The 68,876-nt window shown below is 33.3% G+C and overlaps 3 protein-coding genes across 6 annotated transcripts; all 3 read left to right on the forward strand.

Annotated features, from left to right (window-relative positions):
* The first annotated feature begins 16,002 nt into the window (after positions 1–16,002).
* LOC110613401 (protein ALTERED PHOSPHATE STARVATION RESPONSE 1) lies at positions 16,003–22,851 on the forward strand. Of its 4 annotated transcripts, XR_006350443.1 has the most exons (6): positions 16,003–17,717; positions 17,998–18,209; positions 18,846–19,069; positions 20,889–21,639; positions 21,725–22,208; positions 22,369–22,851. XR_006350443.1 is itself a non-coding variant. In XM_021754496.2 (4 exons), the coding sequence occupies exons 1-4, from the start codon at positions 16,370–16,372 to the stop codon at positions 21,628–21,630; spliced, it is 2,526 nt and encodes an 841-aa protein (XP_021610188.1). In that variant the 5' UTR covers positions 16,003–16,369; the 3' UTR covers positions 21,631–22,336. The 4 variants fall into 4 exon arrangements, 1 of the variants encoding a protein (XP_021610188.1); XR_002487605.2 differs by having other exon boundaries at positions 20,889–22,208; XR_002487606.2 differs by having other exon boundaries at positions 20,889–22,208; positions 22,441–22,851.
* A 9,783-nt stretch (positions 22,852–32,634) lies between these two features.
* On the forward strand, positions 32,635–33,701 carry LOC110612587. The gene is made up of 2 exons (XM_021753366.1): positions 32,635–32,645; positions 32,723–33,701. Exons 1-2 carry the CDS (start codon positions 32,635–32,637, stop codon positions 33,699–33,701), a joined length of 990 nt encoding a protein of 329 aa, XP_021609058.1.
* Positions 33,702–43,599: 9,898 nt separating this feature from the next.
* LOC110613857 (probable inactive chitinase-like protein LaCIC) lies at positions 43,600–45,106 on the forward strand. The gene is made up of 3 exons (XM_021755214.2): positions 43,600–44,085; positions 44,324–44,474; positions 44,559–45,106. Exons 1-3 carry the CDS (start codon positions 43,632–43,634, stop codon positions 44,947–44,949), a joined length of 996 nt encoding a protein of 331 aa, XP_021610906.1. The 5' UTR covers positions 43,600–43,631; the 3' UTR covers positions 44,950–45,106.
* Positions 45,107–68,876: the final 23,770 nt, after the last annotated feature.

Here is a 68,876-nt window from a genome sequence, read left to right on the forward strand (position 1 = left end):
ATATTATATCATGCATGAGCACACAATCAACTCTAATATACGCTCTATTCAAAAATATTAATTATTTTTATAGTCATTAGTTGTTTAGCTATTCTGATTCTGAAATGAGATTCAGGAGTAGTAAAATTTTATTTGCCACCTGTATGGGTGGTTTGATTCAATGAAAAAATCAAGGAACTGAGATTGGCCCAAAGAGAAATAAATGAAGATGATAAATGTGAGGGATCGAGCCTGATTTGAGTTTGGAGAAATTAAGGTTTTTAGAGATACAAAGTGGTGGTTTTTGTGTGGTTTATGAAAAAAAAAAATTGTCCCCTCTTTGAATTTGCTAAGTGTATATATATATACCTCTGGTCGTGACCGTCTTTATAACATGTTCCATCAAACTGGACATGAACGTCTTTTACAAGAATGTCAAACGGCTTATTAATGGTGGACAATTGGTTAATAAATGTAGAGCCGACTAGTTCATATTCTATTTATCTTATGCTTTAAATCAGTCTAGTTCATAGCATGCACATTTATGGCCTCGAAGATATGCCGAAAAAAAGGCCGGATTGTAGGAGTTCGGCATTCAATCCTAGTTCCTTCAAGTCGTGCTCGGTTTGTCCGATCCATATCATTGTGATAACTGATCGATCAAAGGTCGGTTGGACTATGAACACATATTGATCAGAAAAGAGTCTATACTTTATATGTTTTTTTTTATGAAAATGGTCTATACTATTATAAGAAATAATTTTTTATAATTCATTTTCAAAATTATAATACAAATTAAACCGTGCGAAGAATAGTGAAATTAAAATTCTTTTATTATATACATCTAAGTATTTTTAATATAAAATTTATCTCGATTTTGGACTTAAATTTGAGATTTCCAATCTTGAATATAATTCTACTACACTAAATTAAAACTCGTTGATTGCGTCTAAGTTGTAATTATCATATAAAATAAGACTATACCATACCCATTTTCTTGTGCTGATGATTCAACTTCAATATTTGTTGTTCACAAGTAATATGAAAGAAAAAAAAAGTAAAGAATTATGGAAAGCTTGAGAAATAGACACAGAGGGGTGAGAATTATAACCAAATTATTGGTTATTATTTGTAGTTTGCTGAAGAAAAAAGCAAAGTCCTTGCATGATGATAACTTAGCTAGTTAGGCCAAAGGGAAATGCATGAGAAATTAAAATAGTCTCCAAATGGTTAATTGATCAGTTGGCTCTTCATATCTATTCTTTTAGGCAACTTGTTTTCCTTGAGTGATGGAGTTATTGACTTTTGTATAAAATGCCAAATGGGAAAAATAAGTATCACCAAAGAAAGAAAAAAAGAAACCCTAAAGCTTTTCTAGGTAAGAATAATTTTCTTCACATTTTTCTCTTAGCCATAATAGAAAAGGCTAAATATAATTTTACACTTCCATATTATTTTATATTACATTATTTCATTTTAAGAATTAGACAACAGTTATAAATTATTATTTTAATATTACTAAAATAATAATTTAAATTTGTTATAAAAAATTTAATTTTTATTTTATATTTAATAAAATTATAATTAATTACATTTTTTATACATTAAAAAAATAAGCAAACCGTTCCCTTATACTGTAATATCAAAGGCTCATGTAATAATTTTTAAATTATTGTTATTGACCTATAATAATAGTTAAAGTATATATGATAATAATTTTACAACAGCTGTTTTAGATAATTTTTATAATAGTATTAATTTATTTAATATCTAAAATAATATTATAACACGTTAAATATTTAAATATACAAAATCGTAATAATTAAATAGAAAATAAGTCAGAAATAGTTTAATTTATTAACAATACTCAAAATTTGCTGATTGATTTTCTTATAAACCGTATGATTAATTTATATTTTTTTCTAATAAATGATCGATTATACGACTATTTTAAATTTAATTATCATAATTTTTATGAGTTTAGATATTAAATAAATTACAATTTTAATGTAGAAGTTTGAATATATGCTTAGCCTAATAGAAATAATTCATCATGTTCCTTTTCGTCTTTCTTCATGGTTGATGGGGTAAACTACTTCAACTTGGTTAAACTCTTTTGAAAACTAGAGATAGATAGTTATATAAGGAACATATTTCTGTTGTCATCCATATCATAGTGGATAAACTACCATGTAAAATTACTCTCTCCTTGTTGAAATGTAATTTTCCTTTTGCCTGTACGTTGAACAACTCTTGAACACAACACAACACAAGCAATTTAGCAATCTCTTAGAGAAAATTTATCAATTTTTACATTCAAGAGTTAGATCACCTTTGTGATAAACAAACATGGTTAATTCTTGCCCATACTCTATACCTATTTGACAAATTAGAAAAGTAATAGTGAACAGTCTATTATAGAAAATGATAGCCCATTATAAAATAAATTTTTTAATTGTTTGAATATATAAAATAATTTCTATACTTTTTGATGTATTTAAGAATTTTTATTATTAAAAGTTAAATAAAAAATTATAAGACATTTTTCTTTTTATATTTTAAAGCATACATCATAAAAGAAAAAGTCTCAAATTCAAATTCTCTCCTTCCACTAAAGATTTATGAGCTTTAATGAGAGTTATTGGAAAATGAAGGATACTTTTCATTGTATAGCTGACTAATTATTCCAAATTTATTGGACTTCTTGTCTCACCATTCTAAATTAGAATTAAAACTAAATTTCGGTAACTTCTGATATGGTTGTATGTATTTTTTATTTCAGTTCTAGTATCAATTCTTATTTTGATTTCAAGTTTAGTATATTCCTCGATTCCTATAATAAAATTTAAACTTAAATGAAATAATTAAACACTTCTAATATAGTATTAATATTATTTATATCAAACTAACAAGTATCATATTCCAACTTTAAAATAATATTAAATATCTACGATAACATATAATATTTTTATATAAAATATATAAACACATTGAATAATTAAATATAATATAATTTTCTATTACAATTTTCAAACTCTTAAAAAAATAAAAAAAATAAACAAAAGAAAAAGATAAAAAACCCTCTCAGCAGAACTTCCAAAAGCTTTGTTGTAATATTTTTATAAAAACTAAACTCTAACTAAATGAGTTTTACGATTCTTCTAATATGTTGCAAATTTATTTAGTTTCTTTTTTATAGTAAAATTATTTTATTTTAAATAAAATTACATAATATTTAAAATTATATAATTTAGCTAAATAATATTTTTTAAATAGTTACCATTAATTTAATTTAATTTATTTTTTAATTTTAATAATTTAATTTATTTTTAATTTTATGAAATTATATTTTATATATATAACGATCCGAAAATCGGATCGCCACCAATACTAGAATTCAGATTGACCTAAGATTGTTGGAGCTCATAACAAGTCTACTATGCATCTTGTTACATCTGATATAATCCCAAACATAACCTTAAAAACGTAAAAGTATATTTTATCTCATGAACCAAAACTCGACATATACATACAAACATAAATGAAAATATAGACCCTATACTAGAGTCCTCTATAAATGCTCCAGCATGGTCAATATTACATGCCTCAATTTGGGTCAAACATACTTGAAATTGAAAACTTTTACATAATAAGATCATTAACAAATGGATCATAGAAGAAGACTTAGACAAAGCACAATTCTAAACCACAATACATTACATGACCACAATTATACTATTACAGAAGAGTTATATCAAAGAACATATTGATTTCCCAAGTTAACTCTGGTCCTGTAAAGTTAGGTTAGGGGAAAGGAATAAACTATTAGAACCTAGTGAACAGAAACATAATGTAAAATAATTTAATAAAACATATGATCATATGAATGTCATAACACAAATAATTCACATCAAGATGGACTTATTACTAGTAACCCTCCATAATTTCAATAGTGTCTGGTTTACAATGGATGTTGCTTAGGACTTTCTTTTAAACATAACATAATATATTTATAGTGCCAAGGGCGTAGAATGAGCACCCTGGTCTTTCACTCATATAGTGTCAGAGGCATAGAATGAGCCTCAACTTTGACTTCCATTTCCGTCATAATAAATCATAACATGCTCGAGAGCTACCGGGTCATCCAACATCCATTCACAACAACAACGCATTATGTAATGTACCATATTTATGAATCCTAATGCAAAACAACCTAATAATATATACATGGTATTTGTGATACATAGCATACTTAAAACGTTTGATTTCATTTAAAATAATAATTTAGTTTAGTTTTACTCACCTTTGATTGACGCAAGCCTAGCTCTGAAGTAATTAACTCATTGTCGGTCTCTATAGTCTCCCAAATCCGATCTTACATAAATGAACTTAAATGAGAGACCAAACATAATTTTTACAACTTTTAAAACTATCCCAAGAAATTTCTAAAAGCATATAAGAAAACATGTAGAAAACGGGCTGAAAACAGCTGGACAATGGACTTTCGGTAGCAGGTTTGGTAGCCTAAAGTCCCCTTGTAAATCCAAAAGTCAAACTTTTGAAGGCAGGTTAGGTGGCTTAAAGGGCAACATTTACAGGCAAGTTCGGCAGTGAACTTGGATTTTTCTGCAATGCAAAACTCGATTCTGCCTTCTGTCAATATTTAAAATGCAACCAACTCACATGCAATAGCTAAAAACACTCCAAAATAATCTAAGAGCCTCTAAGAAACTAGAAAACTCTAAAAAAAAAAAAAAGCAATATGTAAGGAATATAGTACATTAAGCATTCAAGATTCAAACCTAAAGGAGAAAAAACCATATCCTTGCATGCAACCAATCTAACTATCCAAAACGTACCAAAAACAGATTGCAACTTAATCAAAATAATAAGATTTTTAAAACACGACTTATCTCTTGAAGAAATAATGACCACAACAACAAGGAATTCAGAGAAGAGGGAGAAACGAGCTTTGAAGGACCCAATTGCTAAAAACCTCAAAATCTAAAATTGATTCTTCAAAATCGAAGATAAAATCATGAATTTCTGAAAGATTTATGGAATATTAAAGTGAAAACATCAAAAGTTTGTCTTACGCTCACTTCTACTCGAAAGTGGAGAAAACTTTTTTTCAATTTTGAGTGGAGCTCAATTTATAGGTGGGCTGGAAAAGCTACCTTCGGCAACCGGACCTTAAAATCTCCTAAAATATTTTTTTAAACACATTTTTAAAATATTTAAAATTTATTTTATAAAAACTCATTTTACCTTTTTAAAGTTTCAAGTTCCGAAATTTTGGATTCCAACAAAGATTTCTTTAGAAAGTTGAAATTCCAACACTGGAGTTTAATCGAGTATTACATAATTAATTTTAATAATTTATATTTTATTAGTATAACTTGTATTAATACGGAGATAATATATAATATAATCTATTTAAATAGAACAAAGTATAATTAATGAGTTAAATTAGTTGAATTATATAAGCTTTAATAATTGACTAATGACTAAAACATATAATAATTATGTGTATATATATATAGTTACTAATAACAATTACTAAATACATATATACACATATCGATCTATATATATATAATGATTTTAATAATTTATATTCTATTAATATTGAGGTCGTGTATATACATAATCTATTTAGATAGGATAAATTTTAGTTAACTAATTAAATTAGTTAAATTATATCATTATAAATATTTAATAATTAATCAATGATTAAAAAAATATAATAGTTTTATATTGATATAATATATATAAATAATAATAACAATTATGAGTATATATAGATATATATAATTGTTTTAGTAATTTATATTCTAATAGTATAATTCTATTAGTTTACATATTACATATATATAATCTATTTAAATAGAACAAACTATAGTCAATTAATAAAATTGATTAAAAAAATAATAAAAAATATTATTAATTAAATAATATTGTAATTATATATGTGTAATTTTATTGAAATTATATGATATATAAAATATATTATTGAAATTATATATTCGAATTATAATATCACAATAAATTATTTAAAAATATATGTATATAAATCGATTCTTCAAATACCATTTTAATTCGGTATGATTTTAATACGATTTTTGAATTCGATTTCAATAAGAAAAACGTCTTCTTAATATTTATTTCATAAAATGCTTTAATATTAATGTGAATTTTTTGAATAAATAAGAGTTAATTTATTATACATATAATTCCAAAATGTATATTATGGATAAAGCAAATATAAGAGAAAAGAATTTGAGGCCAAAGAAAATGAGTTTGAAATGATGTAGACATAAAGTAATTAAACCCACATGAATGATGATTCCTATCTTTTCTTTTTCTTAATGCCTAAAACCCTAACAACACACAAACAAGAAAATTTTTTAATTATAGAAAACAAGAACATCCAAATGTCCTGCAAAAGGTTAATGCTTTGATAGGTAGTATTATATCATGTAGCCTAAATTTCTCTTTTTCAATTATTTCTTTAAGTGTATATAATAAGTAGAAAGGCCCAATGGATTTTTTTTTTTTTCAAAGCTTTCATTGATCATGAATTTGAAAAATGAAGAATTTTTTACTTTATTGTATTGTGAGGAATGAAGAGATAGCTCTTATCTTCCACTTATGTATTGTTATAGTTGCCTCCAAGCATTTCTCTTGACTAGATGATGAATGTGTAATAACAGACGAGTTGAAAGTACTATTTAGAAAAATACTTTTTAAAATATATTAGTTAAAAAATATTTAAATATAATTCATGAGAAAATTTGATATTTTTAGTTTTTAAAATTATTTTTTTACGCCTAAAATAATATTTTTCTTAAAAATAATTTTTTCATCCTTGAACTTCAATGCCAAACATACTAACCTTTATATTTATGCTCTATTTGGCGATAATTTTAATATTTTGTACCTTAGTTAAAGCACTAAAATTTAAATGGTGCATGAGTGGATTACAAAAAGATAATGTTTGATTAATCATTACTAAAATAGTCCACTTATTGATGTTTGATTAATTATTATTAATAAATTCGGTTCGGTTTTTTATTCAATTCGGTTCGATTCAATTTTAAATTTCAGAAATTTCGATTATTTCGATTCGGTTTGATTTCAATCAGAAAAAAATTAAAAAAATCGAACCGAATCGATTAGTGATAATAATATGTTATTTTCAATAATATAGAGAAATTAAATCAAATTAAGATTAAAATACTTTAATTAAATTTTAAAATGTAAAAAATAAAAAATTTATTAAAAATTGAAACCGATCAAATTCAAATCAAATCAAATCATACCGGTTCGGTTCGATTCAATTTCTGACCAAAATCGATTTGATTCAATTTTCATAAATACTAAAATTTTAATTTTTAAATTATTCGATTTAATTCGATTTTAAATCGAATCGACCGAATACTCACCCCTAAAATAGTCTACTCATTGATCTCGGCTCGAAAAAGTGATCTGCAAGGGTTTTGATTATAAATGATTAAAATAATTAATACTCTTTCCATTTTATAATTTTATCAATTTTTTATTTATTATTTTAAAATTATTATTATTTTTTTATATTAAAATAATATATAAATTTAACTATTATAATTCTACTTAATTTTCTTTTATTTTTAAAATAATTTTTTATTAATTATTATTTTAAATAAATATTAAAATATTTTTTAATATTTAAAGAAATTTAATATTTTTAAAATAAATATAATTAAAAAATTAATAAAATAAATTATTTTTTAATATAAAAAAAGGTAAAATAAATAAAAATTATAAAACGGAGGGAATGATTATTATAACTAACTAATATTACTGATCAATGTCTTAAATGGATTGAAGGGAGATTCTCTAAAGTAACGGAAGATAATAAGATCTAAAGATATTAGAATTTTATCAATCCACAAATGGATCGCTTAAAAAATAGAGTTTTTGAATTTGAATCTTTTATAAAAAAAAAATAATTTAAAATACGCTCCCCTTAAATAAAATCAATACTACAAAAATGCCGTATATTATTTTTAAAAACTTATTTTTGGAATTTAGAGTTTAACCTACCCATATAAGATTATTTTCGTTAAAAAAAATTGCTATAACAATTACTTTTTAGTGATATTGAAATTATTTTTAGAATTATAAAAATTTTGAGTTGAATTCTTAATATATATATATATATATATATAATATTTATATAATAGTAAAACTGATATTTCTGTTAGATAGATTCATCGTAATACTACTCTAACTGCTCATATTTTGACTAGAGAATCTATCATGTATAATAGTATCTCTATTTTAGATGATTTCTCTCTTTATTTAATGAAATTTTATTAATATAATCAGTAATTTTGCTTTCAAGAAAAATTACTGTTTAATTGTTATAATAAAAAAAAACTAATCAGTTGGTCTCTTTATTTTAAAAAATGCATTAAATATTTTAAAAAATCTACTAAATTAATTATTATATTAATTTTAGCGGTTAAATATTGTAAAAAGTCTAAAATATTATTAATATAGAGGGATTAATTACTAGATTTTTTAAAAATCTCAGAGGCTAATTAATAAATTTTTTAAAATTATAGAAACTAAAGAATAAAATAATTAATAGCTAAAATTAACGAAAAGACTTACGAGTAAACTTTTTAAAATATTAAAAATATTTTAATATATTTTTTTAAACTGGGTAATCGAATAATGAATTACTCCGTACTATAAAAATAGTTTTCAAATATAATTTAGATTTGAGATCTCATACCTTTAAAATAACTCTAATATCATTAAACTAAAATTTATATATAAGAAAAATTTTAAATTATATATAAATGTTTAATTAATTTGTTTAAATTCTTACAATGATTGATTCAACAAATAAAGATTATAAAATCTTTCACACCCAATAATGCCAGCAATAATTTTGGAGCAGCAAAAGTATTCAAATCATTGAAATAAGATGGTAAATAAATAAGTGGAAACAAAATCAAATCAAAGGCTACAATTAATACATGGACCCATATTTAAATATCACAACAACAAAAATTCTGACACATAATTCTATTTTATTTAACTTAATTACTGTATTTTTTTTCTTTCTTTCAAAAAAAAAGTATAAGTTCACGATAATGGTTTGAAAATAGTTGTATTTGCTTTTACTATCATAATATAAAGTAACTGTATACTTACTTTTTTATAATATTTCACAACAGATAAAAAATTATAATTTTATTAAATATAAAATAAAATATTTATTAAAAATAGTATTATAAATAGGTAAAAGTTTAATTATTCTTTACACTAATTTTAATTTTTTTTAAAATTATTGTGTTAGTTATATTAAAATAATAATTTTATAACCGCTACTACTAAATTTTAGAATTCAGTAGTGCAATAAAATCAGATCATATGTAACGTGCAAATAAATTCAAGCTTTTGAAAAAATAAATAAAATAGAATATACAATAATATATAGAGAGACATACAATAATTAAGTTAAATAAAAAATTACACATAAATTCTTAAAAATACATTTTACTATATTAACAGTTAGTTAATAACAGAGAAAAGTAACTATAACTCATGTAACTAATTCTAATTCTTTAGTGATATTTGAATGTATATTTAATTAAGTAATAATATTTTAATTAAAATTATGATACATTATATATTATTATTATTATTAAATATTTTATTGTATTCCAGAGAAAAGTGAGTCAAACGGTTTGAAATTAAAAAAAAAAAAATAGAAAGAGAAGTATCTAATCTTTAGTTAGGGAAGTGTGTTCTCCAAAATAGGGAAAGAAGGCTATACGGGTGAGAATTTCGAGTCTGATTCGCTTGAAGATGGATCCGTCAGGACAAAATGGCATCCTTGAGCACTGTCAATTTTCTTTAGAGAATTAGTCATTGTTAAAAGGGAGGCTAAAGCCTCATCCTCGTTCTTACTTGGTGGGATCCCATCTTTCCTTAATTCCACCCAAAAGTGTCAGCTTATTTCAAGGCGCCTAAAAACTCCTGATATTTGGTGACGAAGGACAAAAAATTTATTTTTCCATCGCTTCAATGAAGAATGTATCTAGTCAAATATGGTCAGGTGCTTCTGCCTGCTAAAATATCAAAATTTTTTATTTTTGCAAGTACCCAGCTGGTATAGTTGGGAGAAGAGGGCTACGCTCAGTTCAATGTTGTTGTTAAGGCAAACGAACTGGAAGACTAATAAGATTCTCCAACTATTGGGGTGCAACTGGGCAACTGAAAACTTATGAAACCGAAAAACGTCGATAAAAAATGGGTCCATGAAGGACCAAAGACTCGCCTTCAGCTGATCCTCAAAACCCATACTGGTGTTCCCCGCAGGAATCAAGTTATTTACGCAAATGCATGGAGAAGGGGTAAAGACGCGAAGGTCTCTTGAGGGATTTTGTATGCATCATTAAAGCGTTCCACATCTTGCTCTAATAGGATGGAGGGGATGTTGTTGATAGAGCTACCCTCATTTTCTAGAGCCTCCCTCAATGAAACGATGGGGCCCGGGACTCGGATGGGGCAGTTGGAGGAGGAGCTTGAAGCCGAACCTCCGCTAGGAGTAAGAGAAGAAGAAGCACTCCTATTCATCTAAGAGAAAAAAAGGAAATAGAAATTACCGTAGAAAGTATAAGAAGGTGCAACCGAGTCTTTCTAAAAGTAAAAGATCACAAGTGAAAGCAAAAGTAATATTTGAGGAAGAAGAAGGGTTCTTATAAAACAGTTTTGATGGCAGACTTTAAATGCGGCAGGATAAGCAAAGTAGGCATCATTGAGGGGCTAGATAGGTGAAACAGCGTGAGCAGCAAAAAAATCAATCTCAGGATGCCACGTGCCCCAAATCTCAAGAATAGTTATCTCATTCGAATCTAAAGAATCGAAGACCAGCGGAGGAGACCTCTGATGCTATATAAAATCGTTCAAAATTAGCCATGAGCTGTCACTATAGAATAGGACCACGTGGTAAGGGTCTCATAAGTGATTAATGTGATCCCACCTGAGGAAAGGAAGACCCGGATATCTCGAACACCTGATTCGACATCAAGATTCACCCTCTCCAGGATGGGACGAGCCTTGATACAAAGTTACCATTAAATAGGGATAGTCTAGCGTATCCCTATTATGCCTGTAATCGAGAGATCATCAATCTATTAGCTAGCGATATCTCTTATCAAGCAGCCTGCTATATCATCGTCAGATTATCAGAAAATACTATATTTATCTACACATTCTTACAATATAAAATGAGAATAATCACAGAGGCAAATGCACGCTATTCTCTTTTACAAAAAGCTCTAAGTAGTTCATTGCATTCTCTCTCTTCTTGAGTATATTGACTTGAGCGTCAGAGTAGTTGCCGTAGGCACCCACCACCTAACATTCTCTTCTTTTCAGGTCCAGCCAATCACAGCGTAACTCCCTTTCGGTTACACTATCAATCTAATTTCTGCAACATCAATATTATAACAATCATATATATGTATGAAAAATAATTATATTTTAAAATGATATTTTTAATTATTATATATATTGTATAATAAAGGCTTATTAGATATAAAAGATTAAAACTTTACGTTTAATTATAACCAAAACTTTCAATTTTAGATGATAAAATCCTAACTTTCATATTTATTACAATAATAACTGATCTTTAAAATTATTTATGTAATTGGATATAAAAATCTACAATTTTACGTTTTATCACAGTTATAACCCCAATATTTTCAATTTTATACTCAAAACACTTTAAATTTGTTGCACTTATACCTAACCCTTAAAATAATTTTTACCAATTTTAAATAAGTGCATATATCATATCATGGGTTTATTTATTTACCCTCTTTAAATATTAGATACATCTACATAAATAATCTCTTAGAGCTAATTATCTATATAATATTGTAAAAATCGCCTAAATTTTATTTATTTTTGGTTTTTCTCTATTCTCTACACACCTCTTCTCTTTTCCCTATTCTCTTCTTTTCTGTTTCTCTCTGACCGGACCCCTTTTTTCTTTTTCTTTTATTTATTTTCTACAATTTTGTTATGACCCTCAGTAGTTAAACTCTTTTTTTCGGTTGAAGGTTAGTCAAGCTAAGGTTTATTTAAAATTGTGATATTTATTCTTAATTTCTGTTCATCTTAATTTTTGTTTTCGAAGAACACTGTCTCCATTGTTGTTATTTTAGGAATTCAAGAGGCATATTGAATCTCCTAGATAGACAATACATTGCTAATTAACTCAAATAAATACGTAATTATTTAATTAAATTAATACAAGTAGCAATTAACATATCTGTTTATGTTAAAAAACTAATTGATTTGATTTAAATAATTCACTTGCAATTGTTGATCAAATTTGGATTCTTCTTTTATTAAAGTAATTAATTAATTAAATCTACACACTTGATGTGATTATTAATTAATTAGAAATTAATTTAAGCATTATGCTGATTAATTTAATCTTAAGAAAGAATTGGTGGAATTCAAATCGCTTGTTTAAACACTATAACCAAACAATGAAAGATTTAATTAATTATTTTTGAATTAATGATCAACCAACAATTTCTCAACTTTGATTATCTTCAGGTGAATTTTTAACTTAATTGTTTACTTCAACACTCAATCGCATTATTTTATTTCTTCTTAGTCTTTGCTTAAAATCAACTTCTCCAATAGAAACTTTCTTCTTCTCATTTTCACTTTTAAACAATTCCTCTTTCTACTTGGCACTTAAATTAAATAATTTTAAGATTTCTATAGGATCGACACTCATTCACTCTATTTATAAGAACTATTAAATTAGAAAGAGAAAATTAGTTTTAATTGACAGATTCGATACCTACCAATTATTGCCATTATTAATAAGTTTGTTATTGTATTTTTAAAATATATTTAATTTTTAACGTATTTATTATTTTCATCTCTTAATTTATTTAACTATTAGGATTTAAGAAAAAAAAAACATGTTTTAATATATTTTTAAAATAAGGAAAAACTACTATTTAGTTATTGTGATGTTAAAAAACTTATTAATTGATCTATTTATTTTGAAAAATACACTAAAAGACTTTGAAATTTTAAAAAGTTTAGAGTTAATTTTTCTATTAGTTTAGCCATTTAAAATTAAAGAAAAATCTAAAATGCCTTCAACTACTTTTAACTGTTGACTTAATAAAGAGAATGTAATTTTAGAAGAGAAATTTTCTCTCATTTAGTATTAAAGATCATGGAATTAGCCTAAGAATTTAAAGGGAGTGACTAACTATCAGATTTTTAATTTCAGAAATATTGTTATATATTTTTCAAAATAAAATTTTCATATCACAGATATTAGATGATAAATTTTTAAAATAAATAAATAAAAGTGATTTTATCAGCAATCCAAGAGAGGGTGAATTGAGTTTATAAAAAATTCTAAGGTTAAAAATACAACTTAAAGGATTATAAAAAAATGAAGAGTGATAATGAATATAAAGATTTATAAAGGTTCAATTATCCTAAATTTTCATCTTCTCCTCACAATCCTTATTCAGAATTCAATTCCACTATCAAAATTTTTTTGGGTGAATTAAAAAATACCCGTTATTTCGTATTTAGAAAAATTCAGGTTCATCGATCTAAAATTAAAGTTTGGAGTCAAACCTTTGGAGATAAAATAAAAACTCTTTGAAAATAGATTTTTGACAGCCTAAAGTCCCATTTTTTATGGCCAAATATTACAACTTTTGCCTCTTTTTCTCTTTTCCTCTGATGCCTAAAGTTCACTTTAGGGTACAAAAAACCTTCATTAAATCTTTGAAAAATCATAAGTTTTGCTATAAAAATTCTGATTTTCAACCCTTTTGAATCTTATAGCCTATATTTTAAGATTTTTTACTTTGTTAAAAATAAAAAGTACTCTATTATAAAATTTCATTTTGGTTCCTTAAAAAGTTATGGAACAAAAACTAAAGTTACAAATTTTCAATTTTTATTCTACTTGAATTGCTAAAATCTATAATTTGAAATCTCTTATTCAACAGAAAACCATATTAAAAAAAAGCTTCATATATCAAATTTTGTTTTGGTCCCTCAAAAATAATTTCTTAAAAATTAATTATATTTATAAATTTTAGAATTTAAACATGAATTTGAACACAATTAATTAATTAAAATTCACAATATATAAACTAAAAATTATATATTGGTTCCTTTCTTGTAATATACTTTCAATCTTAGTATTTTTAATTTTTGAAATTGAAGCAATCGCATTTATTTAAATTAGAGGCCTACAATCTCATTTAAACACTATTAAAATTAATTAGTAGAAAATCAATTGTTTATTAATATCAAAACAAAGATTAGAATACTTAGTTCAACAAATATGATATTAATAAAAATAAAAAATAAAATAACTATAGATTAAGTTTAATATTTATAAAATTTTAATTACTACATAAAAATAAAATAATATTTTAAATTTCTTTTATTCTTTTCTTGCTTTTATGTGCGATTTTTTTTAATCTCTATATATATACTCACATGCTTTTATTATATGAAGTATATGTTTGGTATGGGGTTAATAAAATATTAATTTATTATCTTATATAAATAAATTATAATATATTTCAAAAATGTAGGGAAGGAATTAAAGTGTGATACAATCAAGATTTAGTAATATATTTTATAATTTTTTTTAAAAATAATATAATTGAGAAATGAAATATTAACTTAAATTGGAAAAAAGAAAAGAAGTTCCATGCTTATATCCGATGGAGAGATACTGCACAGTTAATAGCTAAAAGAAAAAGGAAGTTATGTCAGAATTTGAGCAGCTTTAAAGATATACCAAAAGAGGAAAACAAAATCCCAGCGACATAACATTAAATTTGAGCGTAAGCGTAACGGAGGCGCATTTCTCAATCAAACCAGTTTCAGATTTTAAACGTCACACACCCAACGCCCCCCTCAATACTTTCTCTCAAACCTAAACATCACCAAACGGATCTTTCTCTCGCATCCTTCCAAATCCCATTTCACAATGTTTGAGAAAAAAAAAAAAGCTAAAATCTTTTATTTTTTTTTTAAAAATTTATTAATTTATTTCTATTTTAAAATCATTTCGTTGTTTTTATATTTTACATAATTTAATTATTTAAATTCTGTTAAAGAAATTATTATTTATTTTAAATATTTTTTATAATTTTAATTAAATTTATTATTTAATTTATATAATTTTAAATATTTATTGATAAGGCTAAATTAAATTAATTAATGATTTATTTAATAAAATAGTTAAAGAATTAAATTTTATATAATTTAATTAACAGAAAACCGTTTTATATAATTTTAAATATTATTGATAAGGCTAAATTAAATTAATTAATGATTTATTTAATAAAATAGTTAAAGAATTAAATTTTATAAAATATAAAAATATTTTAATTAAATGATTTTAAAATTCAATGATCTAATAATAATTATTTTAAGATTAAAAATATTAATTTTTTTAATAATAATATTATTAAAATTAAATAAATATAAATAAATTGAGAGAAATATGATACAAAAATATATAATATTATTTTTAACTAAATTTTACTTTTAAAATATTATTAAAAGTCTAAATTAAAAAAATCACTTGTTAATATTTCAAAACAAAAGCTATGTTTAAATTTTTGAATTTTTTATTAATAATATAAAATAAATTTAAATAAAAAATAAAATTTAATAAATTTAATCCGCTTTACCTTTTTGCTAAAATTGTCATATTCCTCTCTCTCTCCTCTCTCTACCTAAATAACGCAGCCCATACCCCACCACAAGCTCGCAACTTCACTCCAAAACTTATAAAAAAAAAAAAAACTAAATGTATATTATTTAATAAAATAATTATAAAAAAATCAAGTAAAGAATTCCAACAAACACCACATGCAGTGAGAAAAAAAAATAATTTAAGTATTTTATATATAATAGAGTACAAATGAACACCGACGTAAACATACACACTCCACCCACTACTACAATGCCCACTACTCTCTCTCTCTCTCTCTTACTATTCTCTTTCTGCTACAAACGACGATTCACTCCTCGCTGGCGAGATTCCCTCTCTGTCCTTCGCTCGTCCCTTTTCCTTTCCGTTTTCTCTCTCCGCCTCTCCCTACCTCAATTTTCCCGAGAAACAAACGCTCTACTGCCTACTCTACTCTATCTCACCTTCTCTATCATGTTGTCTCTTTTCTTTTCATCTTCTTATAACATCATAATTCCTCCTACATACCGTTGTGATTTTAAATAATATAGCGAAATCCCAACTTCCTTTATAATTTATTTAATTATTTAAGGCTTTTTTTTTTTACCATACATGGGTTGTGCCACTTCCAAGCTCGACGATCTTCCGGCGGTGGCCCTCTGCCGGGACCGCTGTGCTTTTCTTGATGAAGCTATTAACCAGCGGTATGCTCTTGCTGAAGCGCACAATGCTTATATTTACTCTTTGAGAATGATTGGTGCTTCTTTGCATCATTTTATAGAACAGGATTGTGCTGCTTCTGGATTTGTTCCTTTATCTCCTCAGCTCAATTTGCCTCCTCAAAGAAAAGGGGATCCGGTTGCTCTCACTGATGAAGGTACCAGTTCACCCAAGAAGGCTAACATAGCTCACCACTCCCACTCCCACTCCAACTCTGGTTCCCACCTGCACTTCCACTCTGATTCCGATGATGACGACGACGATGCGTCGCATCTTCACCATTCTGATCGTTCCTCGCCTTTGCACGGCGGTGGCAGTGGAGGCGGAGGTCATATCGAGTATATGCCTTCTGAATACATTGGTAATGAGCACGATTCATATTCCGGCGGTGGGTTTCTGCACATGAATTATATGAAGAATAAAGCCAGCACGCCTTCTGTGGTTTATGAGCAGAGGCCTATGACTTCAGAGACTGTTTATTTCGGTGAATCTTCTTCTTCTTCTTCTTATTTTTATCCCAATAATTCCTTACCCCAGTATTATGGATACCCAAATTATGGTGCTGCTGACGGTGCAATGACTGGGTACTACAGTTATCCCCCGCCGTACGGATCTTCATCTATACCTCAGCCTGCGGCGGCGCCTTCCTCGTCAAAGCCGCCGCCGCCTCCGCCGCCTCCGCCTCCACCTCCGACAGCTTCAACATGGGATTTTTTGAATGTCTTTGGGAGCCATGATAATTACTATCCTCCTTACACCCCGAGTAGAGACTCAAAGGAGTTGAGGGAAGAGGAGGGAATTCCTGACTTGGAAGATGAGGATCACCAACAAGAGGTCGTTAAGGAGGTCCGCGGACGCGAGAAATATGTCGATGGTGGTGGTGGTGATGGTGGAGGAGGAGGAGGTAGTGCTAAGGCTAATAATCATTCGAAATCAGTGATGATGGACGATGGGGATGCTATGGCTGGTGGAAATGCTGAGGCCTCTCTTTATCAAACAAGACCGAGTGCATCAATGGAGAATGATGGACCGGAGTATGAGGTGCATGTGGTGGAGAAGAAAGTTGATGATGAGAGGTCAGAGGAGCATAGAAATGCCGGATTTAAGAGAGGTGGTGGTTTACGGGACGTGTCTCAAGTGGCTTTTGAAATCAAGATTCAGTTTGAGAGAGCTTCTGATTCTGGAAAAGAAATTGCCCAGATGCTTGAAGTGGGGAGGCTTCCTTATCAGCGTAAACATGGTGAGTATAAGATGTTAATTATGCAGGAATTTTTTTCCTTTTAAACTAATTATATTATTTTAATGTCACTGAGTAATTGCCATGGTCTCGTTCTCATATGCTTTCTTGATTTTGTGTGGGCTCTTGTGTTTTTTGGCATTAATGTTTGCTTCCTAAGCCCTGAACAAGAGAAGAAGGTTGCATTCAAATATACGATATTTCTCATGATTGGTTTTCTATATTTTATTTGAGTGAACTGGACTTGTATTTAACTTGCAATTCTCTGATCTTTGTGAAGCAGTTTCTAAGATGTTGCATGTAGTCGTCCCTTCATTAACTGTAGTATCCCAACAGCCATCTACATCCGGAAGTGCTGAGGCCTCATCCTCCACTAACAATGCTGATCCAGCGTACTTGGAGATCGATCAAGATTTGGTGATAAGGTCGAAAAAACTTTCTGCTACCTTGCAGAAGCTGCATCTTTGGGAGAAGAAACTCTATAATGAAGTTAAGGTATGCTGTATATTATTGATTTCTAGAGCAGATGGGTAGAAGTTCAGCCAGCTGAATGCAATGTCTACTGAGATATCTGAATTTGTTAAACTGGACACCATTCTTTCAATTGTTACATGCAATTTGTTTCTTGATCAATTCAATTTTCCCTTCTTATGCTTCACCAAGTTCCAGCTCCCTCTTATACTTATCTTTCTTTTATATGCAACTCCTTTTCCCCCTTACCATTAAATTATTTTCAAATCCAGTTGCTTCGAAAGCCAATATGTTGTCTAAGTTTATGTTCATCACCTTTGTTTATTGTAAAGTGAGATAGTTACCATGACTTTGCTAGGAAATCTTATTATAGGAAGCCTGATTTTTGTCTTTTCATATTTTCCTCTGGATAGTCTCTTTGTTTGACATGGAATATAGTTCACCCATAAGCATTGCTAGTTCCACTGCCTATGTCTTTACAAAAACATTAGGTCCTTGTATGCCTAAATATATCTGGTTATGTTTTTTATTTTTACTTTGTTGGTCTTTGAGGATGGTATTTTTGCTGCAGTATGTGTGCATAACACCGAACAATAGAGGATTCTGATTCGCTATTGAATGGTTGTTGTTAACTAGAGATTCATCGATCTGTTCTTGCAGGCAGAGGAGAAAATGCGGGTAGTTCATGAGAGGAATTGCCGTAAGCTGAAGCGTTTGGATGAGAGGGGTGCTGAAGTTCATAAAGTTGATGCAACTCAGAAATTAGTTAGGACTCTGTCCACAAAAATAAGAATTGCAATTCAGGTTGTAGACAAAATATCTGTTACAATAAACAGGATTAGGGATGAAGAGCTATGGCCACAGCTGAATGAATTAATTCAGGGGTACATGAACATTTCTTCTCTTGTAGCTTTGTGCAACTTTTTCCTTTTATTATATTTTCTGGCTTGTCAACATGTCTTCTTTTGTTTTTGGGTTTGAATGGCACTTAATACATTTAATGTTGTGATGCATCTAACTAATATGGTAAGATTAATAGTAGTCAATATGTCGTAACTTATCATGTATACTTTCAATGTAAATATTGAGAGATAATGATTAATAATTTTGCTGCTTGGATGGGTAGGATCAGTGTTTAGTTGAGGAGAGCTGGAGCATGGAAAAAAAGGGATTGTATTAGAGTGCCTGCTCTAACTTGGCTAGTGATCCTCAAAACAGAAGTTAAAAAAAGAAACTCCCAATAAATAATCTAGGGTCTGTACATAGAGAGGGCAGGAAGAGTGATGCTTGATAGTGCTGGTTGAGCCATTTTAATTTTAGTATAAGAGAGGGAGGTCTTTAGTGATTCAAAGTATAGCAGTCTCCTTTTAGGGAAAAGCAAATTTAACTTGATGTTTTCAGAATTAATCCAGCGTTTTATAAATCAGTTGAAATATTTTGCACCAGATAGTTTGGTCAGTGGATTTTAGTAGGAAACATTGATCAAACAACTCAATTGTCTAGACATTTGAAGGAAAGAAAGCGTTCCAATCTCTCAGATTTTTTGCTACATCCATGACAATCCTTGGGCTTTTGTGTGAGAACTATAGCAGAAGATGTCTCTAGGTGCAAATTGACAGCATGTCAGTGCAGGAAAATGCCAAATCCTTATTTGGTCCCGGAGCATTAATGTATCCTCTCCATCTAGTATGCTGGTTGAGGCTCCTATGAGGCAAAGTGCATTGCCATTGTTTTCTTTGGACTATCAGCTTAGTGATTAAATGCTTGCCTTGTGGTCTAGGAGGTAAAGGTTTCATGCCCTGACAACCTTCTTTCACTGAAAAAATACCAAAAAGAAGTGCATCCATTGTTAATTGCAAAAACCTTAATGTATTTTATGACTCTTTAAGACGGGAGTTAAGTTTGGTTAAACATATGGTTCAAATAAGGAAAATATGGAAATTTTTATAAGACACATTCTCATTCATCAGTTGGAAGTATTTTTATCCCCAGTTCTTGGAAAGTATAGTATGAAGCTGTCTATGTGATCAACTACCCTGAGCAACTGAAGCATACTGTTGAGTCGATTGCGGGTTGGATGCTTTTAAAGCAGATCTACTCCCTTTCTGTTAAGGTATGGCCTGTAGTTGAGCTATTGAAAAAGAAAAATACCAAATTAGGGAAATCCAGTGAGAAATTTTATGTTCTAAAGATATCTGTATATTGGATGTTATTCAATATGCCAGATCATTCAGGACATATTTGATATTACTTTTTGAGAGAAAAATCTTTTTTTTTTTTTTGAGGGTTAAGAAGTGAGCGACTTTTCTAGTAAACATAATAATTTAGGCATATTGGTCGAGTTCTTACCTTAGTAATTCAAGATGCCTGAAGTTCAACCCTCAAAACGGCCCTTCCCTTTTAAAATGTTTGAGGTACCAAAAAAAATAATAAAATGAATAACAGATCTAAGTGCAATGTTAGTTTTGTTTTCTCTTGAATAGTTTATGGACGATATGTGTAGACTATTAATTATTGTTCTCATATATTTGTACATTCGTGTGATATTCTACTTGCATCTTCATGGCTATTGTTATCTTTATAAATGCACATAATTTCATTTCTTAAAAAGTGGTTGCTTTGGAATTCAAATTATATAAGTATATTCATGCATGTGATATTCAAATTTAACTTTGCAGTTTACCTGGTCTTAATTTTTTCCAGATTAACCAGGATGTGGAAAAGTATGCTTGAATGCCATCAGTGTCAATGTGAAGCAATAAAAGAAGCCAGAGGTTTGGGTTCTGTAGGATCAAGTAAAAAGCTTGGTGATGATCATCTTCAAGCTACATTGCGGCTTGAGCGCGACCTTCTTAATTGGACTTTCAGCTTCTCGAGTTGGATAGGTGCCCAGAAGGGTTATGTGAGAGCGTTGAATAGTTGGCTTGGTAAATGTCTCTTGTATGAACCAGAAGAAACACCGGATGGAATTGCTCCCTTCTCACCTGGTAGAATGGGTGCACCTCCTGTGTTTGTAATCTGTAATCAGTGGGCACAATCAATGGATGCAATATCTGAAAAGGAAGTAATAAACGCAATGCGCATTTTTGCCTCAAGTGTGCTTAAGCTTTGGGAACAGGATAAACTAGAGATGCGCCAGAGAATGATGACGAATAATGATTTGGAGAGAAAAGTTAGAAATTTAGATAGAGAAGATCAAAGGATACATAAGGAGATTCAAGCATTAGAAGAGAAAATTGTTGTTGCTGGGGACAGTTATAGTCTATCTGTGACTGGAAATGTTGTATATCAGAGTGATACTAGCAACAGCAGTTTACAGGGGAGTCTGCAACGCATTTTTGAGGCCATGGAGAAGTTCATGGCTGAGTTGACAAAAGCTTACGAGGAGCTAATTAAGCGTAGTGAAGAAGAGAGGCTTGCTCATGAGCATGAGAGAGTTTCATAGCATACTGCTGTATGGTCCAATTGAAATACATAATCTTTTTTGCACTTATGATTACACTTATCACATGGAACTTATAGTCCAATGTGAAGTGCAGGATCTGACACCCTATTATATGCCATTAAGCTGTTCCCTTCTGCGGTCTTGTAGTGGAGCACTCCCGATGTTGTTGGTATATTCAATTGTGAGGGTGATGAGATGATTTCATCTCTTTTCCACCAGCAGCGGCTTTAATCATATTGATCAAACAAATTATGATTGGTAACAACATGGAATTGATAAGGAGGGGCAAGGGACATACAATTACGCCAATGCAAAACCAACTTTCGACATTGCATGTGTTGTTTTGCAGAATAGGTACTGGATAGGATTGGATTCAAGTCTGGTGATGTTGATGATAACTTGTGGTGCTCGTTAATGCCCTATTGGCCATTGATTTGCTATTGATCCCCAGACTTTCATGGAAGCGAGGCAGGATTGAACGTGTCAACAATTTTGATCAGGATGTATTCAGTTGTAGGTGCAAGGGCTGTCTTGAATGACGCAAGTCAGAGAACTGCCCAAATATCAGATATTGTATGGTAAATTTCATGCTACCCTTTTTTTTCCCAAATATTCATTTATATTAATTCTTGTACAGGCCTTTTCACTGAAAAGACTTCCCATAAACGATTATCAATTAAAACGTGCCAAAGGTTTTAGTGCTATAGCCGATAAAGAGTATACTGTGTTGTTTTTCAGGCTGTTGAAGGCTTGAAGCTGTAGACATTTCACAGTATTTTCACAATTTTGGCTTATTGTTTGTTATTGCAGAACCTATTCTTGGCGACATCTTGTGTGGAGCCATTGTTTCCTGCACTGCATTGCATGAACTGTGCAGTTCTGGGCATCTCTGATAGCCATGTGGTTCTGTAATGATTTTACATTGGTCTGTTATGGTTGGTAACATGCTTAATCTACAGTGCGCAGTGGTATTTTCATCTTCTTTTGAGATGGATTGAAATAGCAACATTTATACTAGTGATTAAGGTGAAATTTTGAATACAAGTACACCAAAACTGCAAAGACATGCAAATTCTAAGCCTTCCACTCAAAAAACTGAAGGCAATGCCAAAAAAAAAAAGCATGGGCTTTTCTTGCAATGTTTGAAGGTTGTAATGGGATTGTACTGTATATTGATTCGAGAAAAACCCAGTTTCTTTTATATACTGGAAGGTTACCTGTTATGAAATTAGAAGATTTTGTTCACTTAAACAAAATAATAAACGTGAAAAAAATTTAGCATGTTAGAAAGAAAAACTCAATTATCTTGATATTCTACTTAAAATTTGTATTCTTTTTTACTTGGAAAAAAAAAATAGCCTTCGTTGTGTTGCCTAATTAATTTGTAAATCCAAATTAAGCATTATTATTGAGAATCCAATAAGGTTGTCACTTTTGTAATTTTAGTAGGATTGCTTCATATTTTATTAGGGTTTCTAAATTCACATTGATCTCTAATTTATGGGAGAATTTCACAAAAATATATAACACTAGAAAAAATATTTTAAGTAGTTTTGAGTTTGTGTGTGAAGGATGCAAGTTACTTTGAGGTTTCAATTCTAAACTAAATTTAACATCGAACATTTTCTAAAACCATTGACTGCACACTCCTAATTCTATGATTAAGGTTTTGCAAATCAACTATTATTTTAGCAATTATATTTTTATTGATTATTTTAAAAATTTAGGTTGAGTAATTTTTGTTGTTGTGGTTTTAATATATAATAAGGTTTTGCTAAATTTAGTACTGAATTGTGGTTTTGGTACATAGAAAATAAAGGGATTGTGGTTTTCTACCAAAAATAGAAACTAATAAAAATAGAAAATAAAGAAGAGAAGAGGAGATAGCTTTTCTTATTCCACAAAACAATCATTTTTCTCTTAAATTTGAAAAGTCTTAAAGGTACAACATTTATAGGTATTGGACCAATCATTTACTTTTTTTTTTATTGATAAATGCTTGGACTCTTATAAAAAAAATAACATTTTTCATCTTTAATGGCAGTTTGACATTTTATGCTACAGTGATTCCAAATTCAAAAAGAAAGAAGGAATTGCCTGAATTGCTAATGGAGTCATACCGGCTATGCTGCTAAAATTTAAGCAAAAAGACGTGTCAAACTACAATACAATAAGCTATATTTCATTTCCAAGAATTTGTGATAACACATTAGATAAAACAAAACCAATAGTAGAGTTCTTTTGTTGTTGATTTAAGAAATGTTATTGTGTTGGATTGTAATGATGCTGAAAATATTAGTTTTGATTTTAATTTGACCATGAGTAATGATTCTCCCAATTTGAATTTTAGGTACTAAAGTAGGGATTTTCACTTTGCCTTTGACTATAATTGTCCATATAGTTCATTTGTTTTAGAGTATATCCTGCTTTATAACCTTGATTGCTTCATTACCAACTCCATGCACAAGATTAGTTCCCACACATAGTCTACAACAAGCTTATCCATCTTCTTTGTAAGAGCTACAAATTTTGCATTATTTATATTCATTGCATCTATTTGAAACATTCAAACTAGTTTCTTTGGTTCCTTTTTGACTTTTGCTCTATCACCACTCTACTGATAATGGTTATAAGCTATTTGATTCAACAAAGCAAATGCATCATCTTTGATCTTTTTTAGTAAGTCACACTAGCTGCTACATTGATGACCCTCCTCAAAGTAGGTGACACACTATTATAGAAATGTTGAACTAGCATCCACTTTGGAGTACCATGACCTTTACTACTCTTTGTATCTGATGTGGTGAAATTTTATACATTTACTTATATAGTTTTAGAACCACATCCACCTATTTTGATTGATTTTTATTAGTTTTATTAGATTTTTATGTTTAATTTTAGGATTTTTAGTTTTAGCCTGTTACTTGTTGTTTTCACTTAATTTATAGTATTTTTATAGGTTAAAATAAATCAATAAATGAATGAGATACAAATTCGAGACAATTTGGAGAGATTTTGAAGAAATGGACAAAAACATAGGGTAGACCTGTGTTTTTGTGTCTGACCTGTATTTTGGCCTCCTGCTCCATATTTCTCTCTGAATAAAAATTTGGAGCCGAATCATATAGTATAAAATATGGAATAGACCCATTTTTTCATGGTCCATATCATATTTTGTTTCTTTCTACTGCATAATGCCCCATGTTTTTATCAGAAGTCCTACTTATCTAGGTTTTTTATTAGGCCATGAATTAAGAGTATCAATGGAGTATAAATATATTATAATCGAGAGACTCAAGAACTTTTTACCCACTTTTGAATATATATACATGAAGAAAATCATAAAGAATCCAAGGAGAAAGATTTGGAAGATCTAAAAAGAGAACTCCATACATCTAGAATTTTTCTTTCTTCTCCTATTATTTTGATTTATTGTTTCCAATTATTTTAGGATGATTTTGGATAATTTCTCAATAAAGTTTATTGTTAATTGAACATGAGCAACTAAATTCCTTTGCTAGGAGACTTGATATAGCTTGGATCTCTTTATTTTATTTGAGTTGATTTCTTTACCAATGTATTATTCAATTCTTGAGATTAATACTTTTGAACACCTACGAGATGTTGAATAATTTTATCCTAATATTAATACTGGAAGGGAACTTTTTAGGACTGAATTGTGAATTGAATATTACATGAATATTTATTGGATTGGGAATGAAGATTTGACATTATTAGGAGATAGGTAACAATTTTTAGTTAATTAATTTGATGAGAGAGAGTCAATTACCTTAGGATTTTTTTTTGAAAGCAAAATCTTAGGATTTATTTGCTGTAGATTTAGTAATTAATATTGGATTGTTAACTAAATGAATTAATTGAATTAATTGAATTAGGTCCAAGTGAAATCAAGGTACCCTAATACTTAATATTAATTATGTCACGAATTCTGCCTTGTTGAGTATTTATTTTTATTTTCTTATTTTATTTCAAGTTTACAATCATTCTTCACAATTGATAGTTTAAATAATAATTTGATTTATAAATATTTTGGTACTTGGATACGATACTCTACTCCCTCTTTATTACTTGAGATAATTCCATATGCTTGTGGATATAGCCGGCTTGTCAATATCTTTCCCACACTTTAAAAATAGATTCATCTTCTCGTGGCATTAAAGAATAAAGATCACTCCTCAAATTTATTATCTTTTTAGGTGAAAAATATTGCCCAATAAAAACTTTTGGTAGCTCATTCTAAGTAGTAATTGGTCATGGAGATAATGCTTGAAGCCATTTCGTTGCTTGATCTGTCAATGAATAGAACAATCTGAGTCTAATCATGTCACTAATTTCTAAGAAATGCTTCATGTGCACATTAGAATTCTCTATAGAAAATCCTCTAGATTGTGGATGTTGCACCATATGCACCAAGGATAACTTTAATTCAAAGTTGTTTGCATCAACCATTGGCTTAATAATGCCTTCATCTAAAGTCTAAAGTTTAGATAGGCATGATCCACATAGTTTTATTATTCTAATGAGCCATTTGTTCAACTTCTTAATTTATTTTTTCTTTGACTTGAATTTTATTTTGTTCTTGTCTCACACTAAGATTCCACAAATTGATTTCTTTCTTCTTGCCTTTTTCTTTTGGCTTCCTTTCTCAATGCTTTAGAAGTTTGCTCAACTTCTATATCATAAATGAGGAAATCTTAGTAAAAATAAAAATAAAAATTATTATTTAATCCCTATGGTATGATAAAACTCATTAATTGATCAATTTATTTTGAAAAATGTACTAGAGTGTCCCTGACGTTTTAAAAAGTCTACTAATTATTAAGAGAATTTTAGAAATTTTTGCAATACTTAATGGCTAAAGTAACGAATAGACTAATTAGTAGACTTTTTAAAACGCCAGAGACATTTTAATGCATATTTCAAAATAAAAGGACTAATTAGTGAGTTTTGCCATATTATAGGAACTAAATAATTAATTTCTCAAAATAAAATCCTTGAGACTTTAGAAATAAAAACATAATAGTAAAAGTAGTAACAAAAGAAATTTCAAAGAGAAAAATGCCTAAATTAGCCAAACACCCAAATCACACAATATTAAACTAAACAATTTTTCTGAAAATGACACCAAAAACTTGATTAATATTCATTATAAGTGCATAGATTATTAGGTAATACAATATGAGTAAAGTAGATTCCATAGAAATTTGGGTTTAAAGACCAAATTATGAATGAAATGACTATTTAAGTTAATCTTAGCACAAGATTAATGGTAAAAAATACTTAAAATTGCCTTAAGAAATTTGATATTTTGTGACAAATTACTTTTTCATAATATAAACTTCATTATTAAAAAATTAAATATTATAATGAAAATAATTAGTTGTCATGAGAAATAAGTTTTAGTGATATTATATAATTGTGTCATTATAATATATCTAGTTCGTCACCTAATATATATATATATATGATGATAAATTATAAATATTTGTCACAAAATATATTTGAAGTTAGATTTCTCATTAAAATTTTTTAGGACAAAAACATTCATTTTATTGTGAAATAAATCATAATAAAAAAATACTTATTATAAATGATATTATCACTAAAAAATTTTAACTGACGGGTTATAATAAATGTCATCAAAAAATTTGAAGAAAAAAAAAACACTATCTATCTTTGATGGTAGAAATATTTTAGTGAAAAATTATTTTTACTACGTGACAATATAGTATATCAACTTAAATACTAATAGTAACAAAATGTTAGATTCATCTACCGACATATATTTTTTTATATCGAATTATAAAATTTACCATTAACTATTTTACATGCAATTATTTCTCATCAATTTTGAAGATATAAAATTTTAGTGATAAAAAAATTTGTGACAATATATATTATTGTATACAAAATGGGGCCTATCAATTACAATATTTTTCACTTAAAAGTTATATAAAATTACAAATTATAAATACATCATAAATTTGATATTTTGTTATAAATTACCTTTTGAAAATATATGATTTATCATTAAAAAGTCACATATTATGATGAGAATAATTAGCTATCATGAAAAATAACTTTTAGTGATATTATATAATTCTGTTCTTATAATATATTTAGTTTGTCATCTATATATTTAATGATAATTATAAATATTTATCATAGAATATATTGAGATTGGATTTCCCTCCAAAATTTTAGCCCAAATATTTTTTGATAAAAAATTTATTTTATTAAGAAATAAATCGTAATAAAAGGAAAACTTATTATGACGTATATAATATTGTCACAAAAAAATTTTAAATATCGAGTTATAATAAATATTATTAAAAATTGAAAAAAAATTTTCTATTAATTTTGGATGGTGGATGTTTGTATGAATTTATTTTATTGTATGATAATATATATTGTGATAAAGAAATAAATTTTTAGTGATAAAAAAAATTGTGGCAATATATATTATGGTGTACAATGGGTTTGACATTTACAGGTTCTCCATTTAAAAAGATATATAAAATTATAAATTATAAATACGTCACAATAAATTATAAAAAAAAAATTAATTTTGTCAATCATTTTAAAATGAGGTTATGTTCTTGTATAGGTAAAAGTCTAGTAATAAGATTTTTGTAATAATATTTTTATGCCATATAAAAAGTGATAAATTTGATCTTAAATAATAAAAAATAGATAAATTAGTTGTCAAAAATTAATTTTTGAAAAAAATTAGGATCTGCTATAAAGTTTGAAAATAAAAATAGAATTTAATTATATAAGTTATTAAATTTTTTTTTCTTCAAAATATGTAATCTAATGATAATTATTTAATTAAAAAAAGGTTGAACAAGTAAAGCTAAACGCCATCTGTGGGGATTGAACTCATGACCACATGGATAAAGCTATGCACTCTACTGCTGAGCTTAGATGGCTGATTATTTAAAATTTCAAAATGATTATAAGAATGTTAAGTTATAGTTGGAATCTTAAAATCAATTTATGCATTATCATTTATCACCTATAGGCCATGGGGAACTCTGAAGTGATTATACAAATCAACTTATACTTGAAGGCACCAATCATAAGACTTGAGAGTGGAGAGAAAAATTATCTTCGTGAGATTTTTACCTAGGAGGTGGGTGATTGTTATTTTTGGTATCCCACTGCAAATATTTTTATCATCGTTAAGTTTTTGAATTCTATTTCTTCTACTTTCAGTTCAGATTTTAAGAAAGTGAATGGAAATAGCAACAATATGTACCTTATACATTATGATTATATAAGGAGGTTTGATATTCAATAAGGTATCGCTCCCCTTTAGTTGTCACGTATTTGTTTTCGATGAAATTGCTCCTAATATGTTTTATATGTTTGTTTATTTTGGAGAAGTTGATGAATTAGTGAGTAATTGTTTTAAAAATGTAGCTCTATGATTCTTTTTTTTGTTTTTTGAAATAATTTAAGCTAAGAATGAACAAGAAAATATTAGAAGTTACATATTCGATTAATTATTTTAGAAAAAAATTATACTTTTTGGAGAATTATTTAAAGGCAAGTTCAATCTTAATAAGAAGTGATTGAATCTTAATAAGAAGTGATTGATATTATTGCATGGAAGGAAATATTTAGAATTCTTATATTTGCAAACTGATGAATTGATTAGCACTCATTCAAATCATATTCTTATTTTCTCATCGATCATCTTAGCAACATTAAGTGACCTATGATATAATGCAAAAATTGATTTTTAGATGTGATTATACATTAGGTAATTTAGTTACCTTCAAACAAATGAAGTTGTTGGATAGAAAGCATGATGGAGTGAATGCAATTTATAATCTTGCTACTATTAATGGAAAAACAAAAAATGATTGATAAAATTGTGGAACTATTGCCATGACCAAATGAAATGGTTAAACATATAGATAGATGAACTTGTTTTTTCCATAAAGATTGTAGAAGAAACTGCATTAAGCTTTATTTTGGCATATTGTCGTACTACTCCCTTAATTGCTCCTTTTATTATTTTTCTACATATACATGTATGTATATATATATAAAATCATTATTGCCTCTAAGCCTGTTCATTTTTCAGTCTAAATCAAAAAATCGAATCGAATTGACCAATTCAGTGTAATCTGTATATATACCCACTTACCCTAATGGAAAAATATACTAAAATTACCCAATTATTCCTTATCTTGCTACAGTTTGAAATCCTAAATCAACTATATCAAACATTTGAACCAAACACCCACTTATTCTTGGCTTATGAATCTAGATATATGGAGTCGTAGTATGTAGAAATTCTTTCTAACTACTCCATGGCACTGACATTGATTGTAGTATCATACAACAAACTAATCTCGCATGTGGAGTCCAGACACCCCTCCTCATTATCAGTTTCATAATCGTCTAAATCAGAATTTTCTGAATCACAAACATCGCTAGCTTTAGTCAATAATTGGTATATATTACATGTGCCATGTAGAAGTGTAAAATTATCTCCATGCAACTGGACTTTCTTTTTGCCTTTTTGCCTAACCATCTTCCATGAACCATATTCATGTGTTTCCTTGATAATCTCAACATTTCTTGCATGCATGGTCTCTTGATTTTCCGTTGGCCCTATGGACTTGTGAGGGCAAAACTCCATTGTGTGCTTATATCTTCCACAAGCAAATAGATGTCGAGTGCATTCTTTCACAAACTCAACCTATTGCACGCTGTTATTGATGGAGAACTGGGACACCAGTGGTTTCTTAAGATCCAAAGCAACCACCAATCTAGCAGAAGGGCTATGAAGCATATCAACAGTGTTATTATCAATTTTAACAACTTTTCTTACTGCCCCTATCGCCCTCGGCCTTGGCAACATCATCATTTGTATCACAACATCATCCTTCAATATTTCTAACCCCAGTTCATTAGCTACTGTATCTGTTTCCATGTCTAACGCCTGCCTCCATCAACACTGTATCCTGTAAAAGATAAGCCTACACTCTTATCTCTCTCCTCCAGATCCTTTCGTTTCACATTTTTCATTTCTCAAAACATGTGATATTTGATTAGTCCACCATGTGATTTCCCAAATGTCAAGGATTAAAATTTTATTTTATGAGTTAATCACTTCATTATTAAGACAATTGGAATCTTAACACCTCTCCTAATTATGACTGGATAAATAAATCACCATTAGTTAAAGTTTACTTGATTTTACATTTCTAATCTAAAAAACTTTTATTATTTAATTGATATGATATAAAAAAATTTATTATTGATTTTTCAATTTAAAAAATATATTAAAAAAATTTATTAAATTTAAAAAAATCTATTAATTAATTATTTCATTAATATTAATCTTTAAATATTTTATATTTGGTCCATATAATATTAAAAAACTCATTAATAAGTCAATCCATTTCATAAAAATATCTACAAATTAATTCCACTTATAAGAATATTTTAATTTTTTTATTATATTTAGCATTTAAAAATGTGAAAAAAATTAATTAATAAACTTTTTAAAATATTAAAAATATTTTAATTATTTTTCAAAATCGATAAATTAATTAATAAATTTATCTATATCAAATGAATTAAATAAATAGTAACTTTCCCTTTAATTTAAATATTTTAATTTTAAATTTATTATATATTTTAATATTTTTAATCGAATGTATTTTTAGTTAAATTTTAAACTCAATATCTCATATTTAAATTTTGTATATATTAACTACATGCCAAAAAATTAAACTTTATATCCTTATTTAGTATGTAATTTTTTTAAGAAGAGAATTGAATTCTTGTAGTATTGGTTTTCCCAAACACAAAAATTTGAAAAAAAGAATTCATTTCTTTTAAAGTTTTTCAAAATTTAGCATTCTAAACAAGGATTATATGTTTATTTCAAAATCTAACTAAAATTACATTTATAGTGTATATTTGTAATAAAATAGTAATATACTTATAATTAATAATCGTACAGTAATTTGGTACATTTATAATTAAAGGATGAATTAAACATAATAATGAATTATAAATTATTCATTATTATAATATGTGCATATATATATATATACATATAATATAATATAATAATTATAATATATATTGTTACAATATTAATGTATATAAACATATATAATTATATTGAAAATATATAACATATTTAAAAAATCATAAAAAGAACATGAGTATAATACCTATTTTCAATTTGATTCTGATATAGTACGGATCTGGAATAGTTCTGATTTTGTTCTCAATGAAAGAGCTAAAATCTATTCAAAATAATAAAATATAATTAATTAAGTAGCTAAAATAGATATTAAATGATATATTTATAAAAAAATAATAGTGAGTATATATATATATATATATATATATATATATATATAACCTTTATAAATAAAGATTATACCGTTAAAAGATAATTTTTTTTAAATAGAAATTGAAAAAATAAAATATAAGACTTCTCGTATTTATTTAGATATACTTACCGACCACTAAACTAAACCGATAAATGATAGTTGTTTTATAGATATAAAGTGGAGTAATAATAAATTTTAAAATTTAAATTATAATTAAATTATAATTAAATTACACACGTTGCTTTCTTTATTTCCTTGCATCTATTTGACAGGACAACATATGCTTATTTGTTAGAGTCATAATTCTTTATAGTACTCTTCAAAAACATAAAAACATGTGGCAAATTGGCCCTGCCGCGTAGTGCCAGGATGGAGAAGCATCTAAATTCAGGTTCTAAAGCATATATATATATATATATATATATATATATATATATATATATATATATAGACTGTACACGGGAAACAGTTATACATTAGCCTAGCAAGTAGCAATGCAACTTGCTATTATCAATAATTTCTCCATTGAAATCCATTTGTGAGCTTTTCCAAGTTACTGATATAATTTGTTGATGAGTTGTCGAAGTCGGTAGGCGGACGACACTGCGTAGACATGGCTGAGATGTTGTTAAATCCAAATCAAGATCACACAACCATCAATATCGAGGATGAGATTCCTCTTGTCTACCTTTCTGATGCAGTCATATAAAGGCCATTGATGGGCATGAAGGGAAAATCAAAGCATTGAGAGTTCAAATAAGGGCTTCTCTCTTCTCTAACAAATTCTCAGAAATGGCTGCAACCTTGTTCCATGGTCGCTCTGACAGCTTACCCTCCAGACCACACCCTCTCATGTCCCAGTTGGATGATCATATCTGCAGATTAAGGGCTTCTGAAGCTACTTCTACATCATCAACATCAATACCCCGCATGCTCAACGCCCTTCCAGATCTCTATGATTGTGTTGATAAGTTGCTTCTTTTGCCTCTAATTCAACAGGCATTAGCCCAGGAGCAGAACCGCAAATGGGTTGATGAGTTGCTTGATGGGTCTCTCGGACTCCTTGATGTTTGTAGTTCTGCCAAGGATGCACTGTTACAGACAAAGGAATATGCTCTGGATCTTCAATCCACAATTCGCAGAAGACAAGGAGGTGACGATGGACTTGCAACTGAGGCTAGAAAATATCTAACCTCTAGAAAGTTGGCAAAGAAAGCAATCCAAAAGGCCTTGACCAATTTGAAGGGTTTAGAGAACAAACACTCTCTCTCTTGTATTGGTGGCGACAACGAGATTGCAACAATTGTTACTTTGTTAAGAGAGGTTCAAGCAACCACTCTCTCTGTCTTAAAATCCTTCTTGTCCTTCATCTCCGGGCCAAAGTCACTGTCCAAGCCAACCCATTGGTCATTGGTCTCTAAGCTTATGCTGCATAAAAGAGTAGCATCCAAGGAAGAAGAAACCAAGGAGAATGAATTTGTAATGGCAGATGATGCATTGGAATCTCTTGTTGGATGCAAGACAGATTGCAAATATGATAATTTAATGCTTATGGAGAATGTTCAAAGCCATCTTAAGAAGTTGGAGATGTGCATTCAAGATTTTGAAGATGGATGCCATATCCTCTTTAGGAGAATGATCAAAACAAGAGTTTCCCTTCTCAATATGTTGATTTTGTAATGATGAACAGTTATAATAGGACATGGAAATGAATTACTCCTGTACAAATATTTTGGTAGTAATTAAATGTTTCTCTATAAACAAATTCTTCTTTGTCTGATACTATGAAGTTTCTACGATCTGCTCAGTCCATCGTTAATCGAAAGGATTAATATAATATATGAGAGCTGCGAAGATTACAGTTGTCTCAAATGAAATGATTATTTTTTTTTTTTTTTTGAACAGCACGAAGTGATTAATTTATTATATTAAAATAGGAGCACTTTTATTATGACTAAAAAAAGTAATAGTCTCATCTTATCCTTAATTTTTTAAAATTTTAGTGTAATTCATTTCTAGGCAGCTCCATTTACTTGTGCATGAAATTAGAGTTTCAAATTGAATTGAAAAGTTATATTGAATTAAATTGAAATAAAAAAAAATATGGTATAAGAATTGAAGTATATCGAATCGAATTTATTTAATTATTTAGTTTTAGTTTTAATTTTTTATCAAGAAGCATACCGAAATTAAATTAAAATTATACTGAATTAAAATCATATTCAAAAATCGATTTATATATATATATTCTTAAAAAATCAATCGTGATATTATAATTCTAATGTATACTTTCAATAATATATTTTATATATCATATGATTTTAATAAAATTAAATACATATAATGATAATATTAATTAATTATTAAATACTTTTTATCATTTTATTTAATTAATTTAGTTAATTGATTATAATTTATTTTATTTATATAGATAGTATATATATATATAATATATGTACTAATAAAATTATACTATTAGAATATAAATTATTAAAATAATTATTTATATATATATATATATTTATAATAATAATATAACAATATAAAATTATGGTATTTTTTAGTCATTAATTAATTATTAAATATTTATAATAGTATAATTTAACTAATTTAATTAATTAATTAAAATTCATTCCATTTAAATAGATTATGTATATACACTATCTCAATATTAATAAAATTATACTAATAAAATATAAATTATTAAAATAATTATATATAAATTTATATGTGAGTATATATATATATATATATATATATATATATATATATATATATATATATATATATATATATATACTAAATTATATATTAATAAAATATAACTTGATAAAACTAGAAATAAATTAAATTAAAATAATTGTGATTATTTAAAATAATATTATTAAGTTAATTTATCTAAAATCAGGTAATTTTGCTATAAAAAATAAAGAAAACTAAATACATTTATAATATATTAGAGAAATATAAAAATTCGTTTTGTTGGAATTTATTTTTTGTGAAAATATTGTAACAAAGAGCTCTATTGGATTTTTTTTTTCATTTAAAAAATGTAATAGAAAGATTATATTATATATGTTATGTATTGTTTTGATACATTTTAAATAAAAATATTATATAATATTATAAATATTTGATATTATTTTAAATTCAGTGGGTGAGATTTTGTTAATTTGATATAAATTATATTAGTATTATATTAAAAATATTTAATTATTTCATTTATATTTAAATTTTATTTTAAAAATTCAAGAATGTACTGAAATTAGAACCGATACTAGAATTGAATCGGAACAAAAAAAAATATATATATATACAGAAATTTAGTTTTGATTTCAATTTGGACTCCAATTCTTGAAAGTAACCGTTTCGAAATCACAACTGCACATCCCTACTATTTAATATTCATTTATATATATTTTTTACTTTAATTTAAATAATATTATATATAATTAAATATTTTTTTCTATTTTCATATTAAAGGTTTTTTATTTATAAGGCTGTGTTTGTTTTATGAAAATATTTTTTAAAAAAGACTTTTCATGTTTTTTGACGTTTGGAATACTAAAAAAAATTTAATTAATAAAAATTATTTTTTTATTAAAAAATTAAATCAAAATAGAAAATCATTTAATATACTTTAAAGATTTTATTAACACTATATATATATATAATACACACCGTTTTATTGTATTTTTATTTTATTTTTCAAACCTGATACTATTAAAAATCACCAGTTGCTTTTGTATTTTAATTGTAAAGTTATAGTTTTGGTATTGATGGTGCATAGACTAAATTGATAATGTGGTTGAAATAGAACTACATTGTGATTGGCTAGACCTGCAAAGAAGAGAACGTGATGCTCAAGTCAATATACTAGAGAATAAAGCGATGATGCAGTTGAAATGAAATTATACTGTGATTGGCTAGATCTGCAAAAGAAGAGAACGTAACGCTCAAGTCAATATACTAGAGAATAAGGCGAATGTAATTATACTACAAAATAAAAGATTATCAGCGACGGAAAATTCCGTCGCTGATAGTCCAAACTTCGTCGCTGAAAAAATCAGCGACGGATTTCCAACAGCTTAAGATCTATCGCTTAAAATCATGTCGCAAATATTTCCGACGGATCTGAAATCCATCGGAAATATTTGTGACGGATCTGAAAGCTGTCGGAAACATTTGCAATGGAAAATTTAGCGACCAACTTTGTTCGTCGCTAAAACCGTCGGAAAAACAGAATACATCCAACAACAAATCCGTCGCTAATCTGTTAGAAATAATTAGCGACGGAAAATTCCATCGGAAATCCGTCAGAAATGTTAAAACCATTTTATCTAAATTCATCGCAAATCCGTCGAAACTATTAAAACTTTTTTATAAAATCCGTGGCAAATTTATCACAATTATTTATATTTTAAATAACATTCATTATCATAAACAAAATATTTTTTGATTTTTATTTAGATATTCTTATAATATAAATAATTTACAACTAAAAAATAAATTCAATAAATTCAATATAAATTAAAAGTCATTCATTATCATTATAATTCATATTTATACAAACAAATATTTCACAATATTTATTAAATTGAAAATTGAGAACAAATTCATATATTTAATAATATTCATAAAATTTAAAACAAATCTATCAGTTTGTTGAAATATCTGATGGAGAAGTAGAATCTACAGTTGTGTGATGATGAGAATGTGTTTGCTTGTGGAGTATGCTCTCATGTTTTATCTTGCACCTCTGTTGCCTCATGTGTTTTATTGATAGAGAGCTGCTAGTCATGTGTTCTACCTCTAGATAATACTGCTCTTTGAGATATTTGAAAAAATAATTATATATAAATTTCAGTTAACAATAATTGTAAATAATAATAAAACATCAAATAATAAGTCTTTAAAAATATATAAAAATAAATTTATATAATAAGTAAAAATAAATTTCAAACTCACGATAAATTATGAAAAAGAAGGCCAGAGGACTTCACCAAACTAAAGAATATGTGATTCTAACAAAGTGGTTTTAGAATTTCTCTCTTGGGCTTTTAAAGACTCTAATGTTTCATTCAACCTATCCTGTCTGTATAAACAATATGCCTATTTAGAGGAAAACGAAAGCCATTTAGTTCCAAATTGAATTAAGAGGCTACGAAAACCAGTGATTAAGCAAAAATTACTTCTAGTGTCTCATCTAGCATGAATATGAAATTCATGCGACAGCACTCAAACAAAGAAAGCAATCTAACATGTAGATAATGTACTTGCTGCAAGAGCATTGCTGCTAAGCATGTGCAACAACAAATTGCTGAGCGTGTGCAGCACTGCACTTGTTGCATTTGCAGCATTGCTGCACAGCAGTGTGTACTGCTGCACTTGCAGTATTGCTGCACAGCAAGTTGCACAGTAGTGCACTGCACTTGCTGCACAGCAGTGTGCACTGCTGCACTTGCAGCATTGCTGCACAGCAAGTGCACTGCACTTGCACTATTGCTGCACAGCAAGTGCAGCAGCAAGTTGAACAGTAGTGCACTGCACTTACTGCACAACAATGTGCACTGCTGCACTTGCAGCACTGCTGCACAGCAAGTGATGTTGTATTATATGAGAAATTAAATGAGAAATAACTTGCATTTATATATTAGTTAGTGGTATTATATGAGAAAAAAATTGCAATTGTATATATATATTTATATTATAGCCATACTACTAGCAAATGTTTTCAATTTGCAGCTCTACAAGTATATGTCATCAACTGATTTAACTAAGTGTAAGGCATATGATCAACTTTAGCCTATGCAAATGCTCTATTTTCTCTTTGCAAATGCTCTATTTTCTCTTTGCAAATTAGAGAAGTTGATGCGTCAAAACAATATAGTGCTAAACAACCAACAGGAAACTAGAATGCCATCACCCAAAATTATATACAGACTCTAGTAATAACATAATCAATAAGGAATTATATAACATTTTAATTCAATTCAGCTGAGTCCAATTTTTTTACTCTTTGAATCAAAAGAAAATGAAAATTACAGAATTTGAATTCATTTTTATCACCCCACCACCCAAGATTAACACATAAAAAAAAAATGAGAAAATCAAAATATCATAAATCTCAATATCTATCAAGTATATCACCACCTAGAACTACCAACACCCATGAACCAGAACAGGCAGAACATAAAAACCCCAACATCCGAGAATCCATTTTCCTTCCTTTACATTTATCTGTACTAAAAAATAATAAAACCCATGAAAAACATAAGCAAAACACCAAAAATAGAAGTGTTTTCTAGGGAAAGAAGGTTTAAAAAAGAGGACAAAAAAATACCTTAACTATTTTGATGAAATTCAAAGGCTGCCGGCAAAAGAAAGGAAAGATGGTGGCGGTGCACAATGGGGGCTATCCAAATCTCGTCACAACTACGACAGGGGTAGATGAGCATCGCAAAAGTTGCTATGACCATCGGTAGCATCACAGAAGGTTTTCGCTAGAGATCTATCAGTGTCGACGGCGTCGGAGAGGCTAGAAGAAGCAGTTGTCGCGTGGGAAAAAGGAGAAGATGGAGTCTGGCGGCTGGTCTACAAAATGGAGAAAGAGATGTTAGGTTTTTATTTTAGGTGGATTTTAGAAATTTCCAACGGAAAAAATCTGTCGCTAATTAATAACTTTTTCATCGCTAATTCGTCGAAAATCTGTCGAAAATAGCTTGGAATATTATCCGTTGCAAATCTGTTGCTGTTGCCATCGGTAAATTTGTTTTTTCCGACGGAAACAAAATCTGTCGCTAAATCCATCGTGGATACCTTATTTTTTTTTGTAGTGTAATAGATTGCTTAGAGATTGAATAGTGTAAGAGAATAGTATATCTTTACCTCTATGATTTTCCCCTTGTATACTGTAAGAAAGTGGAGATAAATATAGCATTTCTCGATAATTTAGCAATGATGTGGTCGGCTACGTGATAAAGGATATCATCAGCTAATAGTTTGGTGATCCCGCGATTACAGACGTAATATGAATATGCTGAACTGTCCCCGTTTAATGGTAACTTTATATCGAGGCTCGACCCATATAGGGAAGCGCGAGTCTTGATAATGAACCAGGTGTTAAGGTGTCCGGATTTTGTTTTTCTCGGGCGAGACAGCGTTACTTATCAGATTCTTGCCACGTGGACCTATTTCGTGGTGATAACTCATGGCTTACTTTAGGCAATTGTTATGTAGCATCAGAGGTCCTCCCACTAGTCTTTGATTCTTTAGATTCAAAGGTAACGGTTTACCTTTTCGGTTTGGGACACGTGGCACAATTTGACTGGACTTTACTATCGGCCTCGTTTTGCCTGCCTTTGGTTACTATGGTTGTCTTATTTTTTGAGCCATATTTAAAGTTTTACTGGCTATGCCACTTTATAAGAACCCTCCTTTCTCTTCTTTTATTTACGACTATCATTTATGGAAGAAATGAATGGGGGTACTTTCTTTTGTATTAATGAGGATAACTAGATCTGCGTGGAGGATAACATTATGGTCTATGAAGGACAACTGAAAGCGAGTTTTCATGAAGATGCAAGCATACTACCTAACTCTGTGTATCAGTTGAGGATTGCGATCAGTCTGACTATAATGGCTTTTCAGCACCACGACCCTGGGAAGAGGGGTTAGATTGTGCAAGATAGAGTCAGGCCATGAAAACAGTTAGAGAGACAATCCCCCTCATACTGTTTTTCCTAGACAGATGATATCTTCCCAGAAGATGATGTTGAGAGGCTGAGGACAATCCCACCAACTGGGTCTCTGCTAATAAATTTTTAGAAAATTCTAATGTAATAGAGACTTACTGAAGTCCGCAGAACCTGCCTTATGCACTTTTTTATTGGGACCAATGCCTAAATTATGGTCTGACAGAACTCGCTTTATGACTTGACCTAACGGAACTCGCCTTGTGACATTGTTCAATGGGACTAACGCCCGAATGGTCTGTGACTAATTATATGTATAATAATGTGGAGCAATAATACAACATCACTCATTGATTTGTTATGTTAGTGATGTTACTAGAAAATTTATTTTAAAATTTACCTAGATTAAACACATATGTATATAAAGTTGATTAACAAATTGAGTTTTAGAATATCATGATCTCTTTGTTAGAGGATGAAGCATGATATATAGTCTTTAATACCAATACTCATCCTTTTTTGTCTCAAAACATGTGTGTTTTCCATATCTTCTAATTTTTTTTTCCAACTCTAAAAAAGTTTAATAAGATTGTATTTTATTTAGTAAAAGTCGAGTAACATATTTCCTTTTCTTCTTTATATTTTTGTAAATCTTTTGAATGTCCTATATATACTTGTGTGTATGCATGTATATTTGTAAGTTTCAATTACAGATCTTAGAGTTGTAATCCCTTTCTTTTGATTCTCATGAAGGGTATGTAAATGAAGTTGTCATAGAGCCATCCTCTTTAGAAATATATTGTATTTTAAACAAGTTTATTTTATTTATTTAACCGTTTTCGAGAAAAATCTTTTGTGTTTCAAATTACTTTCATCTTAAATTATAAGCTATGAAATGTGTGTGACATTTAATGGTATTAGAGTAAAGGTATAGATTCTGTAAACGTTTACCGATATGTCTCTAAGTTAATATGTGATGACCGCTGGATTTCTCCACCTCGGTCAAGGGCCAGGGCCACGGCAATAGCCCATCATCCGAAGGCCCACACACCATCCGCACAAAACAAGCCCGGCTCGTCCAAACCTTAAGGTCGGGCTCCACCTGGATTTCTCATCCAGGTCGGCCCGGCCTGCCTAGCCTCTCATATAGGTCCCCTTTTGGGCTCGGTTCTCATCTCATCTCTCGGCCCAGCCCAGAACTAGAAAGGAGTTCAGCCCCTTCGCCTTGTGGGACCATCCGCATGCACACCCGGGGAGAATCAGGGGCCGTTATGCATGGGACAGAGATATGATTCCCTCGTACGTCCGTATCAACGTAGCAGGGATAGGTGGTCCAATGATACACGTTCTGTTACACGTCACTAGCAGACAAAAGGAAACATATAAAAGGAGAAATATTCTCCTCTAGGTCTAAGCTTTTCCAGTTTTACAGAACCCATTGTAAAACTCTATTTTCTGGATCTCAGATCATCAATATGGATGTGGGTATATAAGGTATTCAACGTTACCAATGAATAAAACATTATGATTTGATGTGTATATATTATTATATATTTAAGAAAGAAGTGAAGTAGAAACAAAATGAATGGCAGGTGGACTAAAGAAAAATTATACAATGAAACTAATGTATTATGTAGGATTATCTATATAATATGATAAGTTGATAAAATTAAAATAAATAAATAAAATCTATAAATGAATATATTTATTCTTAACTAAATTGTATATTTAAAAAATTAATTTTTATATAAATATTACACTCTACTTGTTTATTATATTATATTATACGTATTCACTGTTCCACTATAATTTTTCATAGAGTATGGGTGCAAGAGATGATAGTGATAAGAAAAGAAGTGGGGGAAGAGTCATCACAATCGAATAATATTTTAATATGAATTTTTAAAATTTGAAAAATAAAAATTTTATTATTTTTAAAAAATAAGTTTTATAAATACGTTCTAAAAAGTTGATGGGGGATGGCTTTTTATTATATTAATAGTAATTTGATATACATATGCTATTGAGAAATAAACATGTTTTTATGAAAAAAATAATAAAAATGATTGACAGGACTAAAATACTATTACTACTTTATAATATAATATAATATAATATAATATTTCTTTTATTTTATTTTTTATACATATTAAAAAATATATTTTTTTATTAATTTTTTTAATTATATTCGATATAAATATATTAAATTTTATTAACTATTAAAAAATATTTTAAAATATATTGTTAAAAATAAAATAAAATTATAATAATTATTTTATATATTATTATAATTTTAAAAAATAAATAATAATTTTAAAATGATTAAAAAATAAAAAAGTGAATAAAAATTATGAAATAAAAAATATTAATTACAATTCGATAGAAATAAAAGCATCAAGATTAAAATAATGAAAAACACAAATCTATAATATCTATATGAGAAATGGGTGGATCTGGTCCACCTATAATATCTATATAAATCTATAATATCTATATTATAAATTTTAATATAAATTTATATTATCCATAATAGATTTGTATTAAAATAATGAAAAACATAAATCAATTATTATTTATCTATAATATCAAGATTAAAATAAAAAATATTATTATTTTAGATGAATAATTTTCTAATTTATATAAAATTAAAATTAGTTATATTTAAAAAAAAATTAAATTAATATTTATAAATTATTTTAATTTTTAATTTGTGTAAAATTTAAAGGTAGTTATATTTCTAAAAAAGAACTAAAATAATGTGTGGAAAATATATATATTTTTTTAATTTTTAAAAAATTAAAATTAAAGTTATAATTTTTATTTTAAAGTTATTTTTTTAATTTATAAAATTTAAAAGTGTATAATTCATAAAGTTAGATATTTTTTGTTTCTTTATTATTTGAAATATAATATTTAAATTTAAGTTATTTTATTTTTATTTAATTATTTTTATATAATTTTTATGATATTTTTTAATTATCCTTTTATTATATTAGTAAATTTACTATTAAAATCTGAATGATTTTTCATTATTTTATGATTAATATATCATTAATTAATAAATTAATTTTAATAATCGATAGTTATAAAGCTATTAGATAGTTTGAAAAATTAATCAATAAAAATGTACCCCTCATCTATAAAAGATAAGCAATTGAGAGAGAATAGGATGATAGCCCCCCCTTGATTGCTTTCATAGCAGCTAATTATTTCGGACGTCTTCTAGGATCTGAAGGCCACCCGTACTTAGATGATTGGTGGTATACTTTAATCGTGGGCTATAGCTATTCGTTAAAGGACCACGTTAGCCATTCCGGTTATTTTGTTTTCTTATGTAATATACCATATATTCATATTTCGCTATTACTAAATATTATTGTAATTAATAGATTTTATGTTTTTAAAACTATATTGAACATAACCTATTATTAGAAAGTTAATAAATAAATTATCATTTAAAAAAAAGAATATTTAAAAAAAAGAATATATAAAAAAATGAAAATAAGCTTTTCTTTGTTGGAGAAAATAAGTAATATATTTTGAAAAAGAAAAAAAAATATTCTAAAATAAAAAAATATATGAAAAGCTAAATATATATATACACACAAAATTAAATAATAAATACAATGAGTAAAAATAAATAGTTTTTCAAACTCGGAATATATGTATTTGAACGCATCCTTGCCCTTTTCAAACAAAAGTTAAAGCTGCCATATAATTAATGCTTAATTTAATTACTTTAAGAGAGTAAAAACAAAGTAAGCCATCTTTATCCAAGTAATGCAAATAACATTTTAAATGCTATAAACGATTAAGCCACAAAGTCACAGCCCTCTGTCTTTATATATACCATTTGTAGCTAACTACAAACACATTCACTTCATCATTCAAAAACATAATTATACCATATAGAGACATGAGAGCTTACGCTTTTATAGTTTCTTCTTTTCTGTTGACATCCTTTTTGCTTAGTATTTCAGCTGAGCAATGTGGAGATCAAGCCGGGGGTGCATTATGCCCTGAAGGCCAATGTTGCAGTCAATGGGGCTGGTGTGGTAGCACAGCGGATTTTTGTTGTGAAGGTTGCCAAAGTCAATGTAACCCTGATAATATATGTTTTGGAAGTGGTGGAGTTGGAGGTGGTGGTGGAAGTGGTGGTGGAAACCTTAGTAGAATCATCTCAAAAACATCATTTGAGGAGATGCTTATACGTAGAAACGATGCTGCCTGTCCTGCCCTCAAATTTTATACCTATGAGGCTTTCATTACAGCAGCCCAAGCTTTTCCTACCTTTGGAACCACTGGAGATGATGCTACACGTAAAAGAGAGATTGCTGCATTCTTCGGAGAAACATCTCATGAAACTATAGGTTAGTTATCTTGTTATTTTCTTTTCTTTTCTTTTCTTTTTTTCTTTTACTCAAACTTTGGTTTTGTTGGATAATTAAGTTTCTTCATTTTCTCTTAATAAAACTCACAACTTTGAAATCCCGCTATTCAAATATTATTGAATTAAAACTCCAACTGTTTTAATTAATTAACTTTAATTATTCTAAGCATTTATTATCATTTAGTTAACAGAGAAATTTGTACGGTGATGCATTGTAGGAGGGTGGCCTACTGCACCAGATGGTCCATACGCTTCGGGATACTGTTTTTTGAAGGAATTAAGTCCATCAGACTATTGTTCTCCAAGTGCCGGATATCCTTGTGCTCCTGGGAAGCAGTATTATGGCAGAGGTCCCATCCAACTTACATGGTATTTTTTCCAAGATGCTTAGATTTCAAGTACATAAATTTTATAATAATAAGATAATTTGAATTAACAACTTTATTTATTCAGGAATTACAATTATGGGCAGTGCGGAAATGCCCTAGGCATAGACTTGTTGAACAATCCAGATCTACTGGAGAAAGATCCGGTCATTTCCTTCAAGACAGCAATCTGGTTCTGGATGACTCCACAATCTCCAAAACCCTCTTGCCACGACGTCATCACCGGAAAATGGTCACCCAGCCCTGCTGATTCGGTGGCAGGAAGAGTTCCAGGTTATGGCTTGATAACAAACATCATCAATGGTGGTCTTGAATGTGGTAAAGGCCCTGATTCGCGGGTTGAAGATCGGATTGGGTTCTACAAGAGATATTGTGATATTCTTGGAGTTGACTATGGTGACAATCTTGACTGCAATAGTCAAAGGCCGTTTGGAAATGGGCTGGTAGATTCTATGTAATCAGTTTCCATCATAAAGAATAAACTAAATAAAACATGTGCCCCTTGTACGTCTATAATCCTATTCCCTTATATAATGAATTATGGAAATTATTGTGTAGTTTGAGTGCATACATATATATTTTTATCGATAATAATATGGTTCTTAATTTTCATTATTATAGATGTATTTTATAATTTATTATGAGTAATTCTTACTTGAAGTCAATTCATTTTGAGATTTATTTTTTTTGTAAAAAAGAGAATTATTTTATTTTAAATTTTCAATTTTAGTTTATTTTGATAAAATAATTAAACTTTAATTTTATTTCAAAATGTTAGATTTATAACTCATAATCCTAGTAGATACTCTTTCTTAATTAGAGTGGATGAGACCTATTTCTCAATAGGGGTAGACCTAGATAACTTTGCCCATTGTGGTGAGTGGTTTTACCCATCATAGAGAATGACTCTGTCCCATTATGATAAGGGGCTTTATCAATTAAGGAGAGGGGTCTTGCCTGTTATGGAAAGCGGATTTCGTCCATTGTGGAAAGAGGATAAGAGGCTAGTGCAGATCCATGGAGGAAGACTTTACCTATATAGTTGCAGACACTCTTTGTGATGTATAATATAATTATACTTGATATTGTTGAAACCAAATTGATGATGTTATAAAAATAGAGCTGTACTGTGATTGGTTAATCTTGCAAAAAAGAGAGAGTGAGGTGGTTGGCACTTACGGCAGCCACTCCGACTCTCAAGTCAGTAAGTTGAAGAAAGATTAGAGTATTGTAATTCTTAGAACTCAAGAGTAGTTATATAAGAGAATTGCATACCGTTGTCTCTGTAATTCTTAGCTTTTATATTGTAAGAAGGTGGAGTTAATTATAATATTTCCTGAAAATTCGGCTAGTGTCAGCTAATTGATAAGAGATTCCTCCGCCTAAGCAATCGATGATTCTGTGATTATAGGGGTGACAGTAGTCTGTTGGATTGTGTCTGCTAATGGTAACTTTATGTGAAGACTCGACCTATTCAGGAGAGGGCGAGTTCCCAATGAAGAACTAGGTGCAATGGTATTCAAGTCTTCCTTTTCTCTGGTACGATTGCGTATCAACTTATCAGGGCTTTGCTATGTGGCTCTGTCTTAAGGTGACATCTCATGACTTATTTTGGATGATGAGGTCTCCCCGCTGGTCTTCAATTCTTTAGATTCGAAGGTGACAGTTGTCTTTATTGTAACAGCCCGGAAACCAGACTGCTACCGGCGCTAGGATCCAGATCGGCTTAAGGCCGCCGGGACCCGTAGCAAGCCTGCTGTGAACTCTGTGTACCTGTGAATTTCCATACATGATCATACATTTCCGTCAAAAATTAAAACTTTTCTCTGTACCAAGGCTTAACCTATACATGCACTATCTCTGTGCTATAAAACCCCTGCCAGAGTTCTCATCTTTGCTCTAGGCGGGTCAAACTCATACTGTGTTAAGCCTGGTTTTTCATACATATCAAATAAACCATTTACATAAAAAATATCATGTATACAAAAGGATTACATCTCATATAATGGTCAAGCACAATTCTATACGCTTATCTCTTTAAAATTACATGTCCACACTAGCTATTACATACTCTTCTCTTTCTATACCTTGCTGGACTCTTCTGGACTCTGAAGACTGAACCTGCAAAACTGGGGTTAAGGGAGTGGGATGAGCTATACTAGCCCAGTGAGCCGAACTATAAAACATGTGATTAAAACATGATCTCATGGAATGCGTCACATCACAGACAAGCCACATCAAGGGTAAACCTATCACCAACTAGTCCCAGCGTCTATCTGTGTCAGGGCGTAGAGGTAGGCACCCGACTATCTGTCTCATCACATAGCATACATTACTTACCATTGTACCAGGCGTAGAGGCAGGCTCCTAGTCTTTCTTTTCTGTGTCAGGGCGTAGAGGTAGGCACCTGACCTTTCTTATCTATCTATGCCAGGGAGTAGAGGTAGGCACCCGACTCTCAGGGACTATTGGATCATCCAGAATTCACCCACATTAACAATAAAGTATGCAGTGCATCATATTCGTGATATCTAATGCCATCAACCTATAACATGGTCATGATGCATGAAACATGCTAAAAGCATTTGATTTCTCATATTAAAATAGTTAAGTTTAGTTCCACTCACCTCTAGCTGACTCTGAACTGACTCTGCAGGTTCTTAAGCAGTGCTCACTGCTGATCTCCCTGGTTCCTCTGGTCCGTTCCTACACAGGTGGACTCGAATGAGGGACCAAACTAACTCAAGAACATCTCTATAACACTCCCCAAAAGCCCTCTAAAAGATCCTAAAACTATCACATAAAACATGCAAAAGTAGGCTGGACAGGGCACTTTCGGCGACAGGTTCGGCGGCCGAAACCCCCCGCCAGAGACGAAACTCATGCATGTTCGGCGGCACCTTCGGCAGCCGAAAGTCTCATACAGAGACGAAACTCAACCTTCGGCGGCACTTTCGGCGGCCGAACCTTCCCTCCAGAGACGAAAGTCCCAATTTTCGGAGGTAAGCTTTGGCAACCGAAACTGCCTCCACAAGGGGTTCGGCGGCCGAAACTCCCTTCGGCGGCCGAACTTGGTTTTGCCCGTTGGGCAGAAACCTGCTCTGCTTCATGCAAAACTCTCCCAAACTCCTCTCAACATGCAACACACAACCCCTCAACAAACATATGGACATGTATATGCACAAAGGGGTCTAAAACTATCCTAAAACCCCAACAAACATAACACATAACACATATACATGCTTATACACAAAAATCATCAAAAACCTCAACTAAACCCTATCATGCATACTACCCATAAAACTTCCATAAAACCTTCATAAATCAAGAAAGGAAGTTCAGGATCTTTACTTACCTCTTCCAAACAAGAAAATAAACGATCCCAACGTGGAGATATGGAGAAATCCTCTCTCAAATTCTCCAAGCTTCCAAACTTTGCTCTTTTGCTCAAAAACTTCAAAACCACATGAAAATCCATCAAAACCATGAAAGATTTGAGAAAACACATAAATCACTCAAGGAAGATCAAGTCTCACCTCAGCTCGTGCAAATGGAAAGAAAATCTTATCCATTTGACCGACTTAGGGCCTTTTATAGGTGGCTGGCCAGACCACCTTCGGCGGCCGAACCTTGGCTTTTCTGCCTTGGTGCTTTTCTTTCAAAAACTCATTTCCTTTAAGCTTAAAACATTCAAAAACTCTTTAAAAACATATAAAAACATAACCCTTACCCTTCTAGAGAGTTCCGACATCCCGAATTCCACTGGACTACAGGAATTCTGACGCCAGACTCTAGCCGGGTATTACATTCTCCCCCCCTTAAGAACATTCATCCCCGAATGTTCCTCAAACATATAAACACAAAGAAAAGGGGAAAACTAACCTTAAAACAGATATGGATATTGTTGGAGCATAGACTCCTGTGTCTCCCAGGTGCACTCTTCAAGATTATGGTGGTTCCACAGGACTTTCACCATCGGTATCTCCTTGTTCCTCAACTTTCTGATCTGGGTGTCAAGGATCCGTACTGGCTGCTCTACATAAGTGAGATCTCCTAGGATCTCTACATCAGGCTCACTAAGAACCTTACCCGGATCTGACACAAACTTTCGTAGCATAGAAACATGGAAAACCGGATGGATTCTTTCTATAGATGGAGGTAAGTCCAGCTTATACGACACATTTCCGATCTTCTGCAAGATCTCAAAGGGACCAATGTACTGTGGAGCTAGCTTACCCTTCTTTCCAAAGCGAACCACTCCTTTCATTGGAGACACCTTTAGCAATACCATATCCCCCTCCTGGAACTCTATCTGCTTCCTACGGATGTCTGCATAGCTCTTCTGTCTGCTAACAGCTGTTCTGATCCTTTCTCTAATAATAGGCACTAACTTGCTGGTAATCTCAACTAACTCTGGCCCTGCAAGAGCCTTCTCTCCTACCTCTTCCCAGCAAACAGGTGTTCTGCACTTCCTCCCATACAGAGCTTCATAAGGGGCCATCCTTATGCTAGCATGATGGCTGTTATTATAGGCAAACTCTACCAAAGGTAGATGCTGCCTCCAAGAACTGCCAAAGTCTAACACACACATCTTGAGCATATCTTCAATGGTCTGGATGGTCCTCTCTGACTGACCGTCTGTCTGTGGATGGAAAGCAGTGCTGAAATTCAACCTTGTGCCTATTGCAGCTTGCAGACTCCGCCAAAACCTGGAGGTGAACTAAGGTCCTCTATCTGATACTATTGACACTAGAACTCCATGCAGCCTCACTATCTCTTCGACATACACCTGCGCTAACTTGTCCACGGCATAGTTACTCCTAACTGGAATGAAGTGAGCAGATTTAGTCAGTCTATCCACAATCACCCATATGGAGTCTAGCCTGTTGGACGTCGCCGGTAACCCCACTACAAAATCCATAGCTATGTTCTCCCATTTCCACTCTGGAATCGGCAGTGGGTTAAGCATTCCAGCCGGCTTCTGGTGCTCTAGCTTCACCCTTTGACATATCTCGCAGGCTGACACAAACTGTGCCACTTCTCTCTTCATAGCTGGCCACCAATACACTTTCTTCAGATCTTGATACATCTTGGTGGCTCCAGGGTGAACGCTATACCTCGCATTATGAGCTTCCCTCATAATGTCTTCTTTCAAGCTGCTGTCATCTGGTACACATAACCTCTTCCCGTGCCGAAGAATCCCCTCACTGTCAAATCTGAACTCTGCACTATTGCCAGACTGAACAGTCCTGGCAATCTTTACTAACTCAGGGTCCTCGTGCTGTTTCAGAGCTACTTGTTCTAGAAACACGGGTGTAACTCTCATTTGTGCAATCAAAGCACCTATACCAGATAACTCTAACTGTAGCTCTTCATCTATGAGCCTGTAAAAGTCCTTCACCACCGGCCTTCTCTTTGCTGTTATGTGGGATAAACTGCCAAGTGACTTCCGGCTTAAGGCATCCGCTACAACATTAGCCTTACCCAGATGATACTGGATCTTGCAATCATAATCACTGAGCAATTCCACCCACTGTCTCTGCCTCAAATTCAACTCTCTCTAGCTCAAGATGTGCTGCAGGCTCTTATGATCCGTGAAGATTTCACATTTTACCCCATAGAGGTAATGTCTCCACATCTTGAGTGCAAAGATAACAGCTGCCATCTCAAGATCGTGTGTCGGGTAGTTTAGCTCGTGCTTCTTCAGCTGTCTAGAAGCATAAGCTATCACTCTGTCTTTCTGCATCAACACACAACCTAATCCCACTCGGGATGCATCACAGAACACTGTGAAGTCTTCATCACTGATCGGCAGAGCTAACACCGGTGCTGAAGTCAACCGTCTCTTCAGCTCTTCAAAACTCTCATCACATTCATCAGACCATACGAACTTCTGGTTCTTTCTGGTCAGTCTGGTCATAGGAGCAGCTATCTTTGAGAAGTCCTGAACGAACCTCCGATAGTAGCCTGCCAAACCCAGAAAACTCTTGATCTCTGTCACTGTAGCGGGTGTAGGCCAGTTGGCTACTGCCTCTACCTTCTTGGGGTCCATTGCTATACCTTCATCTGATACTACATGCCCCAAAAAGGAAATGCTCCTCAGCCAGAACTCGCACTTGGAGAACTTGGCATACAAGCCATGCTCTCTCAAGGTCTGCAAAACTATCCTCAAATGCTGGGCATGCTCCTCTGCACTCCTGGAGTACACTAAGATATCATCTATGAAGACAATCACAAAGTGATCCAGGTACTCTCTGAAAACTCTGTTCATGAGATCCATGAATGCTGCAGGGGCGTTAGTCAACCCGAACGGCATCACTAGGAACTCATAATGCCCATATCTGGTCCTGAAGGCCGTCTTGGGTACATCCTCTTCCCTGATTCTCAACTGATGGTATCCGGACATCAGATCTATCTTAGAGAAACAACCTGCTCCTGACAGTTGGTTGAATAGATCATCGATCCTGGGTAGAGGATACTTGTTCTTGGCAGTGACTTTGTTCAACTGTCTGTAGTCGATACAAAGTCTAAGAGATCCATCCTTCTTTCTGACAAACAGTACTGGAGCACCCCAAGGTGAGGTACTCGGGCAGATGAAACCCTTGTCTACCAACTTCTGTAACTGTTCTTTCAACTCTCTCAGCTCTGCTGGTGCCATCCTGTAGGGAGGAATAGAGATCGGTCTAGTACCAGGCAGCAACTCTATCTCGAACTCTATTTCCCTATCAGGTGGTAGTCCACATCTGGGAACTCCCTAACAACTAGTACGGAGGATGGTTCCCTAACCTGACTGTCTAGCTCCCTCACATGAGCTATGAACCCCTGACAACCCCTCCTCAACAACCTACGAGCCTGAAGGGCTGATATCAAACCCCTAGGTGTCCCCCTCCTGTCTCCTCTAAAGACACACTCTGCCCCATCCTGGTCTCTGAGACTGACTACTTTGTCTCTGCAGTTCAAGGTAGCATTATACGTAGATAACCAATCCATCCCTAGAATGACATCAAAATCCGTCCATTCTAGAACCACAAGGTCAGCTGGAAGGTATCTACTCTCTATGCACACTGGACTAAATCGACAGACTGACTCTGCCAAAGATGGGTCACACTTGGATCCACTAACCCAAAGGGGACACTCTAGCTCGGAGACTATCAAACCCAACCTCTCTGCGGCTTAAGAAGCAATGAAAGAGTGAGAAGCACCGGGGTCCATCAAAGCATACACCTCGGAACACCCAATGATGAGATTACCTGACACCACTGTGTTCGACGTGTTTGCCTCCTGCTGAGTCATGGTGAAAATCCGTGCTGGGACTGACAGACCTGCACCTCGGGAACCCATCCTTGATGAAGAGTGTCACACCCAAACCCCAAACTGTAGAGACTGATATGACCCGAAAAATTGACAGAACTTCCCCTGATATTTATACCTATAAAAACATGTCACCTGTTATAATTTCAAAACATTAAGCATATACGAGAAAAACTGATAGTTGGACCTGTCAATTCATACAATATTTACAATCAACAAAATATCTTTTCCACTGGGCTGTACAATCTATACATGATCTATCAAAATTACAAAAAAAAAAGACAAAAGACTTAGGATTGGTCCGACCTCCTCTAGACTCTGAGTGGATGATGTGGAAGGAAGGACAAACAAGAATATGAGGACTGCGGAGCAGATCACCAAAAATAAACTGTAATTTTAAAAGAAATATAAGGGTGAGTACAACATACTCAGTGAGCGGATAAATAAATAACAAAGGGGAAAAGATAAGTTTAGATACTTAATAGTACCAAATATTTAGCTAAAATAAATCAGCGGAATAAATACAATTTAATTCCATCAATATAAAATAAACTGTGAAAAATAGAATCCACATACACTCATAATATGTTCCCTGTAGATAATGCTGGCATCTCAGGTGTAATAACATAATAACAGCCTGAGAGCAATGCTGGCATCTTAGGCTCTATAATGACAAGTTTGGCCCAAGAGCAAATAAAATACTGGTCATACATATGTGGAGAGCTACCTCCAAAGGGTGACCACCTGACATGCGCCCCAAAGGCTATCTGTATATCAAGCGCTGTCCCAAAGACAGTATAAATATATATCATGCTGAAAATAAATCACCCGTCATCAAGGTGTTATCTGTTCGGTGCATATACAGAGTGCAATCGGCTATTTATTCAGCTGTGCTTTAAATTAAATTTTCATTTATTCAAGAAATATAAAATAACTTTATCCTTTCCCATTTTAAATAAACAAAATAACATATACACATATAAATACATTTAAGAAAAATATCAATATTATATATTTATCCACTCACCAGAATACTTGGGACAAAAGACCTAGGTCGCAGGAGGACCCCTATTATCTATCCTGGAAGCTGGATCCTCTCCTAGAATTAAAAGAAAAATAAATAATATAATAAAAAAATACTCTAGGACAATAATAGAAAACGTAAATACGAAATTTTATTTTAATAATAATTATAATTATATATATATATATATATATATAAAAGTTATGGGCCTTCTCTCTTTTTTTTTTTTTTTTAAAACGGCTGGATATAACAATTCTCTCCTCCTAAAAGAAATTTCGTCCTCGAAATTTTACATACCTGGCGAAGGGAATAAATGTGGAAATTGAAGTCGCATATTCTCTTCTTTTTCCCAGGTAGCTTCTTTAGCAGAATGGTTACTCCATCGAGCTTTAACCAGGGGTATTATCTTGCTCCTTAAAACCTTCTTTTCTCTGGCAATGACCTCTACTGACTCTTCTTTATATGTTAAATCTTCCCTCAACTCGATAGGCTATTTCTGGAGGATGTGGGAAGGATCACTTATGTATATCCTTAACATAGATACATGAAAGACATCATGAATCTGAGATAGCTCTGGAGGTAGTGCTAAACGATAAGCAACTGGTCCAATTCGCTCTAAAATCTCATATGGTCCTATGAATCGCGGACTCAATTTTCCACGTTTGCCAAAACGTACAACCCCTTTCCAAGGAGAGATCTGTAGAAATACCTTGTCGCCAACATTATATTCAATATCCCTTCTCTTCAGATCTGCATAACTCTTCTGTCTGTCTTGTGCTGCTTTTAATCTATTTCTGATCGTCTGAATTTTATCTGTAGTGTGTTGTACTAGTTCTGGACCTTCTAATTGTCTTTCTCCTACCTCATTCCAACACAATGGCGTTCTGCATCTTCTCCCATACAAAGCTTCATAAGGAGTCATGCCGATACTCGAATGATAACTATTATTATAAGAAAACTCCATTAAATGCACATACCTATCCCAACTTCCTTTAAACTCCATCACACAAGCTCTCAGCATATCCTCCAAGGTCTGAATAGTTCTTTCTGATTGACCATCAGTTTGAGGGTGGAAGTAAGTGCTAAACTTCAACTTCGTGTTTAAGGCATTTTGCAAACTAAGCCAAAAACGAGAAGTGAATCTTGGATCTCTATCTGAAACAATAGAAACTGGAGCACCATGAAGTCTTACAATCTCATTGACATAGATCTCTGCTAACTTGTCTAAAGAATAATCCATCCTGACAGGCAAAAAGTGTGCTGACTTGGTTAACCTATCAACTATCACCCATACTGCATTATGTCCATGCGAAGTACGAGGTAGCCCAAAAACAAAATCCATAGTAATGTGTTCCCACTTCCATTCCGGAATAGAGAGCGGTTGCAGCTTTCCTGTTGGATGTTGATGTTCTGCTTTAATCTGTTGGCAAACTAAACATGTAGACACAAAGTCAGCTATTTCTTTCTTCATACCTGGCCACCAATAGTTTTCTCTAAGATCTCTGTACATTTTTGTACTGCCTGGATGCATAGAGTAAGCAGAACAATGGGCTTCCTCCATAATTTCTCTCTTCAAGCTTTCCACTCTGGGTACACATAGGCTATCACCAAACATTAAAGTCCATCCTCCATTAGAGAAAAGTCAGTACGGGTGCCATTTCTTACTTCATTACTGATCTTACTTAACTGCTCATCTTGATTTTGGACTTCTCTGACTTTTTCTATCAAAACTGGTCGAACTTTGAAAGTTGCTAACAATGCTCCTGCATCATCCACTGCTAGTTCTACTCTTAAGGATCTGATCTCTAGTAACAAAGGAAGCCGAACTGTTTTGAGATAAGCCAAATTACTAAAGGACTTGCGACTAAGGGCATCAGCTACCACATTAGCTTTACCTGGATGATATTTAATAGTACAGTCGTAGTCCTTAAGTAACTCAATCCACCGTCTCTGCCTTAAATTCAACTCCTTCTGTGTGAGAAGATACTTCAAACTCTTGTGATCTGTAAAAATCTGGCAAGTCACGCCATAAAGATAATGCCTCCATGTCTTTAATGCAAACACAACTGCAGCTAATTCCAGATCATGGGTGGGATAATTTAATTCATGTGGTCTAAGCTGTCTAGAAGCATAAGCTATCACCTTCCCATGTTGCATGAGTACACAGCCTAAACCCTTGTGAGAAGCATCACTATACACCACAAATCCATCTGTACCTGAGGGTAAGGTAAGAACTGGAGCTGATGTAAGACATGTTTTAAGCTTCTCAAAACTCTCTTGACATTCATCTGTCCATTCAAACTTTGCATTCTTTCGAAGGAGTTTAGTCAATGGTGCTGCAATGATGGAGAAATCCTGAACAAAGTGACGATAATACCCTGCTAAGCCCAGAAAACTTCTAACCTCTGTAACATTAGTTGGAGGATCCCAATTGACTACTGCTTCAATCTTCTTAGGATCAACCAAAACTCCATTTGCTGAGATAACATGTCCCAAGAAAACCACCCGATCAAGCCAAAACTCACATTTGCTCAATTTAGCATATAGTTGTTTAGCTCTCAAAATTTGCAGTACTATCCGTAAATGCTTCTCATGCTCTTCCTTGCTACGGGAATATACTAAGATGTCATCAATAAACACAATAACAAAGCTATCCAAGTAGGGCTTGAACACCCTATTCATGAGATCCATAAAAGCAGCGGGTGCATTAGTTAACTCGAAAGGCATAACAAGAAACTCATAATGCCCGTAACGAGTTCTAAAGGCTGTCTTGGGTATTTCAGACTCCTTGATCTTCAATTGGTGATACCCAGACTGCAAATCAATCTTAGAGAATACTTTAGCACCTTAGAGTTGATAAAAAAGATCATCAATGCGGGTAAAGGATACTTATTCCGCACTATGACTCGATTCAATTGTCTGTAGTCAATACACAACCTTAAGGAACCATCCTTCTTCTTCACAAATAGCACAGGGGCTCCCCAAGGTGAAACACTGGGTCTTATGAAACCTTTATCAAGTAGCTCCTGCAATTGAGCTTTTAACTCCTTCAATTCTGCTGGGGCCATTCTGTATGGTGCCATAGAAATAGGAGTTGTACCTGGATTTAGATCAATAGAGAATTCAATCTCTCTATCCGGAGGCAACCCAGGAAGCTCTTCAGGGAATACATCAGGAAACTCGCTTACTACTGGTATATCTTTCAATTTAGGTCCTTCCCGACTACTTTCCATCACATAGGCTAAGTATGATTGACAACCCTTTCGAAGCAACTTCCTAGTGGTCATGGCGGAAATCACATAAGAAGGAAGTAAACGCCTCTCCCCAAAGAAAGTGAACTTGGATCCTTCTGGACTATTAAATACCACTGATTTCTCAAAGCAATCTATTGTGGCATGATGACGGGATAACCAGTCCATACCTAGGATGACATCCAGATCTTGTAGACACACTAACCACTCATGGTCGCCCAACTTAACAATACAATCCCTATACACATGTTCACGTACTACAGAATCCCCAACTGGAGTACTCACAGCTAATCCATAGTCTAAAGGTTTTAATTCTCTATTCGTCTTGCCCTGAAGCAAACCATGTACATTATCTACCTTCTCTGGATCAGTCAACTTCATTAATTCAACCACTTTTAGCACTTTCGCATCAGAGGAACCCTCAAAATCATAAGCTCCCAAACGTCTAGCACGATCCACTATCTCCCACGGATCTCTAGGTTTGGCTGTAACAGCTGCTGTAACTACTTGTGCCACAAAAGCACCCAAGTCTGCATTTATCTGGAAAGGATGGGCTGGTGCTATAGGTGGAACAAAAGGTGGAGCTGCAGGTGCACCAGGAGGTGCAACTGCAGGTGCTGAAGGAAATGATGGTGCAGTCGGATATGTTCTTGATTCAACATCATGAGAAACAGAATCTCCATGTCCTTCTCCGCTCTCAGGTAAAACATGATCTGCCACCCCTTCAAGAGATGGAGGTATAACTGTAGGATCCCTATGAGGTCGACCAATAACAGTTAATCTAGCTGTACGAACACAACGGCCCCAACTTCTATTACCATACTGACTCGAGGAAAGTCTACAGAATCTATAAACCTAAGCTCTGATACCAAAAATTGTCACACCCAAATCCCAAACTGTAGAGACTGATATGACCCGAAAAATTGACAGAACTTCCCCTGATATTTATACCTATAAAAACATGTCACCTGTTATAATTTCAAAACATTAAGCATATACGAGAAAAACTGATAGTTGGACCTGTCAATTCATACAATATTTACAATCAACAAAATATATTTTCCACTGGGCTGTACAATCTATACATGATCTATCAAAATTACAAAAAGAAAAGACAAAAGACTTAGGATTGGTCCGACCTCCTCTAGACTCTGAGTGGATCATGCTGAAAATAAATCACCCGTCATCAAGGTGTTATCTGTTCGGTGCATATACAGAGTGCAATCGGCTATTTATTCAGCTGTGCTTTAAATTAAATTTTCATTTATTCAAGAAATATAAAATAACTTTATCCTTTCCCATTTTAAATAAACAAAATAACATATACACATATAAATACATTTAAGAAAAATATCAATATTATATATTTATCCACTCACCAGAATACTTGGGACAAAAGACCTAGGTCGCAGGAGGACCCCTATTATCTATCCTGGAAGCTGGATCCTCTCCTAGAATTAAAAGAAAAATAAATAATATAATAAAAAAATACTCTAGGACAATAATAGAAAACGTAAATACGAAATTTTATTTTAATAATAATTATAATTATATATATATATATATATATATATATATATAAAAGTTATGGGCCTTCTCTCTTTTTTTTTTTTTTAAAACGGCTGGATATAACAAAGAGGCTGACCCTCTTCCTCTTCCTCTGCTGCTACTCTGAGGTACGGCTGAAGCTGCTGGCTGTGCCACACTGCCTGAGGTCATCTGCTGGGATGGTGCCATTAAGGTCGCCTGAGGACACTCCCGTGCAATATGTCCCTCCTGCCCACATCTGTAGCAGGCTGTAGATCCCATCAGACAAACTCCTCTTTGTGGTCTCCCACATTTCTTGCATACTGGACTGTCTGCGCTAGAGCTGGAGCCACTACCCATTCCCAGACCAGATCTAATCCTGTTCCAGAACTTGCCCTTTTTACCTCTTATTCTATCCCATCTCTTCTTGCTCACACCTGCTGTACTCTGTGAGGAGGAAACTGGCTTAGAGCCAAAAGATTGTGCCTTAGACTGTTTGACTGTTCCTTGTATAATGGCACTCGCCTCCATCTTTCTAGCTGCATCCACTATAGAGTGGAAACTCTCTTTCTCTGCTGGGAGGATCAAGGAGAAATACCTGGGATGAAGCCTTGTGGCATATCTCCTTGCCTTCTTCTGATCAGTATCATACGCCTGACCCACGTATGGTAACAATGCCAAGAACTTATTTGTATACTCATCAACGCTCATCTCCTCTGTCTGTCTCAGCTGTTCAAACTCTACAACTTTCATCTCCCTGGAACTGTAAGGAAAAGCCCACCCAGCAAACTCATTGGCGAACTCTTCCCATGACATGCTGTCTATTCTGGGGTCCACATAGTTCTTGAACCATTCTCTTGCTTTCTTGCATTTTAATGTGAACCCTGCCATCTCAATGGCTCTGCTATCATCAGCTCCCAACTCACTAGTTATCATTCTGACTGCACTGAGATACTCAAAGGGATCATCTCCCGTATTGAATTTAGGAGCATCCAACTTTAAGTACTCAGTCATCTTCACTTTACTTCCTCCTGAGGAACTAGGTTGCTGTGCTTCAACAACAGGGGCTACTGGTTCTGGTGGTGGAGGTGGAGGTACTGTTTCTCTAGGTTCAGGGTGTGCTGGACTTGGATGAAAAGGTGGGGGTGGATACATATGATATGGTGGATAAAAGGAAGGATAAGGCATGTAAGGCATATAGGGTGGATATGGGGTGAAGCTGGAGTAATCCGACGTACCTCCCATCGGATACTCGGGGCCTTGTGGAAAGGGTGGATAATCAAACTCCGAGGCCTGGGCGCCTCCCTGAGACTCTCCCATCCCTTCCTCCGACCTTCCTATACCCATGCTTTCATCTCTGCTCTGGTCAACATCCATAGCCTCTCTCACATCCTCTGACCTTCCCCCTCTGGCTACTCCTCTTCTGCTCTCGTCAGAAGACCTTCTAGGGTCTCTTAACGTTCCCTCCCTGCTTGACTTGTGAGTCCTTGCCCCTAGCAATGCACGAGGACGAGCATCTGTACCCTCACTTTCTGGTGGGACTCCAGTCAATCTTGCGGACCGACGAGTTCCTCGCATCTTAATTCTCTGGAAAACAGCACATACATAGCACATCAGCAACATATAGTCCATGTGGAAACACATGAACCCTCAAGCATACATCACATATAATATAATGCACATGCATGAATCATGGCATTCCATATCATCATATAGACAAGACTAAACATCCTATCCTAGTGGACATGTTTTCCTATTGTGCTTGACTTACTAGAATCTCTATGAGCCCAACTCTCTCTATATAGGTCCGACCAAGTGAACCTAGTGCTCTGATACCAATCTGTAACAGCCCAGAAACTAGACTGCTACCGGCGCTAGGATCCAGATCGGCTTAAGGCCGCCGGGACCCGTAGCAAGCCTGCTGTGAACTTTGTGTACCTGTGAATTCCCATACATGATCATACATTTCGGTCAAAAATTAAAACTTTTCTCTGTACCAAGGCTTAACCTGTGCATGCACTATCTCTATGCTATAAAACCCCTGCCAGAGTTCTCATCTTTGCTCTAGGCGGGTCAAACTCATACTGTATTAAGCTTGGTTTTTCATACATATCAAATAAACCATTTACATAAAAAAACATCATGTATACAAAAGGATTACATCTCATATAATGGTCAAGCACAATTCTATACGCTGTACATCATAAACTATTTCTTTAAAATTACATGTCCACACTAGCTATTACATACTCTTCTCTTTCTATACCCTGCTGATGTAATACCCGGCTCGAGTCCGGCATCGGAATTCCTGTAGTCCGGTGGAATCTCGGGTGTTGGAACCCTCGAGAAGGGTAATACATATGTTGTCTTATGTTTTGTGACTTGTTTTAAGGTTTTAAGTTGAAAGGAAAATGAGTGTTTGAAGGAAAAGCAACAAGGGAGAAATGCAAAGGTTCGGCCGCCGAAGGTCACTTTCGGACGCCGAACATTGCATGGTTTCGGGTTCTCCTTCGGCTGCCGAAGGTGGTCTGGCCAGCCACCTATTTAAGGGCCAAGGGTCGGTGGAAGGAGGATATTTCTCCTCCACTTGCAGCCAGAGGTGAGTTCAAGCCTCTCCCAAGTTGACTTTCATGTTTTTCATGTTTTTCACCAAATCTTTCAAGGGTTTTAAGAGTTTTGGTGTGTTTTGAAGGTTTTGAGCAAAAATAGCAAGTTTGGAAGTTTGGAGCTTTGGAAGAGATTTTCTCCATATCTCCACCTTAGGATCACTCATCCTCAAGTTCTTAAGGAGGTAAGAGTGGATCCTGCACTTCTTTGATGTTTTTTGAAGGTTTTATGGAAGTTTGATGGGTAGTATGCATGATTAGGTTTAGGTGAGGTTTTTGGGAGATGTTTATGTTCAAGCATGTTAAGTGTTGTTTGATGTGTTTGTTTGAGGTTATAAGTTAGTTTGGACCTCTTTATGCATGATTTATGGTATGTGCTAGTTGGGAGTAGTTGATATGCATGTTGGGTACGTTTTGGGTGAGTTTTGCTTGAAACAGAGCAGGTTTCTGCCCAACGAGCAAAAGCCAGGTTCGGCCGCCGAACCCCTTGTGGAGGCAGTTTCGGCTGCCAAAGCTTGCCCCCGAAAGCTAGGATTTCGGTTTAGAAAGGGACTTTCGGCCGTCGAAAGAGGGAGTTCGGCCGCCGAAAGAGTGTGAGTTTCGTCTCTGGACGAGACCTTCGGCCGCCGAAGGTGCCGTTGAACATGCATGAGTTTCGTCTCTGGAGAGGGGTTTCGGCCGCCGAACCTGCCGCCGAAAGTGCCCTGTCCAGCCTTCTTTTGCATGTTTTATGTGATTGTTTTAGGATCTTTTAGAGGGGTTTTGAGGAGTTTCTTAGAGATGTTCTTGAGTTAGTTTGGTCCCTCATTTGAGTCCACCTGTGTAGGTACGGACCAGAGGAACCCCAGAGATCAGCAGTGAGCACTGTTGTAGAACCTGCAGAGTTAGGACAGAGTCAACCAGAGGTGAGTGGCACTTCTCTTTTCAGAACTAGACTGCTTTGAGCATATTTCATGCATCATAATGAGTCGAGTAGGATGATTGCATTAGTTTCACGAATATGATGCATTGCATAATACGATGCGTATGAGGCTGTGGATAGACCAAGGCGACTCCAATAGCCCAAGCTCTGTTATAAGACCTGGCCGGGCCAGGCAGCCATCTGTAGGTAAGACCTGACTAGATCAGGCAGCAGAGATAGTAAGACCTGGCTGGGCCAGGCAGGCAGAGTTGTAAGACCTGGCCGGGCCAGGCAGATTGAGGTTGTAAGACCTGGCTAGGCCAGGCATCCTTTCATTGGGATTTTTGGTAGTCATGTCTATCCCTGAGATGATGTGATGTTGTGCATTCCATGAGTTTATGTTTTCAAATCATGTTTTATAGTTATGCTCATTGGGCTTGTATAGCTCATCCCTCTCCCCTATCCCCAGTTTTGCAGGTTCAGAGTTCAGAGGGAAATCAGCAGGGTACAGGAAGAGTACATAGTTTTGTAATAGTTAGTGTGGACATGTAGGATGATTGCATTAGTTTCACGAATATGATGCATTGCATAATATGATGCGTATGAGGCTGTGGATAGACCAAGGCGACTCCCATAGCCCAAGCTCTGTTATAAGACCTGGCCGGGCCAGGCAGCCATCTGTAGGTAAGACCTGACGAGATTAGGCAGCAGAGATAGTAAGACTTGGCTGGGCCAGGCAGGCAGAGTTGTAAGACCTGGCCGAGCCAGGCAGATTAAGGTTGTAATACCTGGCTAGGCCAGGCATCCTTTCATTGGGATTTTTAGTGGTCATGTCTATCCCTGAGATGATGTGATGTAGTGCATTCCATGAGTTCATGTTTTCAAATCATGTTTTATAGTTCTGCTCATTGGGCTTGTATAGCTCATCCCTCTCCCCTATCCCCAGTTTTGCAGGTTCAGAGTTCAGAGGGAAATCAGCAGCGTACAGGAAGAGTACATAGTTTTGTAATAGTTAGTGTGGACATGTAATTTGTAAAGAGATAGATTGTGTTGTATAGTGTATAGAATGATGCTTGACCTTATGAGTTGTAATCCCTTGCTGTATATACATGATCTTTTTATGTACATGTTTATGTCACATGTATGAAAGAACCAGGCTTAACACAATATGAGTTTAACCGCCTTGAGCATAGATGAGAACTCTGGTAGGCGTGTTATAGTAGAGTAATAGGGGAGGCACAGGTTAAGCCGTGGAGTAAAGAAAAGTTTTAAGTTTTACAGAAAATGTTTGATCATGTATGGGATTTCACAGGTACACAGAGTTCACAACAGGCTTGCTAAGGGTCCCGACGGCCTTAAGCCGATCTGGATCCTAGCGCCGGTAGCAGTTCGGTTTCCGGGCTGTTACAGCTGGACTCTTCTGGACTCTGAAGACTGAACCTGCAAAACTAGGGTTAAGGGAGTGGGATGAGCTATACTAGCCCAGTGAGCCGAACTATAAAACATGTGATTAAAACATGATCTCATGGAATGCGTCACATCACAGACAAGCCACATCAAGGGTAAACCTATCACCAACTAGTCCCAGCGTCTATCTGTGTCAGGGCGTAGAGGTAGGCACCCGACTATCTGTCTCATCACATAGCATACATTACTTACCATTGTACCAGGCGTAGAGGCAGGCTCCTAGTCTTTCTTTTCTGTGTCAGGGCGTAGAGGTAGGCACCTGACCTTTCTTATCTATCTATGCCAGGGAGTAGAGGTAGGCACCCGACTCTCAGGGACTATTGGATCATCCAGAATTCACCCACATTAACAATAAAGTATGCAGTGCATCATATTCGTGATATCTAATGCCATCAACCTATAACATGGTCATGATGCATGAAACATGCTAAAAGCATTTGATTTCTCATATTAAAATAGTTAAGTTTAGTTCCACTCACCTCTAGCTGACTCTGAACTGACTCTGCAGGTTCTTAAGCAGTGCTCACTGCTGATCTCCCTGGTTCCTCTGGTCCGTTCCTACACAGGTGGACTCGAATGAGGGACCAAACTAACTCAAGAACATCTCTATAACACTCCCCAAAAGCCCTCTAAAAGATCCTAAAACTATCACATAAAACATGCAAAAGTAGGCTGGACAGGGCACTTTCGGCGACAGGTTCGGCGGCCGAAACCCCCCGCCAGAGACGAAACTCATGCATGTTCGGCGGCACCTTCGGCAGCCGAAAGTCTCATACAGAGACGAAACTCAACCTTCGGCGCCACTTTCGGCGGCCGAACCTTCCCTCCAGAGACGAAAGTCCCAATTTTCGGAGGTAAGCTTTGGCAACCGAAACTGCCTCCACAAGGGGTTCGGCGGCCGAAACTCCCTTCGGCGGCCAAACCTGGTTTTGCCCGTTGGGCAGAAACCTGCTCTGCTTCATGCAAAACTCTCCCAAACTCCTCTCAACATGCAACACACAACCCCTCAACAAACATATGCACATGTATATGCACTAAGAGGTCTAAAACTATCCTAAAACCCCAACAAACATAACACATAACACATATACATGCTTATACACAAAAATCATCAAAAACCTCAACTAAACCCTATCATGCATACTACCCATAAAACTTCCATAAAACCTTCAAAAATCAAGAAAGGAAGTTCAGGATCTTTACTTACCTCTTCCAAACAAGAAAATAAACGATCCCAACGTGGAGATATGGAGAAATCCTCTCTCAAATTCTCCAAGCTTCCAAACTTTGCTCTTTTGCTCAAAAACCTCAAAACCACATGAAAATCCATCAAAACCATGAAAGATTTGAGAAAACACATAAATCACTCAAGGAAGATCAAGTCTCACCTCAGCTCGTGCAAATGGAAAGAAAATCTTATCCATTTGACCGACCTAGGGCCTTTTATAGGTGGCTGGCCAGACCACCTTCGGCGGCCAAACGTGAAACCCGAAAGCCATGCAAGTTCGGCAGCCGAAAGTCACCTTCGGCGGCCGAACCTTGGCTTTTCTGCCTTGGTACTTTTCTTTCAAAAACTCATTTCCTTTAAGCTTAAAACATTCAAAAACTCTTTAAAAACATATAAAAACATAACCCTTACCCTTCTAGAGAGTTCTGACATCCCGAATTCCATCGGACTACAGGAATTCCGACGCCAGACTCTAGCCGGGTATTATATTTATGATCTGGGGCACGTGGCCTGTTTAGATTGGCCTTTTATACCAGCATCGTTTTGACTACTCCTGCCCATGAATGATAATTGCCTTATGGATATAAATAATAAACCAAACTTAATACCGGTCATGACTTTAGAATTTTATTAATCAGGACTAATACCCGATCATTAGTCTAGCGTGTACCCTCCTAGTGGCCTGGTCGTGACATGTGTCACGGTTCTTGAGTGTAAATCACACTAATTGTCTCGAACCGATGTGGAACCATGCGCCCTTAGTTCAGTCCGTTGAACTAGGCCAGCTTCTATTCGGGCTGAGCGTGCACTGTCCTTACTTTCTTTTTACTCGTCCTGTCGACCAGCTCGGTCCAAAATTTTGTCCAGCGCGTAGTTAAGATTGATTCGAGCAATATAGTAATGCCTTAGCGAGTTTTCAGGCTTTCTCTTATCCTAATCATCCCTGGTGAGCTTTCAAGCATTTTCTCACCCTATCGAGCTTCCAGACATTCTGTAGGAATGACTAGCTTCCGAGCATTTTCTCGCCGTATTAAGCTTTCAGGCATTCTGTAGCCATAACTAGCTTCCGAGCATTTTTTCTTCCTAACCAGTCCTAACGAGCTTCCAGTCATTTTTCTCCTTACGGACTTCATTCGCTTGCTTAGCTTTTTGTCCCACCTTCGCCGATCGCCAAAAGTCTTACCTGCTTACAATGGGCCTTCTTCCTTCAAAAAGTTTTGGATTTTCCAAGAGTGATTGTAAGAGCAGTGACAAATGCCTTGGAGATTTTTTATGAAATAGGGCTAACATCCAGTTGGTCGACCTGGCGTATACCCGCCTTATGATCTAGCATAAGATACCTTAGAAACCCTTTGTGAAATGGGACTAACACCCGGTTGATTGGCTTGGCGTATACCCACCTTGTAGCCTTGAAACTTTTCCTTATCGGGACTAACACTAGATCATACACTTGCGGATTCCCACTTTCTGGCCTTGAAACTTTTGTTTACTATAAGACTAACACCCGGTCATATGCCTCACGGGTTCCCGCCTTGTGGCCCTGAAACTTTTCTTTAGTGGGACTAACACCCGGTCTTCTAGCTTGGCGGGTTCTTGCCTTATGGCTTTGAAACTTTTGTTTAGTGGGACTAACACTCGGATGAATTTGTGGCTTTTTAGTGGGACTAACACCCTGATGGCCTTGTGGCCTTTTAGTGGGACTAATACTCGGTCTTCTATCCTGGCGGGTCCTCGCCTTATGGCATGGTATGAGTGCCTTGATTAGTGGGTCTAACGCCCAGTCTTCTAGCTTGGTGGCTTCTTGCCTTGTGGCCTGGCATGAGCACCTTGATTAGTGGGTCCAATGCCTGGTCTTCTAGTCTACCAGCTTTCCACCTTGTGGCCTAGCATGAGTGCCTTGACTAATGAGTCCAACGGTCGGTCTTCTGGCCTGGCGGGTTCTCGCCTTATGGCCTGCTATGAGTGCCTTGATTAGTGGATTCAATGGCCGTTATTGTGGCATGAGTGCCTTGATTAGTGTGTCCAATGCTAGTCTTCTAGCCTAGCGAGTTTCCGTCTTCTGGCCTGGCAAGTTCCCGCCTTGTGGCCTGGCATGAGTGCCTTGATTAGTAGGTCCAAAGCTCGGTCTTATGGCACGAGTGCCTTGATTAGTGGATCTAACGTTCGGTCTTCTAGCTTGGCGAGTTTCTATGTTGTGGGCTAGCATGAGTGCATTGATTATGCAGGACTAACACTCGGATGGTCTTATGTCCTTTTATTTCCATGCTTTCAGCCGAAGTTCGTAGTAAAAAAAGTTTAAAGAACACATTATAGTTTTATTTATAATATTTCTGTAAATGCATACATTCTGTCAAGGATAATTAAAAGACTTTATTATCTAACTCGACTAGTTTATAAAACTCCTGGTGAATAATCTTCGAGACCTTAAATAGTTCTTTCTAGTTTTGTTTGAACTTACCAAACCCAACATTACCGTGTATTGCATCATCTGTGATTTGTTTATCTTTCCTTCCCATAGGTCCTTCGGCAATTATATGAATAATACCTACGGTTCTCAGTCAAGGGTAGTTTTGGGAGTTATTTTTTCAGGCTCGGGCCTTCTCTATTCTATATTTTTCCTAGCAAACTTCCAAAGTCTATCGTCTCTCATTAACCTATAGGTCTTGTCTTTCAACTACTGGCATTGCTCCATTGTATGTCCGTGATCTTCATGAAAATGGCAGTACTTGATCATGTCTCGCCTTTCAACTCTCTTAGAATTGAGCTTGGGAGGCCAACTGACTTTCTTGTTGTTCATCCTGATCCACATCAAAATACATGTTTGTGAGTCATTCAATGGAGTATAGTCATTATACTTGCTTTGTCATCTCTTCTTCGGGAGACTGGATAACTTTTGTAATCTTCTTCATACTCTTGCCTCTCCATCTTTTGGCTTTGCTTTTGACACGTCTTTTTGTCATCTTTCAACTCTTGGACTTCATCATCTAGCCTGATCTATTTATGGGACTTGTCTATTAGCTGTTGGTACGTAACGGCTAGGTTCTTGATTAAGGATTCCATGAACTTGACGTTGCATGTTTCTTTCTTCAATGCTTCACATGATATCTCATTGTTTAACTCCTCCACCTGTATTACTTCTACATTAATGTAATACCCGGCTAGATTCCAGCATCGGAGTCCCTACCTTCCGTTGGAATCTGAAATTTTAATGATGCCAGAGTCTTCTAGAGGGGTAAAATGTGGTTTCTAAAATGTTTTTACTAATTTTATGGTTTTAAAAGAAAAAGAATTGAGTTTTGAAAAGAAAAGACCAAGGAGGCTTTTGCCAGGTTCGGCCGCCGAAAGTTAAGTTCGGTTGCCGAACATGGGAAGGTTTCGGGAGCGCTTTTGGCCTCCGAAAGCCTTGTTGGAACGAGCCAAGGTTCGGCCGCCGAACCTCAAGTTCGGCCGCCGAACATGCATGAGTTTAGGGGGCACGTTAGGCTGCCGAAGGTGGTTCAGCAGGCCACCTATAAAGAGCCCTCAGATCGAAAATGGGCGAGTTTTCTCCCCATTCTCGAGCTCAGGTGAGTTTTGGTCCTCCTTTGGTCGTTTTCATGTCTTTCTCTACCCATCCTTCAAGTTTTCATAAGATCTACCCTGGTTTTGAAGTTTTGAAGCTAAAAAGGGAGTTTTGGAAGTTTGGAGGCTTTTGGAGCTTGGATCCTCTACACCTCCGAGTGAGGGATCGCACCACCCCTCGATCTTCAAGAGGTAAGTGTAGATCCTTGCTTCCCTACTGTTTTAATGAAGTTTTAGTAAGTTTAATGATGTTTTGATGGTTGAGTATGGGTAGATATGCATGTTAGGGTTTATGTGGGTTTTATGCCCAATGGGTGTTTATGTGATGTTATGTTGAAGGTTTAAGCTAGTTTATGCTTGTGGGAGAGTGTATGCATGATTGGGAAAGAGCAAGTGAGATTATGGGTTGTTTTGATGGTTTTGGCCTATGTGGGTCATAAGCTATCTATGTATGCTTTTGATGTTGTTTTTGGAGTTTAATCTAGTTGTTAAGCTCCTTTATGCATGGTAAAGGGTTAATGCTTGGTTTTGAGAAGTTTATGCATGTTTTAAGAGGTTGGATGTTTGTTTTGGAGAGGTTGGGAGGCTTGTATGCACAAGGGCTGAGTTCTGGAAGAACTCAGGTTCGGCTGCCGAAGGTAGTTTCGGCCGCCGAACCTGCCTATGGATGCATGGATTGGCCGCCAAACCTTGCCCCCGATAGTTGTGTTTCGGAGCTGGAGCAGACTTTCGGTCGCCGAAGGTGATATTCGGCCGCCGAAAGTGCCTGACTTTCGTCTCTGGAGAGAGGGTTCGGCCGCCGAAGGCGCCCCCGAACCTGCATGACTTTCGTCTCTAGAAGGGACCTTCGGCCGCCGAAAGTGCCCTGTCCAGCCCTTTCATGAGTGTTTTCTATGCATGTTTAAGTGATGTTTTGGGGGGTTTTTGAGGAGTTGTTTATGAGTTGTTTAGAGTATGTTTGGCACCTCACTGGAGTCCACCTGTGTAGGATTGGACCCGAGGAACCGAGGTGTTTAGCAGTGTCAGCCGTTTCAGAGTCGGTCCAGAGCTAGTCAAAGTGAGTGGAACTGAACCTTATGTTTTAAAATAAATCAAATGTTAAGCATGTTCATGCATCATGATTACCATGTTATGTAATAGGTTGTTTGCATTAGAATCCACGAATATGATGCATTGCATAATATGTTGTTGATGTGGATGAATCTTGAATGATCCTTTAGCCCTCAGTACGATATGAAATGATATGATATGACATGGTATGATATGAGATAGAAAAACCAGGTCGCCCCTGGCACTATGTTAAATGTAAGCGAACACTAGGTGAGGCCTAATCGCCCCTGGTGTAGTTGGACATGTTATGACATGAGTTATGTAAGCGAATACTAGGTGTGGCCTCATCGCCCCTAGTATAGTTGGACATATTACGGTATGTAGAGGGCTATCGGTGACAAATTCATCCTTGATGTGATATGTCTGTGATGTGATGCATTCCATGATAGCATACGTAAA

Source organism: Manihot esculenta, chromosome 4 (genome assembly GCF_001659605.2).
Source record: "Manihot esculenta cultivar AM560-2 chromosome 4, M.esculenta_v8, whole genome shotgun sequence".
In the NCBI taxonomy this organism is placed as follows: Eukaryota; Viridiplantae; Streptophyta; class Magnoliopsida; order Malpighiales; family Euphorbiaceae; genus Manihot; species Manihot esculenta.

Excerpts from the sequence above, each read along its gene's own strand:
- LOC110613857 (XM_021755214.2), top strand. The coding sequence starts at position 43,632 with ATGAGAGCTTACGCTTTTATAGTTTCTTCTTTTCTGTTGACATCCTTT. Across the intron at positions 44,086-44,323 it reads AACATCTCATGAAACTATAG|GAGGGTGGCCTACTGCACCA; the intron begins GTTAGTTATCTT and ends GATGCATTGTAG. Across the intron at positions 44,475-44,558 it reads GGTCCCATCCAACTTACATG|GAATTACAATTATGGGCAGT; the intron begins GTATTTTTTCCA and ends TTATTTATTCAG.
- LOC110613401 (XM_021754496.2), top strand. The coding sequence starts at position 16,370 with ATGGGTTGTGCCACTTCCAAGCTCGACGATCTTCCGGCGGTGGCCCTC. Across the intron at positions 18,210-18,845 it reads AACTCTATAATGAAGTTAAG|GCAGAGGAGAAAATGCGGGT; the intron begins GTATGCTGTATA and ends CTGTTCTTGCAG. Across the intron at positions 19,070-20,888 it reads CTGAATGAATTAATTCAGGG|ATTAACCAGGATGTGGAAAA; the intron begins GTACATGAACAT and ends AATTTTTTCCAG.